The following is a 72,089-nucleotide window of genomic DNA, read 5'->3' on the forward strand; positions in this document are numbered from 1 at the left end:
CACAACAAAATATAGCGAGAGAAATGGGGTGGAAGGGAGGTATGGGATTGAAAAGGTACGTCAATTTCAGAATTTGATAAAAGGGAAGAAATACATGCAGGATTATTATGTCCTTAGCTCTGTAAAGAGATGTGTTTTCTGAGTTCAGTCGCTGCCTTAACTCTGTAAAGAGATGTGTTTTCTGAGTTCAGTCGCATCCTTAACTCTGTAAAGAGATGTGTTTTCTGAGTTCAGTCGCTGCCTTAACTCTGTAAAGAGATGTGTTTTCTGAGTTCAGTCGCTGCCTTAACTCTGTAAAGAGATGTGTTTTCTGAGTTCAGTCGCTGCCTTAACTCTGTAAAGAGATGTGTTTTCTGAGTTCAGTCGCATCCTTAACTCTGTAAAGAGATGTGTTTTCTGAGTTCAGTCGCTGCCTTAACTCTGTAAAGAGATGTGTTTTCTGAGTTCAGTCGCATCCTTAACTCTGTAAAGAGATGTGTTTTCTGAGTTCAGTCGCTGCCTTAACTCTGTAAAGAGATGTGTTTTCTGAGTTCAGTCGCTGCCTTAACTCTGTAAAGAGATGTGTTTTCTGAGTTCAGTCGCATCCTTAACTCTGTAAAGAGATGTGTTTTCTGAGTTCAATCGAGATATGAAAACATCACTGTGTTTAATAAATGGATATGCCCCAGTAGTGGCAGTTGAGAGACATCATCAAATACCATTGAGAAATGTAAGACTGAGGATAATTTGTTTCTTGCTGGGGATTTTAACTGATTTATATAGAAACCACAAAGAACCTCATATAGCCTCAAGGACTTTTTAAAACGCCTTATGTGATATTTGGCGGAGTCAAAATGGAGGCACGAGACAGTACACATGGGCTAATGTGAGAGAGAACACCATCTCTCTGGCCAGGTTAGATAGGTTTTATTGTCTTGAGCATCAATCTCAGGTCTGTAAATCAAGTTTGATACCCCAGTGGGATGTTCTGATCATTGTTTAGTAACAGAGGTGGTGGACATTAACGCTGTAAAACCCAAAAGTGCATACAGGCATTTTAAATATAACTTCATTGAATGATGCTCACTTCAGGAAATGTTTAGTTTTTTCTGGGAGAGGTGAAGGTCTGAAAAGGACAGTTTTGTATCTCTTCAACAGTGGTGGGATATGGGGAAAATCCAGATGAATGTCACCAGAGATATCACCAGATCAATGAATGCCAGAGAGTCTGAAATAGTGGAACTCCGTGCCATATTCAGGCACTCAAGAGGGAAAAGGCCACATTGGCAGACCTGCTGGGTCTCAGAGCATAGGGGGCATTGGTGAGAAGTAAGTTTCAGGAAATCTCTGAAATGCATGCCTGATCCAAATTTTTCTTTGGTTTGGAGAAAAAGAATGGACAAAGAATAATTATTCATTGCCTCAAATCAGCTGACAGGAGCTCACTAGCCCAAGTGAAATTAGAAAGAGGGTGGAAGAGTTCTATGCTGAGCTCTACAAGTATGAGTATAAAGAGGGCGGAAGAGTTCTATGCTGAGCTCTACAAGTGTGAGTATAAAGAGGGCGGAAGAGTTCTATGCTGAGCTCTACAAGTGTGAGTATAAAGAGGGCGGAAGAGTTCTATGCTGAGCTCTACAAGTATGAGTATAATGAGGGCGGAAGAGTTCTATGCTGAGCTCTACAAGTATGAACATAAAGAGGGCGGAAGAGTTCTATGCTGAGCTCTACAAGTATGAGTATAAAGAGGGCGGAAGAGTTCTATGCTGAGCTCTACAAGTATGAGTATAAAGAGGGCGGAAGAGTTCTATGCTGAGCTGTACAAGTATGAGTATAATGAGGGCGGAAGAGTTCTATGCTGAGCTCAACAAGTGTGAGTTTATAGAGGATAAAACAGAGACTCAGCAGTTCCTTGGTGGCCTCCCACAGGTGGCTGCAGAAGCTCAGGTTGAACTAGAGCAACCATTGTCTTTACAAGAGCTATACACTGCAGTAAAAGGCATGGAACATGGAAGGGCACCGGGCATTGATGGGATTCCTGTTGACTTTTGAAAGTCTTTTTGGGCTATGTTGGGAGAGGATTGGCTAGCAGTAATTAACGATAGTTTGACCGCAGGGTTACTACCGTTAAGCTGCAGAACGGCTGTCCTCACCTTACTGCCAAAAAAGGGTGACCATATGGAGGTGAAGAACTGGAAGCCGGTAGCCTTAATGTGCACTGATTATAAGATCCTGTCTAAGGCTTTGTCCAACAGGCTGAGGGAGGTGATGGGGCAAATCATACACACGGACCAGTCCTACTGTGTTCCCGGCAGGCAGATAGGGGATAACATTTCCCTGATTTTGGATTCTTTGGGCGTCTCTAGGGCTATTGGGTTGGAGGCTGGTTTCAATTGATCAGGAAAAGGCATTTTTCCGAGTTGAACATCAATACCTATGGCACACTTTTGAGGCTTTTGGTTTCAGCTTTGATTTTATTGCCATGATCAGGGTGATAGAGTGACATTGAAAGTGTATTGAATGTTAACGGTGGCTTGAGTGCTCCTTTTAAAGTGTATAGAGGAACTAGACAGGGGTGTTTGTTGTCTGGAATGTTGTATGCCATCGCTGTAGAGCCACAACTAAATAGCATTAGGAGTCGCATTGAAGGGGTGAACCTTTCAGATGATATGCCTCCTATTCATCTCTCAGCATATGCTGATGTAGTTATTTTGGTGAAAAATCAAGCTGAGGTGGATAGTTTGAGTCTCATAGTTGATCGGCTTAAGGGAATATCCTCTGCAAAGGTAAATTGGGAAAAAAGTTGTGCTTTACAGATTGGGAAATGGTCTGGAGGGATCATGGCTTTGCCAGGGGGGTTGGAATGGTGGAAGGAAGGTTTCAAGTATCTTGGAGTGTACCTAGGGGATGAAGGGACGATGGAAAACAAATTGGAATGGGGGGGTTGAAAAGGCGGAAGGGAGGATGAGATGGCGGTAGTTATCTCGTATGTCATATAGGGTGAGCACTATTATTGTTAACAATGTGGTTGTCTCTGCACTGTGGCATCGGTTGTCATGTTAGAGCCACTGTCTGGCCTTCTGGCCAAGATACAGGCAATTATAGTAGATTTATGGGGGGATAAATATCATTGGGTTCCACAAAGTGTTTTGTATTTGTCAAAAGAGGAGGGGGGACAAGGTCTTGTACATCTTGCTAGTAGGGCTGCTGCTTTCCGGCTTCAGTTTATTCAAAGATTGTTCTATGGACCGAAAAATGTGGTGTGGAGATGGGTGGCAGGTCTGGTATTACAGCAGGTAGGGGGATTAGATTTAAAGAAGGCAGTGCTTCTTCATCTGCATTGCTTGCTGTTTGGGGTTTTAGGCTGGATTTCTGTACAGCACTTTGAGATATCAGCTGATGTACGAAGGGCTATATAAATACATTTGATTTGATTTTATTTATTTTTGGTTGATAGTAGCGATGGACTACCTCCGTTTTACAGAGGCCTTCTTAGGGTTTGGAGGATAATGAAGGTGTCCAGACACACTAAGGTGGAGTCAGTGCATTGGCTGATGGAGGAACCTCTGGTGTATGGGGCAAGACTGGATTGTACAACTGAAGCTGTTCCACATTTCTCCAAGATGCTGGTGAAGGGCAAAATCAGCACCTTAAGGAAGTTAATGGACATGGCTGGGCCCACATTAATGGATGGAAGACGGGTGGCTGAACATTTGGGAGTGAGGTCAGAAAGGATTGTCGGACAACTGCTGGGAAGTTGCAGGAAGGCTCTGTCAGCAGAGGAGTGGATTATGCTCATAAATTACTACAAAAAGACAAGCCCCATTTCCAACACTAAGGATTACACCCAATATCCCAGAGTCAGACAGAAAGGCTTTATTACTGAATCTGAGAGGGTTGGAAGAGGTGGGTTTGGATGAGGTGAATGGGAAGGAGTTGTATAGGGGGTGTGTCAAGGTTTTAAATAAAGAAAAATTGAAAAATAGAAAAGACACTCCTTGGAGAGGAGGCCCTCTCGCGCTCCTACTCTCTGGCCTTCGCTTTCTATCTCTGGCTCTCTCTTTGGCCTTCGCTCTCTCTCTGTATCTTCCTCTGGCCCTAACTCTCTCTGGCCCTCAAACTATCTCTCTCTGGCACTCTCTCTCTCTCTGGCCTCTTGCTCGCTCCCTATCTCTGGCACTTTTGCGCTCTCTCTCTCTCTCTGGCCCCTTGCTAGCTCTCTCTCTCTGGCCCTTTTGCTCTCTCTCTCTCTCTGACCCTCACTCGCTCTCTCTCTCTCTCTGGCCCTCACTCTCTCTCTCTCTCTCTGGCCCCTTGCTCGCTCTCTCTCTCTCTGGCCCTTTTGCTCTCTCTCTCTCTCTCTCTCTGACCATCGCTCTCTCTCTCTGGCCCTCGCTCTCTCTGGCCCTCACTCTCTCTCTCTGGCCCCTTGCTCGCTCTCTACCTCTCTCCTTGGCCCCCTCTCTCTCTCTCTGGCCCCTTGCTAGCTCTCTCTCTCTGGCCCTTTTGCTCTCTCTCTCTCTCTGACCCTCACTCGCTCTCTCTCTCTCTGGCCCCTTGCTCGCTCTCTCTCTCTCTGGCCCTTTTGCTCTCTCTCTCTCTCTCTCTGACCCTCGCTCTCTCTCTCTGGCCCTCGCTCTCTCTGGCCCTCGCTCTCTCTGGCCCTCGCTCTCTCTCTCTCTCTGGCCTTCGCTCGCTCTCTCTCTATCTAGCCCTCGCTCGCTCGCTCTCTCTCTCTCTTGCCCTCGCTCGCTAGCTCTCTCTGGACCTCGCTCACTCTCTCTCTCTCTTGCCCTCACTCGCAAGCTCTCTCTGGACCTCGCTAGCTCTCTCTCTCTCTCTTGCCCTCGCTCGCTAGCTCTCTCTGGACCTCGCTCGCTAGCTCTTTCTGGACCTCGTTCGCTCTCTCTCTTGCCCTCGCTCGCTAGCTCTCTCTGGACCTCTCTTTTGCACTCCCTCTCTCTCTCTGGCCCTCGCTCGCTGTCTCTCTGGCCCTCGCTCGCTCTCTCTCTCTCTGGCCCTTGCTTGCTCTCTCTCTCTCTGGCCATCGCTCGCTCTCTCTCTTTGGCCATCGCTCTCTCTCTCTCTCTCTCGCCATCGCTCGCTCTCTCTCTCTCGCCATCGCTCGCTCTCTCTCTCTGGCCATCGCTCATCGCTCTCTCTCTGGCCCTCGCTCTTTCTCTGGCCCTCGTTCGCTCTCTCTCTCTCTGGCCTTCGTTCGCTCTCTCTCTCTCTCTGGCCCTTGCTCTCTCTCTGGCCCTCGCTCTCTCTTTCTCTGGTCTTTGCTCTCTCTCTCTGGCCCTTGCTCTCTCCACCTGGCCCTCGCACTCTCTCCCTCTCTGGCCCTCTCGCTCTCTCTCTCTCAAGCCATTTTGCTTGCTCTCTCTTTGGCCCTCGCTTGCTCTCTCTCTCTGGCCCTCGCTCGCTCTCTCTCTGGCCTTCTCTTGCTTTTTTTCTGTCTCTCTCTCTCTCTGGCCCTAGCTCGCTCTCTATCTCACTGGCCCTCGCTCGCTCTCTCTCTCTCTCTCTCTGGCCCTAGCTCGCTCTCTCTCTCTCTCTGGCCCTCGCTCGCTTTCTCTCTCTTAACTTGTTACGGCTAGACGTTCAGCTAGCGGAATCCCTCGACAGCATCAGGTGAAATGGCAGAGAGCCAAATTCAAATTAAATTGCTATAAATATTAAACTTTCGTGAAATCAAACATGCAATACACCAAATTGAAGCTACACTTGTTGTTAATCCAGCCAATGTGTCAGATCAACCAATTTCTAAAGACTGTTGACATCCAGTGGAAGCGATAGGAACTGCAAGAAAGTGCCACAGAAATCTAGATCCCCATAGAAATCCCATTGAAAAGAGAGTGAACTCAATTTTTTTTTCCTGGAAGGATTCTTCTCAGGTTTTCGGCTGCCATATCAGTTCTGTTATACTCACAGACAGTTTAAGAAACTTTAGAGTGTTTTCTATCTCAATCTACCAATTATATGCATATACCAGCTTCTGGGCCTGAGTAGCAGGCAGTTTACTTTGGGCACGCTTTTCATCCGGACGTGAAAATACTGCCACATAGCCCGAAGAGGTATTAAGGACAACAAAGTCGAGGTAATGTAGTGGCCTTCACAAAGCCCTGACCTTAATCCTATAGAACATTTGTGGGCAGAACTGAAAAACCGTGTGCGAGCAAGGAGGCCTACAAACCTGACTCATTTACACCAGCTCTGTCAGGAGGATAGGGCCAAAATTCACCCAACTTATTGTGGGAAGCTTGTGGAAGGCTACCCAAAACATTTGACCCAAGTCAAACAATTTCAAGGCAATGCTACCAAATACTAATTGAGTGTATGTAAACTTCTGACCCACTGGGAATGTGATGAAAGCTGAAATAACTGCACTGTGCAATTTACAGTAGCTATTACCATGCTATTATTTGAGGAGAGTGCACGGTTTTGAACTTGAAAAGTGCCAATTGGGCACATTTGGGAAGTCCTGACACAACATTTTGAACAGAAATGCAATGGTTCATTTGATCAGTCTAAAACTTTGCACATACACTGCTGCCATCTGGTGTCCAAAATATAAATTGCAACTGGGCTGGAATAATACATTATGGCCTTTCTCTTGCATTTCAAAGATGTAACCAACAAAATACAAAAAAAAAGTTGATTTTCTTTTACCAGATCTAATGTGCTATATTCTCCAACATTCCTTTCACATTTCCACAAAATTGTTACCTTTCAAATGGTATCAAGAATATGCAAGTTACAGGCAGTTAGATTTGGGTGTGTCATTTTAGGTGGAAATTGGAAAAAAGGGGCATATGCTTAAGATTAATAGTCTGATGGCCTTGAGATAGCTGTTTTTCAGTCTCTCGGTCCTAGCTTTGATGCACCTGTACTGACCTTGCCTTCTGGATGGTAGCGGGGTGAACAGGCAGTGGCTCAGGTGGTTGTTGTCCTTGATGATCTTTTTGGCCTTCCTGTGACATCGGGTGCTGTAGGTGTCCTGGAGGGCAGGTAGTTTGCCCCCGGTAATGTGTTGTGCAGACCGCACCACCCTCTGGAGAGCCTTGCGGTTAAGGGTGGTGCAGTTGCCATAACATTCCCGACCTGATGCTCTCAATTGTGCATTTGTAAAGGTTTGTGAGGGTTTCAGGTAACAAGCCTCCTGAGGTTGAAGAGGTGCTGTTGCGCCTTGTCTGTTGCGCCACACTGTCTGTGTCGGTGGATCATTTCAGTTTGTCCGTGATGTGTACGCCGGGGAACTTAAAACTTTCCACCTTCTCCACTACTGTCCCATCGATGTATATATGGCGATGCTCCCTCCGCTATTTCCTGAAGTCCACAATCATCGGCTGATAATTTTTGACACACAAATACACTAAAAAGAGTCTCCTGTTGACAATAGACCACGCTTTGCCCTTTAGAATGCTAACTAAGACTCTAACTGTTCAGCAAAGTCCACCATTTGACCCAGTATATTGTGTTCCTTTTTGATTCAAACGGATTAAATCACAAGTAGAACCTACTATGAGCCGAGCCTTTCTCTTTGTATCAGTTCCTTTCTCCCTCACAGAACAGTGTCTGACCGTGCTTCCTGATCCACCGCAGGGTGACCACAGGGTGTGGGAAATGGGCCTGCCCGTCCCTTCCCTGAGCAGATCAATAAGCACTGGACACTATTGTGTCTTCCGGCGCCAACAGAGATGGCCGTCTCGCTTCACGTTCCTAGGAAACTATGCAGTATTTTGTTTTTTTTACGTGTTATTTCTTACATTGGTACCCCAGGTAATCTTAGGTTTCATTACATGCAGTCGGGAGGAACTACTGAATATAAGAGCAACGTCAACTCACCATCATTTCGACCAGGAATATGACTTTCCCGAAGCTGATCCTGTGTTTTGCCCACCACCCAGGACAATAGATCGGATCCCAGCTGGCGAACCAAAACAAGGTCGCCGTAAAAGGGGCAAACGAAGCGGTCGTCTGGTCAGGCTCCAGAGATGGGCACATCGCGCACCACTCCCTAGCATACTACTCGCCAATGTCCAGTCTCTTGACAACAAGGTTGATGAAATCCGAGCAAGGGTAGCATTCCCGAGAGACATCAGAGACTGTAACATTCTTTGCTTCACATAAACAGGGCTCACTCGAGAGACGCTATCAGAGCCGGTGCAGCCAGCTGGTTTCTTCACACCGACAGAAACAAGCATCTTTCTGGTAAGAAGAGGGGCGGGGGGGGGGTATGCCTTATGATTAACAAGACGTGGTGTGATCATAACAACATACAGGAACTCATGTCCTTCTGTTCACCTGACTTAGAATTCCTCACAATCAAATGTCGACTGCATTATCTACCAAGGGAATTCTCTTCAATTATAGTCACAGCCTTATATATTCCCCCCCAAGCAGACACATCGATGGCCCTGAACAAACTTTATTTGACTCTATGTAAACTGGAAACCACATCCTGAGGCTGCATTCATTGTAGCTGGGGACTTTAACAAGGCTAATCTAAAAACAAGACTCCCCAAATTCTATCAGCATATCGATTGCGCAACCAGGGCTGGTAAAACCCTGGATCACTGATATTCTAACTCACGCAACGCATGTAAGGCCCTCCCCCTTTCGGAAAAGCTGACCACGACTCCATTTTGTCGCTTCCAGCCTACAGACAGAAACTAAAACAAGAAGCTCCCGCGCTCAGGTCTGTTCAACGCTGGTCCGACCAATCTGATTCCACGCTTCAAGACTTCTTCGTTCACGTGGATTTGGATATGTTCCACATTGCGTCCAACAACAACATTGATGAATACACTGATTCCGTGAGCGAGTTCATTAGAAAGTGCATCGGCGATGTCATACCCACAGCAACGATTAAAACATTCCCAAACCAGAAACCGTGGATTGATGGCAGCATTCTACAGAAACTGAAAGCGCGAACCACTGCTTTTAACCAGGGCAAGGTGACCGGAAACATGACCGAATACAAACAGTGTAGCTATTCCCTCCGCAAGGCTATCAAACAAGCTAAGCGTCAGTATAGAGACAAAGTAGAATTGCAATTCAACGGCTCAGACACAAGAGGTATGTGGCAGGGTCTACAGTCAATCACGGATTACAAAAAGAAAACCAGCCCCGTCGCAGACCAGGATGTCTTGCTCCCAGACAGACTAAATAACTTCTTTGCTTGCTTTGAGGACAATACAGTGCCACTGACACGGCCCGCTACCAAAACCTGCAGACTCTCCTTCACTGCAGCCGACATGAGTAAAACATTTAAATGTGTTAACCTTCGCAAGGCTGCAGGCCCAGACCGCATCGCCAGACGCGTCCTCAGAGCATGCGCAGACCAGCTGGCTGGTGTGTTTACGGACATATTCAATCAATCCTTATCCCGGTCTGCTGTTCCCACATGCTTCAAGAGGGCCACCCTGTTTCTGTTCCCAAGAAAGCTAAGGTAACTGAGCTAAACGACTACCGCCCCGTAGCACTCACTTACGTCATCATGAAGTGCTTTGAGAGACTAGTCAAGGACCATATCCCCTCCACCCTACCTGACACCCTAGACCCACTCCAATTTGCTTACCGCCCCAATAGGTCCACAGATGATGCAATCGCAACCACACTGCACACTGCCCTAACCCGTCTGGACAAGAGGAATGCCTATGTGAGAATGCTGTTCATCGACTACAGCTCAGCATTTAATACCATAGTACCCTCCAAACTCGTCATCAAGCTCGAGACCCTGGGTCTCGACCCCGCTCCTGTGCAACTGGGTACTGGACATCCTGACCGGCCGCCCCTAGTTGGTGAGGGTAGGTAACAACATCTCCACCCCGCTGATCCTCAACACTGGGGCCCCACAAGGGTGCATTCTGAGCCCTCTCCTGTACTCCCTGTTCACCCACGACTGCATGGCACTCAATCATCAAGTTTGCGGACGACACTACAGTGGTATGCTTGATTACCAACAACTATGAGACGGCCTACAAGGAGGAGGTGAGGGCCCTCGAAGTGATTTGACCCGCTGTCCCCCCAAATGACCAACAGGGAAAGCCTTGGCAGCTCACGGTGTTCTACCACTGAATGACACACAGGACAAGGTAAAAACTCTCAGGCAAATGGTGCAAATGGAACACCATGAGCTGCTTGCCAAGGCTCATTCCTTGTTGGTCATTTGGGGGACAGCGGGTGGATGGTGTCCGGTCATACACATTTCTGTGAGGGAGAAAGGAACTGGTACACAGAGGAGAAAGGTTTGTATCATAGTAAGTTCTACTTGTGGTACCTACTTATTTATTCAATAAAGCATTCATTTTGTACATACAGTATTTACAGAGACTACAACAATGGCAAATACACTGGATGTCACATTCTAAAGACACTGAGAAACGATAACAGTGATACATAGTGTAATCACCTCTATTTTGCTTCCTTAATTGTTCATTGGTAAATCAAATTCAAAGTGGGTTATAGATGAAGCTGACTTGACATCGACCTGTAGTTGTGGGCAGTAGGTTATGAGTAAGTGGACTGCACGTGAGCCAACCTAACCCCCTCAAATGCAGCTGTGGGAGATGGAGTCTGACCCTGTGAGTATGGGACACCAGTGGCTGGGAATGGACAGCTAATTCAGAACACAATCCCATTTGATTCCCAGCAGCTCCTAGGCTGCCTGCCACCCTCTGCGACACATATCCCTCAGCCTACAGCAGCTGACAGTGAGCCAGCCGGCCACATATGGATCCTCCCTTGATTTCATCCAGTCAGCGTGTAATCTTATTATGCAAAGTCCTAATCCTCACCTATGTTTTATGCCCCAAGGGTCGCAATATTGTGATATCAAGGTTCTGGGGGGTCATGTTTTGTGATCCCTGATCTATTCTTCTGAGGAGATGTGGGACTTAAGGACTGTCCCCAGAGGCCAACCGGCAATACACAGAGAAAGAGAAAGGGGGAAACCTGCAGCATGGGTTTGTAAAACGAGATTGACATGAGGTCCCTTGCTAGGATTATAGACTTGATTTGTAGCAGTGGGATTTTTCCAGCAGACACGTTATTGGACGGGGGAATAAGGGGCCACCAGCGAGCTGAAATTAGATCAAGATTGGCATTCGCAGCGAGTCGGCGCGCCAGCTAAAACAGCAGCTGCCTGAAGATTTTGACTCCTTTCAGGTGAAGCCACCTCCAGTCACTTGGAAAGAGAAAGGATGGAAAGTGAACATGAGGATGGGAGGGGGGCAGGAGGGCTGGGAAAGAAGGAGGAGAGAGGGAAAGGGGAAGGGTGTGAGTGGGGCAGGAGGGCAGGGAGAAAAGGAGGAGAGAGGGAGGTTGTGAGGGGGGCAGGAGGGCAGGGAGAGAAGGAGGAGTGATGGAGAGGGGGAGTTTGTGAGGGGGGCAGGAGGGCAGGAAGAGAAGGAGGAGTGATGAGAGACAGAGGTTGTGAGGGGGGCAGGAGGGTAGGGAGAGGAGGGCAGGAGGGTAGGGAGAGGAGGGAAGGGAGAGGGGGAGGAGAGAGGGAGGTTGTGAGGGGGTCAGGGGGCAGGAAGAGAAGAAGGAGTGATGAGAGACGGAGGTTGTGAGGGGGGCAGGAGGGTAGGGAGAGGAGGGCAGGAGGGCAGGGAGAGGAGGAGGAGAGAGGGAGGTTGTGAGGGGGCAGGGAGAGGAGGAGAGAGGGAGGTTGTGAGGGGGGCAGCAGCGCAGGGAGGGGGGGGGGGGTGATCATTTTGATGTCTGTGAGATTTAGCAGCGACGTAATGGGATTAAGTGTAACACCTTTGCTGGAGGAAAAAGCCACCTGGCGCTGTAACGAAGAGAGCAAGGCCTAATCCGTTCCCATCTGTAGGATGTCATTCATAAAGCTCCTGGTGGTTTCCGCTCTGCTTGCTTTAGTTAATGCCATCAACAGGAGCAATGTGGAGAAAAATGCAGAACTCATTACCCTGCAACAATAACAAGCCAATGAGGCGTCATCCTCCTACCCAAACTGGGTGGAGAGGTAAGTGTGTTATAGGAACAGGTTGTAATATAGCCTACACATTGGGATGAAATGTCATTTATAGAAGGCTACCTTTTTATGTCAGATGTACAGTTACAATGTAGGAGGAAGAAAATCCTACTGTGTCTACTGGGCTACAGGATTGTAGTGGGGTAACAGTGAGGTGTAAAGTTAGCTAGGGTGTAATGAACATTTCTAGACCGGTTAGTGATCAGCTGGGGATGCCAGGGTGGGGCCGTCATGTCACTAACAAGCTGCAGCTATGTTCATCTGCAGGTCCTGACATGTAGCAGGCAAAACCCAAGGGTTAAATGGTTTCTCTAACCAAGATGGCTGTCACTCACTCTGCCTCAGCATACATATGGGAGTTCAGCCAGATATTCCTACCCTCACCAGTACTCACACAATGTTAAAATTCCCAAAGGGTTAGTTGGCTTCTCTAACCAATATGGCTTTCACTCACTCTGCCCCAGCGTACATAGTGGAGTTCAACCAGGAAATTGCTTATACAACTCCTGTCCTCCAAATGATGGAAGATCTTGTTATATATTCTAGTTTTCTAATAATTCAATATTAGACTCTGCTCAAAGCGGCTGTAGGTAGACTAAAATCATATGAAAACCTGTATCAGACACCCTATATCAGAACGCAACCAACAGCGCAATGAGTCCTTCATACATGTTATTTTGTAAATCTATTGTTCAACTTGAAACCAGTGATGTTTTAATCTTGTTCTCATTTGTCTATCCCTTTCAAAACACACAGACACACACAGGTCTGCAATTGCATTCAGGGCTGTTAGTGTTATTGCCAGCTGAGTTGACAGGCTGATGGGATGGGCAGTAAACCTCTGGCTCTGAAACAGGCTCAGACATAAACAAAGAGACAGTCTTAAGACTGCTATAGCTGTCTCATTACATACTGACTGGCCTTACCCATCTAACTACAATACAGCTCCGGTAATTCAACTTAACTTTAGCGATTCTGATTAGTCATCAAAATGTCATTCTGAAAGAGATTGTACCGTACTATTTTTCCTCTACCTGAAGTGAAATCAATGGTTTCAACTGTGGGTTTTATATCTGTGTGTTGGATGTGGCCTTCATTTAGCGGTAAAGTCAAACAGAGTAGACTTCTCTCTGTCTATACCCTCCTGGCCGCTAGGCTAAAGCATGGGGCCAATGTCACATTGTGGAAGGCTTCTGTTTACCCCCTGATTTAAGAGGGGCTCTGTGTAAAGAGGGTTGCCCACTGAGCTCTATGGCAAACAAGAGGAGCAGAATGGTGGTTTGAGGTTCTGACAACACGTCACTCTCACACAGTCTATCTCGCTATCTAACAAGTCTCAGTGTCAACACAATGCTTCAGATAAACTCCAAATAACAAGCAGAGCGTTTACTAGGGTCTTTCTCTCTGAGGCAGTGTTGTTTGCATAGGGCTTGGTATCCTTGTCTGCATTAAGCCATGTTTAGGAGGTACTAGATAGCACAACACAAGACTTTCACTTATCTGAAAGGAGGGAATATTGTACATATTGCCAAACAATTTATTTGCCGTGTAGATGATCTGCTGGTCATGAGTACCTCTCTAACAGTGGTCCAACAATAATGGCCACTTAAGAAACGACCAAAGTTATTAATAATTTATTTATGCTAGAAGACAAGCGGTTTCTAATACTGAGCTAACATTAATGAGCGTTCAAAAATCCTACTGTTTTACTGCATGTGATTTTCAAACTAAGTAACACCTGCAGTGTACTGTAAAGCCCACCTTTTGTCCAGCTAACACCAAGTCTCTGGGAGCGGCAATTCCATTGGTGGTAATAATAGCAGAGCACTACTACAGATCTCAGTGTGTTGGGATATAAATTAGATGAGGCGGGGGGGGTCCTTCCTTTGTCCATCTGAGGTTAAGTCGGCGTTCCAGAGGAAAAACTAGGGAAGAAAATCCATTGAGGTTGATTAGGAGAAAGAGTGGCTTTCTCTCACTCCCCCTTTGAGTGTGAGCCTCCCTTTCAGGCTTTCTTTTCAAAGATACCTGTGAACTTGGAAGGAGATCTGTGAAAGTCTCTCCTTCGTTCTGTTCACACTTGACAGGGGTTTCAGGTTACGGCTGCCATTCACACAGAAAGACCCAGAGCCACAGGACTCCTTCTCCTCCAATATCGTGACAACAACTAGCGGAAAGAGTAGGAGGCGGAGGATACTATTGTCTGGAACTTTTCTTAGGAGCCAAGTGATCTTATAATATTGCATGGTCCCACTTTTTTCCCGTACAGTATATACTGTGAGGTTCAAGATTACTGACACCAAAATTACTGTCTCAAAGAAATAATAAAAAATACGGACCAATATATGCTCCAAGAAATGGCGAAATTATATTAGATTTTGTTTAACAAGTAATATACTTAAAAAAATAAATAAATTAAGTTGGGGTTAAAATGATTGACGCCCCCGTTTTCAATTCCTCACCTTGCGAGGATAACGGCACAGCCTTTTTCTCAAATGTTTTGAGTTGGAGAACACATTGGGAGGGATCTTAGTCCACCTCCATGCATAATCTTTCCAGAGACTTGATATTCTTTGTCTGTGCTTATGGACTTCCCTTTTCAATTCAAACCACAGGTTCTCAATGGGTTTCAAATCCAGAGGCCTAGATGGCTATTGCAAAATGTTGATTTGGTGGCCAATTAACCAAATCTTTGTGGAAGATCCCATTTCCATCGCTATTCACACAGCCTTAACACATCTCGACAAGAGGAACACCTACGTGAGAAAGCTGTTCATTGACTACAGTTCAGCATTCAACACTATTATTCCCTCCTAGCTCAAAGCCCTGGGCCTGGACACTATCCTCTGCAACTGGATCCTGGACTTCCTGACGGGTAGACCGCAGGCTGTGAGGATTGGCAACAACACCTCCTCCACACTAACTTAACACAGGGCCCCCCCAGGGGGGTGCAATATGGTCTAATTGCAGGCCACAATTCGGGGCGTTTCGTGATATCAGGAAACGCCCATTGACACCTGCCACTGGTCAGTTCCGTTGTTATGAGACTGATGGTTTCTCGACACAGATGATTTGTTTACATAGCAGGTTAGGATAACTAACTTGGCAGGTTAGGTGAATTACCGTGGCAGGTTGAGAGAATGGGGTTAAGGTTAGGAAAGGAATTAGGGTTAGGCTTATTTACAGTTGTCAACAACTGTTGTCTCCGACGCGAAAGAAACGGCCATGGGCCAATGGCGAGCACCAATGGGTGTAACTTGACTTTAAGAAACGCAGATATTAGAAAACAGACCTAATTGGGGTCTGCAATTACACCCTTCTCGGGGTGTGTCCTCAGTCCTCTGCTGTACTCCCTGTTCACTCACAACTGCCTGGCTTTGCATGACACCAACTCCATTGTAGGCCTGATAACCAACAATGACGAGTCAGCCTATAGGGAGGAAGTAAGTTAACTGGCATTGTGGTGCCAGAACAAAAACCTCTCCCTCAGCGTCAGAAAAACAAAGGAGTTAATTGTTGACTTCAGGAAGCTGAGGAGGGAACACGCCCAAATCCACATCAACGGGACTACAGTAGAGTCAGCAGTTTTAAGTTCCTCTGCGTCCACATCACCAATGACTTGACATGGACCAACAACACCACCACTCTGAAGTGGTAGTATTGGTCCTGTTACAGGTATCCTGTGTGTGTGTATCCTGTGTGTATTTATTTTTTCTCCTTCTCCCCTCACAAGTGGCAATCATCATTCCCCAATCAGTCATCAAGAAGACATCTGCTCCTTTTCCATTACCCTATCACATCCCATTTCCCTTGGTTTAAAAACCCATTCAGTTGTTTTCTCTGGAGCTCGATCTCTCTATATCTCTCTCTCTATATCTCGCTCTCTATATCTTGCTCTCTATATCTCTCTCTCTCTATATCTTGCTCTCTATATCTCTCTCTCTATATCTTGCTCTCTATATCTCGCTCTCTATATCTTGCTCTCTATATCTCGCTCTCTATATCTCTCTCTCTCTATATCTTGCTCTCTATATCTCTCTCTCTATATCTTGCTCTCTATATCTCGCTCTCTATATCTTGCTCTCTATATCTTGCTCTCTATATATCTCTCTCTATATCTTGCTCTCTATATCTTGCTCTCTATATCTCGCTCTCTATATCTCGCTCTCTATATCACTCAATTCAATTCAATTCAATTCAAGGGCTTTATTGGCATGGGAAACATGTGTTAACATTGCCAAAGAAAGTGAGGTAGATAATATATAAAGTGAATATATAAAGTGAAATCAACAATAAAATTAACAGTAAACATTACACATACAGAAGTTTCAAAACAATAAAGACATTACAAATGTCATATTATATATATACAGTCTCTATATCTCTCTCTCTCTATATCTTGCTCTCTATATCTTGCTCTCTATATCTCTCTCTCTATATATCTTGCTCTCTATATCTCTATATCTCTCTCTCTATATCTTGCGCTCTATATCTCTCTATATCTCTCTCTATATCTTGCGCTCTATCTCTCTCTTTTTATATCTTGCTCTCTATATCACGCTCTCTATCTCGCTCTCTATATCTCGCGCTCTATATCTTGCGCTCTATATCTTGCTCTCTATATCTCTCTCTCTATATCTTGCTCTCTATATATCTCTATACATCTTGCTCTCTATATCTCTCTCTATACATCTTGCTCTCTATATCTCTCTATATCTCACTCTCTCTCTCTATATATATCTCTCTCTATGTCTTGCTCTCTATATCTCTCTATACATCTTGCTCTCTATATCTCTCTCTATACATCTTGCTCTCTATATCTCTCTATATCTCACTCTCTCTCTATATATATCTCTCTCTCTATATCTCTCTATATCTTGCGCTCTATATCTTGCTCTCTATCTCTCTCTTTTTATATCTTGCTCTCTATATATCTCTCTCTCTATCTCTCTATATCTTGCGCTCTATATCGCGCTCTCTATATCTCGTGCTCTATATCGTGCTCTCTATCTTGCTCTCTATATCTCTCTCTCTCTATATCTTGCTCTCTATATCTCGCTCTCTATATCTCGCGCTCTATATCTTAGGCTCTATATCTTGCTCTCTATATCTCTCTCTCTATATCTTGCTCTCTATATCTCTCTATACATCTTGCACTCTATATCTCTCTCTATACATCTTGCTCTCTATATCTCTCTATATCTCGCTCTCTCTCTATATATATATCTCTCTCTATATCTTGCTCTCTATATCTCGCTCTCTATATCTTGCTCTCTATATTTTGCAATCTATATATCTCTCTCTATATCTTGCTCTCTATATCTTGCTCTCTATATCTCGCTCTCTATATCTCGCTCTCTATATCTCGCACTCTATATTACTCAATTCAATTAAATTCAATTCAAGGGCTTTATTGGCATGGGAAACATGTGTTAACATTGCCAAAGCAAGTGAGGTAGATAATATATAAAGTGAATATATAAAGTGAAATCAACAATAAAATTAACAGTAAACATTACACATACAGAAGTTTCAAAACAATAAAGACATTACAAATGTCATATTATATATATATAGTCTCTCTATATATCTTGCTCTCTATATCTCTCTCTCTATATCTTGCTCTCTATATCTCTCTATATCTCTCTCTATATATCTTGCGCTCTATATCTCTCTATATCTCTCTCTATATCTTGCGCTCTATCTCTCTCTTTTTATATCTTGCTCTCTATATCACGCTCTCTATATCTCTCTATACATCTTGCTCTCTTTATCTCTCTCTATACATCTTGCTCTCTATATCTCTCTATATCTCACTCTCTCTCTCTATATATCTCTCTCTATATCTTGTTCTCTATATCTCTCTCTATACATCTTGCTCTCGATATCTCTCTCTAATATCTTGCTCTCTCTCTCTCTCTATATATATATCTTGCGCTCTATATCGCGCTCTCTATATCTTGCTCTCTATATCTTGCTCTATATCTTGCTCTCTATATCTCTCTCTCTATATCTTGCTCTCTATATCTCTCTCTCTCTCTATATCTCTCTCTATATCTCTCTCTCTATATCTCTCTATATCTCTCTCTATATCAGTAAACAGTAAACATTACACATACAGAAGTTTCAAAACAATAAAGACATTACAAATGTCATATTATATATATATAGTCTCTCTATATCTCTCTCTTTTTATATCTTGCTCTCTATATCACGCTCTCTATATCTTGCTCTCTATATCTCTCTATACATCTTGCTCTCTTTATCTCTCTCTATACATCTTGCTCTCTATATCTCTCTATATCTCACTCTCTCTCTCTATATATATCTCTCTCTATATCTTGTTCTCTATATCTCTCTCTATACATCTTGCTCTCTATATCTCTCTCTAATATCTTGCTCTCTCTATATCTTGCGCTCTATATCGCGCTCTCTATATCTTGCTCTCTATATCTTGCTCTATATCTTGCTCTCTATATCTCTCTCTCTATATCTCTCTCTCTATATATCTCTCTCTATATCTCTCTCTCTATATCTCTCTATATCTCTCTCTATATCTTGCGCTCTATATCTTGCTCTCTATCTCTCTCTTTTTATATCTTGCTCTCTATATATCTCTCTCTCTATCTCTCTATATCTTGTGCTCTATATCGCGCTCTCTATATCTCGTGCTCTATATCGTGCTCTCTATCTTGCTCTCTATATCTCTCTCTCTATATCTCGCTCTCTATATCTCGCGCTCTATATCTTGCGCTCTATATCTTGCTCTCTATATCTCTCTCTCTATATCTCTCTCTCTATATCTTGCTCTCTATATCTCTCTCTCTACATCTTGCTCTCTATATCTTGCTCTCTATATCTCGCTCTCTATATCTCGCTCTCTATATCTCGCGCTCTATATATTGCGCTCTATATCTTGCTCTCTATATCTCTCTCTCTATATCTTGCTCTCTATATCTCTCTCTCTATATCTTGCTCTCTATATGTCTCTATACATCTTGCACTCTATATCTCTCTCTATACATCTTGCTCTCTATATCTCTCTATATCTCGCTCTCTCTCTCTCTCTATATCTCTCTCTATATCTTGCTCTCTATATCTCTCTCTATACATCTTGCTCTCTATATCTCTCTATATCTCGCTCTCTCTCTCTCTCTATATCTCTCTCTATATCTTGCTCTCTCTCTCTCTCTCTCTACATCTTGCGCTCTATATTGCGCTCTCTATATCTTGCTCTCTATATCTCTCTCTCTATATCTTGCTCTCTATATGTCTCTATACATCTTGCACTCTATATCTCTCTCTATACATCTTGCTCTCTATATCTCTCTATATCTCGCTCTCTCTCTCTATATATATCTCTCTCTATATCTTGCTCTCTATATCTCTCTCTATACATCTTGCTCTCTATATCTTTCTAATATCTTGCTCTCTCTCTCTCTCTCTCTCTCTCTACATCTTGCGCTCTATATCTTGCTCTCTATATCTTGCTCTCTATATCTCTCTCTCTATATCTTGCTCTCTATATCTCTCTCTCTATATCTCTCTCTATATCTCTCTCTCTATATCTCTCTATATCTTGCGCTCTATATCTTGCTCTCTATCTCTCTCTTTTTATATCTTGCTCTCTATCTCTCTCTCTATATATATCTCGCTCTCTCTCTCTATATATCTCTCTCTCTATATCTTGCTCTCTATATCTCTCTCTATACATCTTGCTCTCTATATCTCTCTAATATCTTGCTCTCTCTCTCTCTCTCTCTACATCTTGCGCTCTATATCGCGCTCTCTATATCTTGCTCTCTATATCTCTCTCTCTATATCTTGCTCTCTATATCTCTCTCTCTATATCTCTCTCTCTATATCTCTCTATCTATATATCTCTCTCTATATCTCTCTCTATATCTTGCGCTCTATATCTTGCTCTCTACCTCTCTCTTTTTATATCTTGCTCTCTATATCTCTCTCTCTCTATATCTCTCTCTATATCTCTCTCTATATATCTCTCTCTCTATATCTTGCTCTCTATATCTCTCTCTATATATCTTGCTCTCTATATCTCTCTCTCTATATCTTGTTCTCTATATCTTACGCTCTATATCTTGCTCTCTATATCTCTCGCTCTATATCTTGCTCTCTATATCTCTCGCTCTATATCTATCGCTCTATATCTTGCTCTCTATATCTCTCTCTCTATATCTTGCTCTCTATATCTCTCTCTCTATATCTTGCTCTCTATATCTCTCTCTATATCTTGCTCTCTATATATCTTGCTCTCTATATCTCTCTCTATATCTTACTCTCTATATATTGCTCTCTATATCACTCTCTCTATATCTCTCTCTATATCTCTCTCTCTATATCTCTCTCTCTCTTTGGATTTATCTCTCTTTTGTTTTTGCAACTACATGTCACTTTGTCCCCACCTGTGAGTCTTGGTTTTGTTATGGTGTTTGTTTGATGGTGGGAAAAGGGGGTACCAAGACAAGTTTCCCATGGGCATACACTACCCGTAGGACTACTTTGTCTAAGAACACTAGGTAGAACTGGGCGGACCACCCACTGTATTTATGGTTAGTTAGTTAGCTGTATTGAAGTAGGCTAGTCTAGCTTAGGGGTGTTTTTGGATATTTGTTTCTTTCCTTGGGTCCAGCTCAGCCCCTTTTCCTGCCCCCCTTTACCGTGTGTTTAAAAATAAACCATGAGTGTTTGACAGTAATTTAGTTGTCTGTGGTTTTTCGTTCTCACTGTTACTTTTTCACTATTATACTTGGCATGAGTTATGTTACGGGTCTCGTTACCATCCCCCCTAGACTGCCGGGCCAAAGGGATTCGTAACAGGTCCTCTCCAATACTACCACTGCACCATCGAGAGCGTTCTGACCGTTTGCATCATGGCCTGGTACAGGAATTGCTCTGTCCACACCCGCAACGCCCTTCAGTGGGTGGTGAAGACGGCCCAGTACATCCCCTAGGGCTGTGTTCCCACCCATCCAGAACATCTACTTTAAACAGTGCCTGAGGTAGTCCCACAGCATCATAAAGAGCCCTACACACCGCAGCCACAAGCTATTTTCTCCCTTAGGCAGGCAGTATCGAAGCATGAAGTCTGATACCAACAGGCTCAGAGACACTTCCTATCTAGAAGCCATCAGACTGGTGAACACTTGAACTGAACACCTGCACTGACTCTCCACAACTTCACACATGCATTCACACACGCACATCTGCTACCAGACATTAATTTACTTTTGCTAATTCTGCACAATTTAAACACTTGCCCCCCCATTCCTCCCTTCTCTCATGTGTAAATACAGGACTATAAATTGTGTCTTCCTGTATTATACTTATGCTAAAATCTTTATAGTCTGAGACATTTACTTGATGTTCATATTCTTATTTTATTTCTTATTGTTCTTGCATTGTCAAGAAGAAACCTGCAAGTAAGCATTTCGTTGGACAGTGTATACCATGTGTATCCCGTATAGAAGATTCATAACACTTGGATTTTGTTTTGGAGTTAGTGTCTTGCTGGAAGATCCACTTCAGGCTACATTTTAGCCTCCTGCTAGGGGCAACCAGGTTTTTGACTAAAATGTCCTGTTACTTGGTAGAGTTCATGACGCCGTTGACTTTAACAAGGGACCCTGGACCAGTGGAAGAAAAATAGCTCATAACATCAGAGCTACCACCATATTTGACAGTAGAGATGGGGTTATTTTCTGCTTGTGTCTTCTCATTTCAAGACCAAACCCACCACAAAAAATGTATTATTTGCTAAACGAAATCTCTCCGAGCAATAGTACTAGTATAAAATAAGATTTCCCAATTTTTTGGAGCATACAATATAGCTCAGTATTTGAATTATTTATTTTATACAGTCATTTTTGCATATTTATCAAGTGTCAATGATTTCAGACCCCACTGTAGTACCTTTACAGAGAATCATCGGAATCTACAACATTTCTAAGTCACAACAAAACAAAGCTCAAAATGCCATCATATTGATCGTTCATTCCGACTACTATTGGAAGTCATTTAAATCAATAAGGAGCTGAACATATACATTTTCCAACTGTAAACTAATACAGTGCCTTGCGAAAGTATTCGGCCCCCTTGAACTTTGCGACCTTTTGCCACATTTCAGGCTTCAAACATAAAGATATAAAACTGTATTTTTTTGTGAAGAATCAACAACAAGTGGGACACAATCATGAAGTGGAACGACATTTATTGGATATTTCAAACTTTTTTAACAAATCAAAAACTGAAAAATTGGGCGTGCAAAATTATTCAGCCCCTTTACTTTCAGTGCAACAAACTCTCTCCAGAAGTTCAGTGAGGATCTCTGAATGATCCAATGTTGACCTAAATGACTAATGATGATAAATACAATCCACAAAGTTTGCCACAAGCCACCTGGGAGACACACCAAACATGTGGAAGAAGGTGCTCTGGTCAGATGAAACCAAAATGGAACTTTTTGGCAACAATGCAAAACGTTATGTTTGGCGTAAAAGCAACACAGCTGAACACACCATCCCCACTGTCAAACATGGTGGTGGCAGCATCATGGTTTGGGCCTGCTTTTCTTCAGCAGGGACAGGGAAGATGGTTAAAATTGATGGGAAGATGGATAGAGCCAAATACAGGACCATTCTGGAAGAAAACCTGATGGAGTCTGCAAAAGACCTGAGACTGGGACGGAGATTTGTCTTCCAACAAGACAATGATCCAAAACATAAAGCAAAATCTACAATGGAATGGTTCAATGATAAACATATCCAGGTGTTAGAATGGCCAAGTCAAAGTCCAGACCTGAATCCAATCGAGAATCTGTGGAAAGAACTGAAAACTGCTGTTCACAAATGCTCTCCATCCAACCTCACTGAGCTCGAGCTGTTTTGCAAGGAGGAATGGGAAAAAATTTCACTCTCTCGATGTGCAAAACTGATAGAGACATACCCCAAGCGACTTACAGCTGTAATCGCAGCAAAAGGTGGCGCCAAAAAGTATTAACTTAAGGGGGCTGAATAATTTTGCACGCCCAATTTTTCAGTTTTTGATTTGTTAAAAAAGTTTGAAATATCCAATAAATGTCGTTCCACTTCATGATTGTGTCCCACTTGTTGTTGATTCTTCACAAAAAAATACAGTTTTATATCTTTATGTTTGAAGCCTGAAATGTGCCAAAAGGTCGCAAAGTTCAAGGGGGCCAAATACTTTCGCAAGGCACTGTATAGAAGATTTCTCCAGAGACCCAAGTTCACACCAGGTTAAAAGTGACATCCACACAAATCGCCTCCACATCCACAAAGTCCATCACTGTACCATAATGTGTTGTTGATCTTGTCTGCACTATATAGGAGAGACACCGAGAGAACTTAATTAAAGCTTTGACAAGCCCAATCTCTAAAAGTGATGAGATTATTCCTAATTGATGTCACAGTGGATTAAGGTTTGGACTGTTGCTGGCCCACTGGCAGGTCTAGCCCTGGTTCAGACTGTGGGATATTGGTGAAAAGCGTGGTTTGCCCCGCTCAAGCTGTTTCTGTTACAAAAGGATAGATTTTAGCGAACAGCCTAATGAACCCATGACCCCGTCCCATTGCTGTAACCTCTCCTATCTGCCAACATTGGGGCTGAGGGACAATAAGACAAAAATGTTGGCATTCACTAGAGGGGTCTGTGGTGAAGTGTGGAGGCCGTTTGTAACCGCATTGAGTCTAGGAAAAAAATATTTATTTACATGCAAACAGAGTTAAGAGCTAACAAGTTACCGAGCCATTTGCTTTTCACAATGGAAGGGGGGTGCAAACAAAGTGCAGATTATTTTACTCAATAGGACTTCAGGGTCTACTCAATAGGACTTCAGGGTCTACTCAATAGGACTCCAGGGTCTACTCAATAGGACTCCAGGGTCTACTCAATAGGACTTCAGGGTCTCCTCAATAGGACTCCAGGGTCTACTCAATAGGACTTCAGGGTCTCCTCAATAGGACTCCAGGGTCTACTCAATAGGACTTCAGGGTCTCCTCAATAGGACTCCAGGGTCTACTCAATAGGACTCCAGGGTCTACTCAATAGGACTTCAGGGTCTACTCAACAGGACTTCAGGGTCTCCTCAATAGGACTTCAGGGTCTCCTCAATAGGACTCCAGGGTCTCCTCGACAGGACTCCAGGGTCTACTCGACAGGACTTCAGGGTCTACTCAACAGGACTTCAGGTTCTACTCAACAGGACTTCAGGTTCTACTCAACAGGACTTCAGGGTCTCCTCTATAGGACTTCAGGGTCTCCTCAATAGGACTTCAGGGTCTCCTCAATAGGACTCCAGGGTCTACTCAATAGGACTCCAGGGTCTACTCAATAGGACTTCAGGGTCTACTCAATAGGACTTCAGGGTCTACTCAATAGGACTCCAGGGTCTACTCAATAGGACTCCAGGGTCTACTCAATAGGACTCCAGGGTCTACTCAATAGGACTCCAGGGTCTACTCAATAGGACTTCAGGGTCTCCTCAATAGGACTTCAGGGTCTCCTCAATAGGACTCCAGGGTATACTCAATAGGACTTCAGGGTCTCCTCAATAGGACTCCGGGGTCTACTCAATAGGACTCCAGGGTCTACTCAATAGGACTTCAGGGTCTACTCAACAGGACTTCAGGGTCTCCTCAATAGGACTTCAGGGTCTCCTCAATAGGACTCCAGGGTCTCCTCAATAGGACTCCAGGGTCTCCTCAATAGGACTCCAGGGTCTCCTCGACAGGACTCCAGGGTCTCCTCGACAGGACTCCAGGGTCTCCTCGACAGGACTCCAGGGTCTACTCGACAGGACTTCAGGGTCTACTCAACAGGACTTCAGGTTCTACTCAACAGGACTTCAGGGTCTCCTCTATAGGACTTCAGGGTCTCCTCAATAGGACTTCAGGGTCTCCTCAATAGGACTCCAGGGTCTACTCAATAGGACTCCAGGGTCTACTCAATAGGACTCCAGGGTCTAATCAATAGGACTTCAGGGTCTACTCAATAGGACTTCAGGGTCTACTAAATAGGACTTCAGGGTCTACTCAATAGGACTCCAGGGTCTACTCAATAGGACTCCAGGGTCTACTCAATAGGACTCCAGGGTCTACTCAATAGGACTCCAGGGTCTACTCAATAGGACTTCAGGGTCTACTCAATAGGACTTCAGGGTCTACTCAATAGGACTTCAGGGTCTACTCAATAGGACTTCAGGGTCAACTCAATAGGACTCCAGGGTCTACCAGAGACTAAGGGCTCTATTTTCAGCTGGTGTTAAGGCATCAAAAGTTTCAAACGCATTATAGTTTGTAATTTCTTCATGTAAAAACTGTCGCACTAGCATTTTCCAGGCCCAACGGCAGGTTATGCAATTTACCCGTGTTATATCAGCTCGCTTGCGCTCAGATGGGAGGGGTGGAAATATTTTAGGTGTGTCCTTAAAAACATGATCCAAAGTGCTAATTTCAGGCAGCTTTGACAGTGATAGTTAAGACCAATCAAAAGCAGGTTTTAGCAGTAACATAGTTGGTTATGGCATGAATTTTTACAGCGGAAACACAGCCCATATGAACATGGAACAAGAGTAGCCTGATGTGCTTTTGGTGCCTGTATACATCGTATTGAGAAACAAAAATACAAAATGTTTTTTCCCCATTTCGTTTTATTTGGTTAATAACCAAGCATAGCCTTCCCTCCTCTCAATTAAGTACTTTTTTTGTCCTGCCCAATGCAATCGCGAAGTAGTCAAGACTGTCGATAAAGGGTTTGGCTCCTGAGAATGCTTGGAAATTAATCTTAAAATCACCAAAGCGTTATTAAAGTTTGAGAGGAGTTAAACAGTGAGCTGACAATCCCGTTTGATCTATGCACTGGAGGCAGGCCCACATTATTTTAACCATGCAGGTCCCTTTTTTTGGACGTGCATAAAACCCCTGATCTGAATGAGATCTGATCTGTAAGGTTTCAATTATGTTCAGAAAACAGACCTATTTGGGAGCACTATAACAGTGAGTGGACATTCTCGCTCTCTCTTTACAGTGGATTTTGTCCAGCTACTTTTAAAAGTTTAGATGTGTGTAAAACCCTCCACGTTGTTTTAATATTATATGCCCACAGGGAGAAATGATGGTGCCTGTAAGTGTGACATTTGAAATCAATTTGTTTTGTTCTGAACTTGTTTCAAATTATTCACTCTTTCTTGGCCTTATCAACAATTAATTGAATTTTGCTCATTGCCAATTTTTAACATGTCCATGCTCAGCCATAACACAATTTACAGGAGGCCTAGCCCCTAAACAAATCAAGTTTGTCACAAACACATGGTTAGCAATGTTAATGCGAGTGTAGCAAAATGCTTGTGCTTCTAGTTCCGACCATGCAGTAATATCTAACAAGTAATATAACCTAACAATTTCACCACAACTACCTTATACACACACAAGTCTAAAGGAATTAATAAGAATATGTAAATAAAAATATATGAATGAGTGATGCCCGAACGGCATAGGCAAGATGCAGTAGATGGTATGGAGTACAGTATATACATGAGAGGAGTAATGTAGGGTATGTAAGCATTATATAAAATGGCTAGTGATATACCAGTGTGAATGCTATTGAAGCCACAGCAAATGGGTTCAAGTTAATGTATTTAGCAAAGACAGGTATACATTTTTATTATTTAACAAACTATAAAATGGACTAACATTGTAACTGGAGTTGATTCCAAGGCAATACATAAAAGACCCTAAATACAGAACTTGAAGCAACCAAATATTTCACCATGGAGCATGTTCTGATTGGCCAGTGAGGGACCAAGCCTCTACACACTGATTATTCAAAAACCCAGCCCTTTCGCACCAACGGCAAGTGCGCCGATAATTTTGATTATGCAAATAGCAAAAATATTTCTGACACACCCCTGAAACTATAGCGCTACCACCTGCGCTTAGATTTACCATTGTGTAAGGTCTGTTAAACTAGAGCCCATTATATGAAGTGCGTGCATGTGAGACCCACACCCCCATTATCATGACAGTTCACTTGATTGGTTGTTAGTTGAATTTTGCACAATGATTTTATTGCATGACATTTAAAAGAGCAAAATCAAATTTCCTTTCATTGTCCAATAGACAAGTGCACAAGGTCCCATGGGGGTGCCCATTTAAAAAGGTTCAAATGTGGACACATGTTCGGTGGATGTAGATTAAAAGAAAACTATGAACCTCCTTGATCTAGCTCTTCAGGATTTAGAGGCGTCTGGCGAACAATGAGACAGTCAGGTTGTCGTCTTGACTTCTATACTGAGTGAACAGGTATCACAACACACAATGGCCTCTTCTCCCTCCGCCTCCTCTCTTCCAATGGAGAATTCCCCTCCACAGCGACAGCCATACGTGTACACCTCGTTATCTGAAAAGAGAACACAGACAGACAATGTCAAACAGCTGAGAGAAAAGGGGCACATGGGATGAGACAGGTGGAGAAGTACTTTATGGATCTATCTATGATGACTTCAATGGCAGCAGAGAAGAGATCATGATTAAATAAGTAAGATAAAGATGACCATGACTTGACTCACCATCATCCCAAGTCATGTCGTCCAGACAGACATGGGCGTCGACTGGCCAACTCTGATTCAGTTCGCTGGCTGTATTGAGACACAGAAGAAACATGAAAATGTCATAAATCTATTTAAAAAAAACAATTAAAGTGTCACTCCACAATGGTACAATAATTGACAATAGAAAAATACAGATTTTAAAAATCACATTGATGCTCATAGATACATATTTGTAGGCTACTGTTGTGCCAGTGACATTCAGTGTTCAAGAGAGTGATACAGGAGATTCAAGAGTACCACAGGCAAAGCACACAAACGAAAGGCAGATGGAGGGGAGATGGAAGGATGTGAGATGTTGGACTGATCTCATTCATTGGACTAGCAGCCGAAAGGTTGCATGTTCAAATCCCCGAGCTGACAAGGTACAAATCTGTCGTTCTGCCCCTGTTCCTAGGCTGTCATTGAAAATAAGAATTTGTTCTTAACTGACTTGCCTAGTTAAATAAAGGAAAAAAAAAAAGTACTTTCTTGGGGAAGACAATTGAGATCTTGCATGAATCTATGTCTAAATAGTAAGGAATATGAAGGCATTAGGCAGCCTCTCCGGGATTGTTTATATGTTTTTATACAGAACCAGTCAAAAGTTTGGACACCAACTCATTCAAGGGTTTTTCTTTATTTTTACTATTTTCTACATTGTAGAATAGTAGTGAAGACATGAAATAAGACATATGGAATCATGTAGTAACCAAAAAAAAAGTGTTAAACAAATCAAAATACACAGCTCAAAAAAATAAAGGGAACACTTAAACAACACAATGTAACTCCAAGTCAATCACACTTCTGTGAAATCAAACTGTCCACTTAGGAAGCAACACTGATTGACAATAAATGTCACATGCTGTTGTGCAAATGGAATAGACAACAGGTGGAAATTATAGGCAATTAGCAAGACACCCCCAATAAAGGAGTGGTTCTGCAGGTGGTGACCACAGACCACTTCTCAGTTCCTATGCTTCCCGTCTGATGTTTTGGTCACTTTTGAATGCTGCCGGTGCTTTCACTCTAGTGGTAGCATGAGACTGAGTCTACAACCCACACAAGTGGCTCAAGTAGTGCAGATCATCCAGGATGGCACATCAATGTGAGCTGTGGCAAGAAGGTTTGCTGTGTCTGTCAGCGTAGTGTCCAGAGCATGGAGGCGCTACCAGGAGACAGGCCAGTACATCAGGAGACGTGGAGGAGGCCGTAGGAGGGTAACCACCCAGCAGCAGGACCACTACCTCCGCCTTTGTGCAAGGAGGAACAGGAGGAGCACTGCCAGAGCGCTGCGAAATGACCTCCAGCAAGGCCACAAATGTGCATGTGTCTGCTCAAACGGTCAGAAACAGACTCCACGAGGGTGGTATGAGGGCCCAACCTTACAGCCCAACACCGTGTAGGACGTTTGGCATTTGCCAGAGAACACCAAGATTGGCAAATTCGCCACTGGCGCCCTGTGCTCTTCACAGATGAAAGCAGGTTCACACTGAGCACATGTGACAGACGTGACAGAGTCTGGAGACGCCGTTCTGCTGCCTGCAACATCCTCCAGCATGACCGGTTTGGCGGTGGGTCAGTCATGGTGTGGCATTTCTTTGGGGGGCCGCACAGCCCTCCATGTGCTTGCCAGAGGTAGCCTGACTGCCATTAGGTACCGAGATGAGATCCTCAGACCCCTTGTGAGACCATATGCTGGTGCGGTTGGCCCTGGGTTCCTCCTAATGCAAGACAATGCTAGACCTCATGTGGCTGGAGCGGGTCAGCAGTTCCTGCAAGAGGAAGGCATTGATGCTATGGACTGGCCCGCCCGTTCCCCAGACCTGAATCCAATTGAGCACATCTGGGACATCATGTCTCGCTCGATTCACCAACGCCACGTTGCACCACAGACTGTCCAGGAGTTGGCGGATGCTTTAGTCCAGGTCTGGGAGGAGATCCCTCAGGAGACCATCCGCCGCCTCATCAGGAGCATGCCCAGGCGTTGTAGGGAGGTCATACAGGCACGTGGAGGCCACACACACTACTGAGCCTCATTTGTTTTAAGGACATTACATCAAAGTTGGTTCAGCCTGTAGTGTGGTTTTCCACTTTAATTTTGAGTGTGACTCCAAATCCAGACCTCCATGGGTTGATAAATTTGATTTCCATTGATAATTTGTGTGTGATTTTGTTGTCAGCACATTCAACTATGTAAAGAAAAAAGTATTTAATAAGAATATTTCATTCATTCAGATCTAGGATGTGTTATTTTAGTGTTCCCTTTATTTTTTTGAGCAGTGTATTAAGAATTCATGGCACACTTAAGCAGCATGGCTACCACAGCATTCTGCAGCACTACATCATCCCATCTGGTTTGCACTATCATTTGTTTTTCAACAGGACAATGACCCAACAGACCTCCAGTCTGTGTAAGGGCTATTTGACCAAGAAGGAGAGTGATGGAGTGCTACATCAGATGACCTGGCCTCCACAATCACCTGACCTCAACCCAATTGAGATGGTTTGGGATGAGTTGGACCGCAGAGTGAAAGAAAAGCAGCCAACAAGCGCTCAGAATATGTGGGAACTCCTTCAAGACTGTTAGAAAAGCATTCCAGGTGAAGCTGGGTGAGAGAATGCCAACAGTGTGCTAAGCTGTCATCAAGGCAAAAGGTGGCTACTTTGGAGAATCTCAAATATATTTTGAATTGTTTAAACACTTTATTGGTTACTACATGATTCCATGTGTGTTATTTCATAGTTTTGATGTCTTTATTATTCTACAATGTAGAAAATAGTAAAAATAAAGAGAAACCCTTGAAGGAGTAGATACATCCACATTTTTGACTGGTACTGGATATTTTCGGGAAAAAATGCTTGATTTTCCTGTGGAAATTCTGACATGTTGCATGGACATATGCGATGTCATCCAATTTATCGTGAAAATGCGCTGACGAGGGGAAAAGTTTGACGAGTGGCTTGATTGAACGATATGTGTTAAATGTGCGGTGATTAGTTGAAAATGCGAGCCATCTTTCTGTACTGCAGTGATGGGTCAGTTTTATGCGATAATATTGCACTGATTTGACTTTTGGGCGTAATATGCAGGGAATTGTTGATTTAGCAAAACATTTTGCTTTCGAATAATCCTGGAGAGACTGATTAAGCTACACTGGTTTTATCTAGGGTCATTGATTCATAGGTTTGGACAGTTTCCCCTCACCGCCACTATGACACAGTGGGGACACTGGTAATGGTGCATATATGAAATCTCTTAAAGCAACACTCAATATTGAGGTGATAATTCAGGGAAGGGACAGATGCCGCAGAACCACTAAGTGAAATTAGAAGTAGAAGTACGCAGAGTAGTGTGTGACAATTCCGACACGCTCTTAGGTAACGTTAGGCCACATACTGCTGAATATGCAAGACACAGATATACCTCCCTGCAAAGGATGGATGAACTATGTCTCAGGATTGATTGAAATTAGGGGAACATACAGTCAAGATGCTTTCAGATATTCATTTAAAAATGGTATCCACTTCAGTAATAAGGGCCGAGTGGGTGTGGTTTATTGGTGTCTTAATGCTATTTAAAACTGGTTACCAACATAAATAGAGCAGTTACCAAGTATTTTTGCGTCATATCCGTGGTCCAATATATTATTGTCTGATATGCACATGGCTGAAATGCTGCTTCAGCCAATCAGCATCATGGACCCTAAAGTCTTGGTTTATAATAGTGCATATAGCCTAATCTGTATTGTACTTCTAACTGTGTCAGACATTTGACGTTATAGGCCAGCCTACGGTTAATATAAGAACAAAGACAGACAACTACAGTAATAGATATTAACACTTCACTCCATTTCCAGCAGTACAGTACCTCTTCGCCAGTCTTTGTGAGGAAACGGTAATTAGCACTTTTTGATGCAACTCTTTAATGCTGGTCTTTAATTAGTCAGGAGACTAGCCTAAGTGGCCTACCTCACAGCTATGTATGGATATCATTGGATAGGTTTGGTGAATACATTTTCACCTGCTGTGCTCATGAGTTTTTTAAGTAGTGGTACAGTGAGATTGAGGAAATGTGTCAGTAAATTCTCAGTAAAAGGTGTCTTAATTCATCCTGGTGATATACTGTAACATTTTACGGATGAGGCTCAAATGACAGATAACCAAATCTACATTTTGATTGGTGTAACTGTCGTTGTTACTGCAATCTTGTGAGACCATAATTTGACAGGAGTCAGGTGGAAATTATAGTCCTACATCTAGATGATTTAATACATCATACAAAATGAGACTATACATTCACTTGGACCCTTTGTCACAGTGCTTCAACAGTTAAGCTAATACTACAGGGCAAATAGATGTCCACGCCTGATCGAAGCCTGAAAATGACTTGTAAAGGAACAAAAGCAGATCAACTACACTGCACACTGTAGTCTTGACGGGACACTGTAGTCTTGCTAGTGTTGAGGGAGTCAGAGTGACCATGACTCAGCCAGTTGATGCACCCTGCCCAGAAGGCCCAGATGACAGCCAGTCACTACTGAGAGATCCCAAGGAGGCTCTGCCAGGTCCCATGAACAACTATTTTTGTAAGGTGCCGGAGCACCATTTTTTATGATGTCAGCATTTCTCAAAGTTTGTATCGACAAGATGTAGCCTATTAAATATCATTTTAGAAAGTGCATAAAATGCCTCCTAAAAATGCTACAGTCTATGAATATTTTCGCAATACCTACCCTCAAACACCAAATTAGGCCATCACTGTCAACCATGAATGATAATTCTTCACGTTTTACAGGTGAAATGTTCAAACTGCATCTACAAGTCAATAATTTGATCTCAAATCAGTTTCATGGGAATATCCATTTAAATCTTCTTGAATTATGTAGGTCAGGGGTAGGCATAAATGAAACTAATTTTTTGCTGAATTCCTGGTGATGTGAGTTTTTTTATTTTACTAAAAACTGAAATCCCCCACAAAATAAACACATCATTTGTATTTATTTTTTATATTGAGGGAGAAAAAAGGTATCCCTCCACCTACTGCTGACCCCTGATGTAGGCCTACATATTGTTTTGTGAGTGAATTAGAGCAGATAGTGTTAACTAAAGCATGCATTTTGCCTCGTGGCGAGCGGTTGGAGATCTATGGAGGTCACTGGTCTCAGTGTTGGGGAGGATGAGAAACACGCATCACATGCCTCTCCAGTGGGCTGCTGCAAGGTGCCCTGAATCAATCCGGGAAGACGACCACTATGTGTTTGGCAATGGGGCGGTGGAGGTGAGGCACATTAAGAATGAGATGATTTAGTATTAGTCTGGCTGCACATCGCTCCTAGACAACCCAACAGTGTGTCAGAGACCTGGAGCAGAACGCATCCACCCTGCACACCCACACTTCTCCCTCCGCCACAAAACACAATTACCGTCCCTAGTAATTACCATACATGTCTGCCTAAACACAGGAAAATGCAACCCCGGTCTCAGTACCAAAATGATTTGCAACGCCGGTTGTTTATGATATAGTTTGACAACCAACATGGGATTTGTTCCTAATGCTTTGAGACTATCAGCTTTTAACTGTTTCTTTGTTATAATGGTATTGAATATCACTTGGAAGAAGGCTATACATTCTCAGTTGTAATAGACATGGGAATAGTAGTGAATGAATATCCATCCCCCTTCATTTCTAATGAGCAAGAAGATAAAACATTCCACTCATGATGAAGTTCAAAAGGGCCTAGCAACAGAGTTTCATCCATCTCCCTCTGATAAACAACAGAAGGACTGACTGAGTTCCTCTGAAATCTGGATGAAACAGGCCTTTGAGCTGGCTTCAGTCGTGTTTGTTTTAATTATCAGCCCCACTTGATCACAGTGCAGAATGAGCCAGTCCTTCTGAATGGCTGGGCAACATTAAACACTATGGTGCTGTTTACTGGTAGGTACTGGAGATCTGCCTCTGATTGAACACTACAGAGATCTACAGCGGCCAGACAGATGGGAGCTGTGCGCTGCTAGTCTACTACCCAACCCTCCCTTTGGCTAGTGGTGGAAAAAGCACCCAATTGTCATACTTGAGTAAGACATAAGAGAAAATACAGTGCCTTGCGAAAGTATTCGGCCCCCTTGAACTTAGCGACCTTTTGCCACATTTCAGGCTTCAAACATAAAGATATAAAACAGTATTTTTTTGTGAAGAATCAACAACAAGTGGGACACAATCATGAAGTGGAACGACATTTATTGGATATTTCAAACTGTTTTAACAAATCAAAAACGGAAAAATTGGGCGTGCAAAATTATTCAGCCCCCTTAAGTTAATACTTTTTGGCGCCACCTTTTGCTGCTATTACAGCTGTAAGTCGCTTGGGGTATGTCTCTATCAGTTTTGCACATCGAGAGACTGAAATTTTTTCCCATTCCTCCTTGCTAAACAGCTAGAGCTCAGTGAGGTTGGATGGAGAGCATTTGTGAACAGCAGTTTTCAGTTCTTTCCACAGATTCTCGATTGGATTCAGGTCTGGACTTTGACTTGGCCATTGTTATATAAATATTCATACACATAGCTCATATAAACAAAGACATTCCGTCGTAAGAACACATACACCCAGCCAGAAGACTGACCCCCTCTTCCTTATATAAACACACATCTCATCTCCCTCTAACTGGCCGGTCCCAAGAGCAAAGAACTTTTGCTGTGCACCAATGGGGCCCGCTCTGGCTAGAGCAAGGCCCGCCTCCAACCCTCCGACCAGTCAAGAAGACCGAAACGACAAGACTCCACCTACTTTATTCTATGTATAAAAATGTGTGTAACCATTGTATAGGCCTCTTTTTCACCTGGCTCCTTGCCGAGTTATGTGAACTAGGTCCGTGCACGTAAAACTGCGGGACAAGATATCTCTGACTCATTAAAACTGTCTTTTGTTACAACTGAAATCCACTCTGTCCAGCGTCCGTGATTTGGTCTCAACTCTCCAGTATTTGAACACTAACAGAATTGGTAGCAGAGTTTGGTTGTTCTTGAATTCGATCTATTATAAGTTAGTGTGAGAGGACGAGACTGATCACGGCTAAAAAATCAGACGGAAGAGTGACTTCCCCAGCCATTCATCTTGCCTCAGGAAATCTGATCGGAGCGCTCTATATAAAGGTGAGCAGAGCCCGTTATATCGAAATCTGCATATTGTATTATAGTCTAAACCAAATTTTGATCAGAAAGTACTGGGCGTGAGTATGAATCGGTGCCCAAATTTTTTACATAAGAACCTAAGACATTGATTAAAGATATCTTGTTTTGTAAAAAAAAATATATATATATATTCTTATTAATGGGCCTATACTCAGTTATTTTAATAGGAATGTGTGAATTGTGATTGACCAATGTGTTAAATTCCTCCAGGGACCCTATTTGTTCTGAAATCTGCATAGAAAACTGTCCTAATTATATATGTATTGGGTTGTGTATAGAGGTGACGTTAAATAGTGGCTGTGTTTTAACACGTAATGGACACAATTATGGATGTTGGAAATTCAATGAGAATTTCATACGAATGAATGAATTATAGATGAACCGAATCTGCAAGTAAGGTCTTGTGGAGGTGTGGTTATAGATGAACCGAATCTGCAAGTAAGGTCTTGTGGAGGTGTGGTTATAGATGAACCGAATCTGCAAGTAAGGTCTTGTGGAGGTGTGGTTATAGATGAACCGAATCTGCAAGTAAGGTCTTGTGGAGGTGTGGTTATAGTTTAATGATAGATGAACCGAATCTGCAAGTAAAAATTTCCTATTTTGATACGTTCTGTACTATCGAATAAGGTCTTGTGGAGGTGTGGTTATAGTTGAATGATAGATGAACCGGATCTGCAAGTAAAATCTCCTGTTGATACATATAACATCGAATAGGTCTTGTGGAGGTGTGGTTGGATTGAATGAATCTGCATGAAAAATGCCCTATTAAAAAAGCTGTGTATTATTTAATAGGTTTTGTAAGAGGTGTAGTCGAGTAGATACAGGATATGTAAGTTTGGCCTTCCACTAGACAGAGATCGGGAATGATGTGGCTATTGCACATCAAACAATAAACATAAGATGAACCAGAGTTGACATTCCATGATTTGGAGATGGGGGAAATTAAATTGAAAGAAACGTTTGTCGCGGAGTAGGTTGGGATACGTAACTGGGCTATTAGGCACACGTGCTGAAAGACAAAGCCACCTTAGTATCGAATGGCCGTGCAACTTTGACAGCAGCCGGGCTGGAATACTGATTTTCGTTTTTTTTTCATTCCTGTTGATATTGCCTAAAGTTTAAAATTATTCTGACAATTGCTATAGAATCGCTCGAATTTACTGATATAAGTTCATAAAGGAATTTACTGAATTGTTTACAGAAAGTATTTAAATAATTCACTGAACAACTCTTAGTTGTCTAGAAATTCTATCTATATTTCCTAAAGAGCTAGAATTACTCTGAAAATTGTTATAGAACCGCATATATTCACTGATATATTGTTCCAAAAGGAAATCGCAGAATCATTTATAGAAAATACCTAAACGAATCGCTGAACAAATTCAAATAAAATACCGGTGAAATACACACGTGGCGGGCGTCACATACTGATAACCCCCTTTGTCTCGACCAGGGACAGGCTAAGCATACAACGATAGAAATAAACACCACATAGTAAGAATTGAATATACCTAAATAACGCATTATACACATTATCAGACGAACTAGATAAAATGTCTGCAGCTACCACGCCCAAACTAAAATTCAATGATTATTTAGATCAGAGTATGATTGATAGAGCGGGAGGTAAAAAACAGTATGGGAAAGTGGAGAAAGTGTGGAAAGGATTACGGATAAGATGGACACAAGCAGGTTATTTTAGCGGAGGACCACCTACAGGGGGGAAACTCCAAGATATGCAGACAGAATTAGAGGACGCAGTAGAGCATGCAAAAGCGAGTGAGGCGGAGAGAAACAACATACACAGGTTCAAAAAAGTAGGTACAAGAGAGAGAGAGAGAGCAGAGGGGGAGCTCAAGATAGGTACATGGGCCATACAGGAGAGTAGGAGGGTGCTGCCCAAAAACACACCAGACATGATGGGCGTGGCTATTGTGGCGTCGGGGGATGTTAAAGCTCCGCCTGAGAACTTGCCCACGGCTCCCCCTGTGGCCGTTTCTCCCTCACTATATCCACAATTGACAATGGAGGCAGTTCAGCCCCAGCCATACTCAAAGGGACAAAATCACCGGAGCCCGTCACACAACCCATTCCTACCCAGGGCACCTCCCACAATACAGGCTCCAGTTCTGAGAATAGACCAAGGGGAGTTAAAAGGGGAAATTACCCTGGGGATAACGGCTGGCCATATGGTATGTGAACAGTTCGAAACTGGGATTCCAGGAGCAGGAGACCTCCCCCAGGAACGGAGGCCGCAATGCTCCTCTGTGAACTCTCTCACCTCTGAAACCAGAGGACACTTACAAACAAGATTAGATTCAAACCACTTCTATCAGACGGATAGGGAGGACTGTCATCAGAACATGGATATCGAAAACGAAGAAGAAATTTACATGGTGCTCACCCCAGCTCCGATGGGAGCTCCAAACATGACTAAGATGCAGGAGCTGCTGAAATCATCAATAGCTCGAGCTAAGGAACTCAGGGAGCTAATAGCTAACCAAGATAACAACAGAGAGGGAGCCTACCGTGTGGAAGGCATAATGAGAGGAACAGTAACCAAAGTTACCGAATCAATGGGGTCCGAAACACTCCGTCGGTCCTCCAGAATTGCTGATAGAAGAGAGCGAGAGCAGGAGATGGCAGGACAGTACCCCCTGCGACCGACACCAGGTGATGCACACACTGTGGAGTACCAGCCCTGGAAAATGACTGATTTAACAACACTGATGGGACAGATGCCTAGCCTACATGGAGGAGCTTCAGCGTGGCTACTTCAACTGCAGACACTTACGTCAGGCCTGCAACTCTGCCTAGGAGACATGAAAGCACTTCTAGCAAGAGCCACCGACCACGGAACCATGGAGGCCCTCATGACAGCAGCTGACCTTGGATGGCGGGCCCCAACACTGCCCATAGACCACTTCCGTACCAGATTATGGGAAGTTCTACGGAGAGCATACCCTACAGAAAGAAACCATGCCACCTTATCCTCCTTTACAATCAACCCAGGTGAGCAACCTGCAGCATACCTGGACAGGGCTAAGACCACATGGAGATCGGTCCACGAAGAACCATTCGATCACACTGATACCACACTCAGCATGTGGAAGGAAATGGTGGTCAACGGGTGTCCCGGAGATGTTAAAACCAAACTCAGAGGAACGGTAGGGTTGTTTGCACTTCCTCTGACCCAATTCAACACTCATGTGCACCACCATGTGACCCAGCACAACAAGGAAAGAGGGGGTGCTGAGAGCCAGGTGCAGTCCCTCCAGGTACAACTCCTGAAACTCCAATTGAAGGAAGCACAACAAGGAGAAAAACCTAAGAAACAGATGGTGGCGGAAGAAACGAAGGAGCCGGGAACCAAAACAGACATCTCCCAAATCGTGGCACAGACTGTCTCTCAGATGATCCAACAGCAGGCAGCCCCACCACCCCAATACCCTCCCCCACAGCAGTATATCCTGCAACAACAACACCCAGTATGGGCTCGACGGGGTCCCTACACTGGACAACACAGAGGGGGAAACTACCAGTGTTTTAACTGCGGAATTACCGGTCATTTTGCCAGAGATTGCATGAAACCACTCTCCCCGCAGCAACAGCAATGGAGAGCAAGAGGAAGTGGGGGAAACCCACCTCTGCAACATCAGCAACCAGGACCCACACCCATGCATCAGCAACAGCCAGCATACAACCACCCAGAATCTAGCCACATGCAGCAGGAGCAGCAAGATTACAACCAACCCTCCCACTTCAACACCTGATCACCCAGTAAGAATGATGAGGATGCCACTCCTGCCGATGACCACACTGTCTGAAGCCCAAGAAGTGTACTGGCTAAAATGCCTACCCACAGGGCCTGCCACCCCTCACATCCAGTTTAAGTTCAACCAACTGAAAGCTCAAATCTACACTCTGCACCCATATAAGACTCCCCAAGCTGAGATCCATTGCACACTCAATGCAACAGAAACTGATGACTGCCTCTACACTGCAGACTGGGACGAAGACATGATGCACCTGACCCCACCTATCAGGTGTTGTACCATTGGGTGTGGCCCAGAGGGGGTGGCAGCACCGGTCATCCTACGATCAAGGAACCTCCATGCACCCCTGGCCTGGACGGCTGAAGCATCAACAGCCATAGCACTCCTGAAAACGGATCTATCAGCGGCAGCAGCTCTGACTGCACCTGACTACAAGAACAAGTTCCATTTGGATGTTTCTGGAAGGGAAGGATTCACCTCATCCGTCCTATTCCAGAAACAAGAGGGGGAGAGAAGGGTCTTGATGTACTACTCTTCAAACTTGACCACATTGAGGTAGGACAGTCAACATGCTCCAGATACGTTGCTGCAGTAGCAAAAGCTATTGAAAAAAAACAGCTCACCTCGTGATGTCACCCTTCAATCAGCCATCATCCCTCAACCAGCATCGGCCAAATTAGCTGAAATCATCGGATTGACGCAGGTCCTCATCAGAGGAAAAGGAAAGACTGAATATCTATACAGACTCAGCCCATGCCCATGAAGCAGGCCACACTGATGGACCCAGAACTTTTATGAGAAACACATGGCCCCACACACGAAGGCAAACTAAAGACCCTCCAAAAAGGCCTCGCACATCTGGTGGCACCCTCACATAAAAAATATGACTGACTTATTTTATGACGATGATTTATTTTGTGACGAATGCAATGGTTGTGACAGACACAACCCAAAGAAACCATATCAAACACCAATGGGCTCATACGTAATACCTAATGCATGTTTTCAGGATATTAGTATAGACTACACCGACATGGGCCCCGAAAATTTATCTAAAGGCAAACTCTATCTCCTAGTCATAGTAGATAGGTTCTCCAAATGGGTAGAGGCAATAATAACAAAAGGGGAGGATGCTAGGTCAGTCTTTAAGTGGCTACAAACCAAACTAATACCCAGGTATGGCATCCCAAGACAAATCAAATTTGACAAATGGCTCACATTTAACAAACACCTGAGACAGGTGGAAGAAAGATTTGGCATAACCCACAGATTTGGATCTGTGTACAGGCCCCAATCCCAAAATCTGGTGGAACGTCAAACCAAAAGCTAAGATAGCTTTGGGATAATGACTGGTAGAGTCATGCATGGTCCACCAAGGGAGGGAGGTCATATGCCCGCCCTTGATGTACAACAAATTGTAATGTCTAATTATGTGAAAAAACTGACGGTTCTCTCTGCAGCACTCTCTACCCAGGTTCACAAGGTCCAGGAGGGGGAGCTGCCGGGGGACACGACACTACTGAAGGTAAAGGTTGGTGACGGGGTGAGGGTTACAGTCCACAAGAGAAAGTGGCTGGAACCCAGGTGGACTGGACCGTACGAAGTGAAGGAGGTTACTTCACACTCAGTCCAGGTCAAAGGTAAATCAGGCACACCTTGACACCGCCTTACACATTGCACCCCAGCCCCAATTCCTTCTAGAACACTGACTGAAGTCAGAGCTGATTTGAGCGGCCTAAATTCGATTCCAAATGAAGACACTCCTTCCTCAGGTGATGCGGCATCAAACTCCGCCTCCCCTGAGAAGGGAACCTCGCCCAGTTAGAGGGAAATTTCTCCCTCTCTGGGTGAGGCTGGGGATATCTGGTCCCTTATTTGTGATATTCATACTGATATTTGGAGTAACCCTAGGACTTTCACATGGTTAATTGAACAACTATTTCACCCTGCCACATCACATACACCAACCCCTACACATGTCCCTAACTCCTTTCCTGATATCACTCCCTCCAATCACTCCCGTCCCAAACGTAGCACTACACCTACAGACCCACCATGCAAATCAGACAAGGTTAGGAGCACCACCTTATGTATACCCACGATTGCAACCGCCACCTTTCTGCTATAGTTTTCACGTCTAATAGATGTGAAGAGGGGGATTTGTTATATAAATATTCATACACATAGCTCATATAAACAAAGACATTCCGTCGTAAGAACACATACACCCAGCCAGAAGACTGACCCCCTCTTCCTTATATAAACACACATCTCATCTCCCTCTAACTGGCCGGTCCCAAGAGCAAAGAACTTTTGCTGTGCACCAATGGGGCCCGCTCTGGCTAGAGCAAGGCCCGCCTCCAACCCTCCGACCAGTCAAGAAGACCGAAACGACAAGACTCCACCTACTTTATTCTATGTATAAAAATGTGTGTAACCATTGTATAGGCCTCTTTTTCACCTGGCTCCTTGCCGAGTTATGTGAACTAGGTCCGTGCACGTAAAACTGCGGGACAAGATATCTCTGACTCATTAAAACTGTCTTTTGTTACAACTGAAATCCACTCTGTCCAGCGTCCGTGATTTGGTCTCAACTCTCCAGTATTTGAACACTAACACCATTCTAACACCTGGATGTTTATTTTTGAACCATTCCATTGTAGATTTTGCTTTATGTTTTGGATCATTGTCTTGTTGGAAGACAAATCTCCGTCCCAGTCTCAGGTCTTTTGCAGACTCCATCAGGTTTTCTTCCAGAATGGTCCTGTATTTGGCTCCATCCATCTTCCCATAAATTTTAACCATCTTCCCTGTCCCTGCTGAAGAAAAGCAGGCCCAAACCATGATGCTGCCACCACCATGTTTGACAGTGGGGATGTTGTGTTCAGGGTGATGAGCTGTGTTGCTTTTACGCCAAACATAACATTTTGCATTGTTGCCAAAAAGTTCAATTTTGGTTTCATCTGACCAGAGCACCTTCTTCCACATGTTTGGTGTGTCTCCCAGGTGGCTTGTGGCAAACTTTAAACGACACTTTTTATGGATATCTTTAAGAAATGGCTTTCTTCTTGCCACTCTTCCATAAAGGCCGGATTTGTGCAATATACGACTGATTGTTGTCCTATGGACAGAGTCTCCCACCCCAGCTGTAGATCTCTACAGTTCATCCAGAGTGATCATGGGCCTCTTGGCTGCATCTCTGATCAGTCTTCTCCTTGTATGAGCTGAAAGTTTAGAGGGACGGCCAGGTCTTGGTAGATTTGCAGTGGTCTGATACTCCTTCCATTTCAATATTATCGCTTGCACAGTGCTCCTTGGGATGTTTAAAGCTTGGGAAATATTTTTGTATCCAAATCCGGCTTTAAACTTCTTCACAACAGTATCTCGGACCTGCCTGGTGTGTTCCTTGTTCTTCATGATGCTCTCTGCGCTTTTGACGGACCTCTGAGACTATCACAGTGCAGGTGCATTTATACGGAGACTTGATTACACACAGGTGGATTGTATTTATCATCATTAGTCATTTAGGTCAACATTGGATCATTCAGAGATCCTCACTGAACCTCTGGAGAGAGTTTGCTGCACTGAAAGTAAAGGGGCTGAATAATTTTGCACGCCCAATTTTTCAGTTTTTGATTTGTAAAAAAAGTTTGAAATATCCAATAAATGTCGTTCCACTTCATGATTGTGTCCCACTTGTTGTTGATTCTCCACAAAAAAAACAGTTTTATATCTTTATGTTTGAAGCCTGAAATGTGGCAAAAGGTCGCAAAGTTCAAGGGGGCCGAATACTTTCGCAAGGCACTGTACTTGCGTATTTTCTAAAAATACTTAAGTATTAAAGGTAAATGTAATTGCTAAAATATACTTAAGTCTCAAAGTATAAATCATTTCAAAATTCCTTATATTAAGCAAACCAGACAGCGACAATCTCTTTTATTTTAATTTAAAGATAGTCAGGGTCACACTTCAATTCTCAAGACATAATTTACAAACAAAGCATTTGTGTTTAGTGAGTCCACCAGATCAGAGGCAGTAGGGATGACCAGGGATGTTCTCCTGATAAGTGTGAATTGGACCATTTTCCTGTCTCACTAAGCATTCAAAATGTAACAAGTACTTTTGGGTGCTGGGAAAACATATGGAGTAAAAAGTACATTATTTTCTTTAGGAATGTAGTGAAGTAAAAGTTGTCAAAAATATAAATAGTAAAGTACAGATAACCCCAAAAACTACTTAAGTAGTACTTAAAATAATTTTTACTTAAGTACTTTACACCTCTGCTATGCTTACAACAATCACCCTGCAACCAGCAATGAGGTACATCCAATATTCCTACAGACCAGCCAACAAAGAATGCCCAGATTTCACATTCAACAGAGAAACTCTGATTTGTCTGTGTTATAAAAAAGGTGTGTTGGATACAAAGTATTCATGCTAGAAATAAAAATGATTGTTAAATGAAAACACAACCTTCACTTATTTTTTACTCATTGTTAGGTCATAATGGATAACTGTCCATGGAGATCTAAATGTCAGATATTCAGAGGATGAGTGAAAAAATAATGATTTAAAAAGCGGTTAAAAAGGGTGTTTACGGCAGGAATCTTTAAAGTTTGGTTATTGTAAGGCAGCATACAATGATAGACAAAGTCAATACCATCTATGAGGGCCAGAGAGGGGTTTCTTTCTATTACAGACACTCTATATGTCAATGCTATGGCTAGAATGTGTTGCCTTATAGAGTGGCACTGTGCTGTGGCTGGCTGGCTGGCTGAGTGTTTGCCCCCAAAGGTGATGAGAGCTCTCCCCTGCTAATGGTGCACACACACACACACACACACACACACATACTGAATGTAGAGTTGTTGAAGGTCCTAATGGAGAGCTAGCTAGGGGAACCTCTTTCCTGGGATCACGGGGGAGCATATCACTTCATGTAAAGCTAGGCCATGTGTAAAAGGCCTGACCTACGTTTCCCCCCTCCTCTCCTCCCCTCCAAGGAGCATTTTATGAGGGACAGAGATGGCAGAAAACAACCATTGTCAGGAGCCCGACACAATCTCTTGCTTGTTTTATTCATGTATTGGCTGTGTGGGTGGGTGAATAGGAGGGTCTTTGCAAAACAAGCTCTCTGCCCTTTCTTGTGCACCCAGATAAGTGAGAAACATTCAGATGAACAAACTTCGTAAAACAGGCCAGTTGTTTTTAATGGGTTGGTAGTAGAGACTATTATTGCTTCTGACTTTTAAAGTTTCAAGGAAATCTTGGAAATAGAATTTAAGTTATGCAAACTGTATTGGTTCATGCCTCATTTAGTGTGACCTTTTCAGACAAAATAGGCCCACTAGTTATATGTGGCCTTAGTGACTTCACACAGCGTCACTGTTTATCACTCAATATTAAGCAAGGGATGGTCCCAAGGGGAATTGCTATGGAATTTAATTGAGCATGAACCAACCAGTAAGAATAAATAAAACCATAAAATTCCAAACGTGTAATGAAATGAAAAATCATGTTTCATGTTCAAATGAATCACAGGAGAGCTATTAAAAAAAAGAGTGAGAGGGATGAGATGGTGGCTGAAAGAGCATCAGAGAGTGGGAGTACAATGTTCTAGTGTAGATGTAATGTACATTATGGGAGAGTGAATGTTTCTTAACGGAGCCGGATTGTAGTGTTCCTCTGAGAGACTCCTCTTAACTATGGAAGGAGGACGACTTACCACGCAACTGCAGATCGTAGGCTCTCTTGGTCTCCTGGTTGCTCAGAACCTTCCAAGCCTGATCGACCTCAATGAACCTGTGTAAGTGCTCCTCTGCCTCAGTCACAGTCACATCTGGGCCCTGCTTGTCAGGGTGATACTGTCAGCCAGTACAGGGGACAGGAGAAACACAGGTTAGAGACAGCCACAATGACAAGACTGACAACAGCCATCACAACAGAAACAATGACCAAAATAACAGCAGCCATCACTCCCTTGAACCAGTACTTTGTTTAAGATGGTAGAGAGAGGAGAGATGTGGGAGGGGAGAGATGTGGGAGGGGAGAGATGTGGGAGGGGAGAGATGTGGGGATGGCTCAGACACACTAGACAGAAGCTAGGTTAATTAAACCATAGTAGTCGGTGACAATTTGCCAGTGAAAAAAAATCCTGTCAGAACCTGAACTGTCAGCTTTTTCTGGGTAATTTGCTGATGGACCAATGCTCTTCTTCTGGACAATTTACCAGAGGAGGCGGAGTACAGTAATGCAAACACAACTAGATTGAGACATCAGAGGACAGAACCGTTAGCCCAGACAGCTTTGGGCAAAGAGCTGGAGAAGAGCATTGGCCATCCCACGACACCTCTGGCCAAATACAGTAGCGATACCACCCATGCTCTCTTTTGCGTTTTGTTGTTGTTTTGTTAGGGGGGAGGAGGGGCTATAGCAATATCCGCATGATGTCATCCGTTGATTAATATCAATATTGAAGGATCTCCTCATGTAATGCTCACACTGGCCCTGAGGTATGTCCCTGTTCTCTAGTGGATACTGACGGCCCTGTCTGTGTTTCCTGGCACATGGAACAGCTCTAATTTCCTCCTGCAGGTCTATGCAGTCCAGGCTTCAGCCACCGATTAGTGAGGGTCGCAGGAGGATGGATCATGGGCTCCTGATCCGCCTATGGGAGAGGAGGGAGGTGGTGGTGGAGGGGCTTTTAGAAAACTTAGATCTATCCTAGCAGCATTCACATGAATGATGATGATAATCTGGCACTGGCAAGCAGACCATTGCGTGTGTGTGTGTTCTTGTATGGTCACTGTAGTTCAGAAACGGAACCTCTTCAAGAACGGGTAATGATACATGGGGTGATACTGAACTACAATGACCAAAGGTCTCAGCTAGGCAAATTAATGTCCACCGCAAATATACTTTACATTTTAAGTAACTGGAAGGCTGGCAAACAATTTAAAAATACATACATAATGTACGCCTCCACATATAATTTAAGAAAGATCATCAAGGATAACACAATAAAGCTTAACGGCTTATTTTCATTGTGGTCCTTTTGGAGGTGGAAGAGGGGAATGCAGCAAGGTTAGGAACTGCAATGGCAACACACAATGACACACAAAATTGCTGTTTGTTTCATAAAATTAGCTAATTAGTACAGTTGAATTTACTAATAAACAACAATTGATAGGGGTATGTGAGACAAGGGAGATGTACCTAACATATAAAACAAGTCAATATGATAGACAATAGGCAGACTACATGCTATCCCGGGTATTTTCTTCTCAGCCACGTACTGAACTATAATCTTATGACTCACTTGAAACATGCAAATATATAGCAATTTTTTCATTGAGAATGTGAAACTACCCATTGAATGTATACATTTCAAATTCCTTGGAAGACTATTCTAAAGAATGGCAGCTGAGTACGGAAAAAGTTATCTTCCCATACCACTATTACATCTAAAAGGAACAACATCAGTTTCACGCTTTCTAGTGGAATAGTTCTGGTTATCCCGGACCGAGTTAAAGTAGTTATATAAGTACCTGGGGACCAGACTGTGGACAATCTGATGTACCAGACACAATTTCATCTGAGAGACTCTCTCCTCCACTTTGAGCCATCTAAGGCTTTCAAAGCAGGAATGGTCAAGATGAGTATGTCCTGGAAGTTTAAGAAAAATCCTGGCAAATTTGTTCTGAGATGTCTGCAATTTATTTTTAATTATCTTGGAAGCACTATTGTACCAGGAAGAGCACCCATAGTCCAAATGGCACAGAACAAGAGCCCCTACCAATGCCACCATGTTGCATTCTTATCCAGATATTTGGAGGTTCTTGCCAGAAACGACATTTTATGGTTCACTTTGGATATAATCATCTGACAGGGGAGAGCATGGCACAAAAAGTTATCTAGCACGCATGATAATTCACAGACTCTTTTGCTGTGACTACTAATTCAAATACTACCACCTTAAAATCCAGTGATTCACTCAGTTTGACTTTGGACCCAAGCAAGATGGACTGTTTTTCCAAGGTGAAGTGACAGCTTGTTGTCATATACCGTTTACTGACATTCAGAAGTTCAGCACCGAGGGCCTCCTCAACCACAGTTTTGTCTTTGTAAGAAACCAACAGTGCAGAATCATCTGCATAAAGGAAAAGGTCACATGTATATAAATGATCTGAAATCTGCCTGTACAACAGAAAGAAAAGTGGACCCAGCACACTCCCTTGGGGTACCAAACAGTTCAAGATTTTGGGTTTAGACAGGGTCCCATCCACACCCACCATGTGTTTTCTTCCTTGCAGATAAGCGCTAACCCATTTTACGGCTAAGTTGTTAAAGCCCATGGCTCTTAGTTTGATTAACAGAATCTCATGATCCACTGTACCAAACATCTTTTGGAGATCTAACATAACATTTTCATCCATCTACTTCCTTCCCGGTGTGGTCAGTTAGATATAGTAGGCAAGTGTTGGTGGAATGAGATTTACTAAAGCCAGATTGAGGCTTGTATAGTATGTTATGTAAGGAAATATAACTGTCAATCTGCTCGCACAATATTTTCCATGACCTTCGCTAAAATACACAGGACTTAAACAAGCCAATAGTTTCCATGATCTAACTTATTCCCATTTATTTAATATATATATTATATATATTATATATATCACCCTTGTGCGTTTTAGTTCTTTCAGCTTCTTTAATAGAGTTGACTCAGTCTGCCAAACATGTATTCTTTCCTCCAATGTCCAAGCTAAGATTTTGAACTTGGTCTTTAATCTGTAACTGTAATGTAACAACCTTGTGCTGGGGACAATAAAAGGACACTCTAAAATGTGCAGTTTTGTCATACAACACAATGCCACAGATGTCTCAAGTTGAGGGAGCATGCAATCGGCATGCTGACTGCAGGAATGTCCACCAGAGTGGTTACCAGAGAATATAATGAAGTAGGGCTGGGCGAAATATGGAATTAATTACAAATGCCTGTTGTGACGTTGTGTTATTTTCCGTTTTTTTATGAGCGTTTATGTCCGCTTGTTCTCGGGTTGTATTTTTGTCTTGTCTCCTTCGCTCCTCTGTGCGACTTCCCATTTACACCAGAGATCTGTAAATAATGACGAAATGCACGCCTCCGCCCTAACAATGGGAGTTGGGAAGGCAGGCGACAAGCTGAGGTCCAAAATAAGCACATAGAAATGCATTGGCCTTATTTTGGACAGATCTTAGCGAGAGTGAAACTTTGTTTCGCCTCTTCCTCTATTGTTTACACAGACCAGGCCCCTCCCCACCTCTCACTCCAACAAAGTTGATAAAACTGCTTGTCAAGAGAGGATTTAACTCTCCATTTGCAGTTTGGTCGAACAGAAAATCGGTCATATGGACACAAACACATTGAGACATTATCTTACTGTTATAAAGAAGATGTTACATTGCCACTGGCACGCTGGAGAAGTGGGCTTTTCACGGATGAATCCCAGTTTTATCTGTATCGGGCAGGTGGCAGACAGTGTGTATGGCGTCGTGTTGGTGAGCGGTTTGCTGTCAACGTTGTGAACAGAGTGCCCCATGGTGGCGGTGGGATTATTGTATGGGCAGGCATAAGCTACAGACAATGAACACAATTGCATTTTAAATTGATGGCAATTTGAATGCACAGAGATATCATGACAAGATCCTGAGGCCCATTGTCATGCCATTCATCTGGAACAATCACCTCATGTTCCAGCATGATAATGCACAGCCCCATGTCGCAAAGATCTGTACACAATTCCTGGAAGCTAAAAATGTCCCAGTCCATCCATGGCCTACCAACTCAGACATGTCAACCATTGAGCATGTTTGGGATGCTTTGGAGGACATCTTGTTCCAGTTCACGCCAATATCCAACAACTTCGCACAGCCATTGAGGCAACATTGCACAATCAAGATGTTTCACGCTGCATGAGGCAAATAAATGGTGGCCACACCAGATACTGACTGGTTTTCTGATCCACACCCTTAACTTTATTTTAAGGAATCTGTGACCACCAGATGCATATCTGTATTCCCAGTCATGGGAATCCATAGATTAGGGCCTAATTTATATTTTTGTTCAGTGTACAATCACAACTCACTACCTAAAACACACACACCCGTGGAGTCAAACCACGACATTTCCTTACAACGCATTGAGGCATTATCAAATATTACACTACACAGTGTTGTTTTCACTTTGTAAAAGGACAATCTGAATAGGATGAGAAAAATAGCAGCTTTACAACAAGCCAAACATTTACTTCCTGATTGAATCATTAACAGCAATTTGCACTGAACTCCGAAGCAGAATTTTGTTTTATGACTGAGGGGACAGCATTCACACATCTCTCAAGACACCTGGAGCACAGGGCCAGCCAATCTTAAACACCTTCCGACTAACGAGATGGACAAGCCAGCACAGGTGTAACACATATTGACTAACATGCTTCTACACCTGCATTGCTTGCGGTTTGGGGTTTTAGGCTGGGTTTCTGTACAGCACTTTGAGATATCAGCTGATGTAAGAAGTGCTATATAAATAAATTTGATTTGATACCAATCCGTGCGCCCTACGTACTACCATGCTATACGTGCTAAAAGTCCAACCTCAAAACATAAAATGGGAAAAGCTAAACCTGCGACACATTCCCCCTTAAGACAACAAATATATCCTATATTTTTGTTGGATAAGTTCTCACCAACAGAAAACAACTTCCATTTCACAACTAAAATGTGTCACCTCCTCCAATATAAACATTTTATATGTAGATATACACCCACTTTTTTTGGACAATATTTTCTTAATTAGATTTTATACTTTTTTTTGGGGGGGGGGGAGACATACTTGCCTAAAACTCATGTATGTTTCTTTAACTCGTCCCCTTGGAATGAGCCCAAACAAAAAGATCTCCAAAATGAAAAACACAGTGCCTTGCGAAAGTATTCGGCCCCCTTGAACTTTGCGACCTTTTGCCACATTTCAGGCTTCAAACATAAAGATATAAAACTGTATTTTTTTGTGAAAAATCAACAACAAGTGGGACACAATCATGAAGTGGAACGACATTTATTGGATATTTCAAACTTTTTTAACAAATCAAAAACGGAAAAATTGGGAGTGCAAAATTATTCAGCCCCCTTAAGTTAATACTTTTTGGCGCCACCTTTTGCTGCGATTACAGCTGTAAGTCGCTTGGGGTATGTCTCTATCAGTTTTGCACATCGAGAGACTGAAATTTTTTCCCATTCCTCCTTGCAAAACAGCTCGAGCTCAGTGAGGTTGGATGGAGAGCATTTGTGAACAGCAGTTTTCAGTTCTTTCCACAGATTCTCGATTGGATTCAGGTCTGGACTTTGACTTGGCCATTCTAACACCTGGATATGTTTATTTTTGAACCATTCCATTGTAGATTTTGCTTTATGTTTTGGATCATTGTCTTGTTGGAAGACAAATCTCCGTCCCAGTCTCAGGTCTTTTGCAGACTCCATCAGGTTTTCTTCCAGAATGGTCCTGTATTTGGCTCCATCCATCTTCCCATCAATTTTAACCATCTTCCCTGTCCCTGCTGAAGAAAAGCAGGCCCAAACCATGATGCTGCCACCACCATGTTTGACAGTGGGGATGGTGTGTTCAGCTGTGTTGCTTTTACGCCAAACATAACGTTTTGCATTGTTGCCAAAAAGTTCAATTTTGGTTTCATCTGACCAGAGCACCTTCTTCCACATGTTTGGTGTGTCTCCCAGGTGGCTTGTGGCAAACTTTAAACGACACTTTTTATGGATATCTTTAAGAAATGGCTTTCTTCTTGCCACTCTTCCATAAAGGCCAGATTTGTGCAATATACGACTGATTGTTGTCCTTTGGACAGAGTCTTCCACCTCAGCTGTAGATCTATGCAGTTCATCCAGAGTGATCATGGGCCTCTTGGCTGCATCTCTGATCAGTCTTCTCCTTGTATGAGCTGAAAGTTTAGAGGGACGGCCAGGTCTTGGTAGATTTGCAGTGGTCTGATACTCCTTCCATTTCAATATTATCGCTTGCACAGTGCTCCTTGGGATGTTTAAAGCTTGGGAAATATTTTTGTATCCAAATCCGGCTTTAAACTTCTTCACAACAGTATCTCGGACCTGCCTGGTGTGTTCCTTGTTCTTCATGATGCTCTCTGCGCTTTTAACGGACCTCTGAGACTATCACAGTGCAGGTGCATTTATACGGAGACTTGATTACACACAGGTGGATTGTATTTATCATCATTAGTCATTTAGGTCAACATTGGATCATTCAGAGATCCTCACTGAACTTCTGGAGAGAGTTTGCTGCACTGAAAGTAAAGGGGCTGAATAATTTTGCACGACCAATTTTTCAGTTTTTGTTAAAAAGTTTGAAATATCCAATAAATGTCGTTCCACTTCATGATTGTGTCCCACTTGTTGTTGATTCTTCACAAAAAAATACAGTTTTATATCTTTATGTTTGAAGCCTGAAATGTGGCAAAAGGTCAAGGGGGCCAAATACTTTCGCAAGGCACTGTACATCAAAATAAAATGTGTGCCAGGGCTACACACAGGCTAAACACAAAACATTAAGTGCCCACACTTGAAAATACAAATCAGCAACCAAGATGTCCTTACCACGGACGGACATGTTTGATTTCAACGGGATTGTAATATCCGTCGTAACTTAGTGGATTGGCCTCGGGGAAACGAGTGGCAGCGCACATGATGGTCAAAAGATACTGATGACCACTCTTTGCTTTGGGCAAAGGACCAACACAGTCCACCAGAACCCTGCTGAAAGGTTTGTCAAAGCAGGAAGAGGCTGCAAAGGTGCAACCGGTACAGCTTGGTTTGCTTTACCTGTCCGCTGGCAAATGAGACAGGATTTACAGTAAGCCACAACGTCCTGTTTCAGATCAGGTCAGAAGAAGTTACGCAAGATACGGTCACATCTAGTTTACTCCAAGATAGCCTGCCATACAACCATCGTGAGCCAGCATCAGTATCTCTTGTCAAAGTGCAACTGGAATGACAATTTGAGATACACTGGGCCAATTGTCCTGCCCAGAAGTGGAACGAGAACGCCATTTCCTCATTAGAACACCACCTGTCAAAGTAACCCACACAAACGTAATCAAACTCCTCCTCTGGACATATCTCAGCAATAAGAGGGGAGAGGGAAACATATTTACTGTTGCACAATCCTAGACATGGAAGTGTCAACTGTAGGGACCCTCCCTTCCTTCAGCGGTCCTACAAACTCGCTTTTCAAAGGAGAGGTCAGGGGAAATCAGGATCACCCATAAACGTCTCAGACAGATCGACCATGGTGGGATTGCTGACATCCTCAACACTAGACTTGCTCCCTTTTTTTACGCATAGCACGTGTAACGGAACGACCTTCCCTCCAGCCAAATTGTTTCCGGAAAAAAATAAATGAGACCACCTTCACCGGTAGGCTAAGCTTCACTGCAACGAAACCAGAAATAAGATCAGACTCGAGTTCCACATTATACAAAGGAACTTTCATGCAACACATCTCCACGCCTTGTACTAAAACACTGTAACCAGTTGCTGAAGTGTCAGAAAAAGACAAAATACCCTCCAAAATGAAGGGCTGCCCCAGTCTTGCTGTATCGTCACCGGCTGCTTAACAGCACTGGCACTAGGCAGACAGACAAACCCGTCTGAAACAAAGGGTTCATACACATCTGATCCAAAACCTTGTTTAGGAGATGCATCAGTCCCAATCAGAGACTTTATGGGCTGAAGTTCTCCCACAAGAATAAAGGGCTATTTCTCTCTCAACTTAAGACACAGAGACAATGTGTACTTTCTCACGGCAGAAACGTCAAAATGGCGGATACAAAATTATTATTTTTCCCTCCAATCTTTATCTTTGGGCACTGTAGAAAAATACTGAAATCTGCAGTAGGTGAATTCTCTGGATTGCTTTTTGTGTAGGCTTGGTTTGTGATGGTAGTTGTGTGTGTAAACACAAACTCATCTGCAAGAAATGCAGCTTTCTCAAGAGAGATCATTGTGCTCAAATCTAGTTAGCAACCCTTTTGTGAAGGAAATGTTTTAACTACTGGAGAAGGATGAGTGTCTAAGTCCTCAAGGTCCTTGTCCTGAGAACCACACTGATCAAAAAGACATGCTTGTTCTCTTGCAAACTCCATATGATTTTGTAATTCTGTCTTTTGTAATTTACAGAACTGTTGTCTGTATGCCTCCGAGACCAACTCGTAAGCCAGAAGGATAGCAACTTTAACAGTGTCATAATCTGAACTCTGATCAAGAGATAAAGCAGCATACCCTTTCTGAACTTGTCCCACAAGAACACTTGAGGAGCAGTGACCAACTACCGATTGACTCTGCTTTCGGATCGCCAGATGCCACTTTGATGTCATAATGCTTTGCAATGATGAGCAGATTCACCTTCACCTACATGTGTCCAGCATCTCCCAGGTAGGGTTTTCCACAAATTCTTCCAACTTAAAGTCCATGGCTTTTTAATTTTTTTTTATACAAGGCTGTGTGTTTATGCAACTTTCAAAATGATTCCACCAATCTTATACCCGCTCAGGGTGGATGTCAGTGACAGAAAGTCCACCACAAATGTGTCTTTTGAACAGTCCAATATGTGGGCAGAGCAAAGCTTCAGAGTAGGTGATTAGAGCAACTAACATACTCATGGGAAAATAGATCCTGGATGAGCCCCCATTTTGTTACATTCCCCTGAAAGACAACCAAACGAAATGTTGCAGAAACATATGGAGGAATTAACAAAGAGTCACTGACAAAACAAAATGTTGGGTTTTAGGAGGGGTTCTGAGAGACACTCATGGGGCTGTCCACTGACAGTTGACTAGCAACAACAACTGGGACCTAAAAGACACCCACCATGAGTGCCACTAAATTTGCCCACTAAGAGGCAAACAAAAGAAAAACCCACATCAAACTTAAGACAGGAAGCAAACAAAAACGTTGAGCAAAACAAAAAAACAGGGAAGATCAGACAAAGGAATGTTTTTCTAGAAATCAAATAGGGAGAGCCAACTAAAAGGTGTTGACCCTCTAGATCTCTCAAGACAACTGGAGCACTGGTCCAGCCACTCGTAAATGTCACCTGGGCCAGCACAGGTGTAACACATACTGACTAACGAGGTGACAACAAATCGGTGTGCCCTACTGCTATTCATGCTGATAGTCCAACCTCAAAACATAAATGGAAAAAACAAAACCTGTAACACCAGTGCCAACCTCTATTGTCTAGCCTATTTAAAAGTATTGTTCAGAAATGAAAGTGTTACGGTTTAAAAGAACAAAGACTCAACAGAAGGTTCAGAGGGGAAGCTAATTTTCTAAAACATTCAGTGCGGTCACGCAATGCAAATGACAAGTCTATATACGTGACCAGGTGCCTGTACTCAAGAAATGGGTCTGGCTATCTGATGGATGGGGTGAGGAACTGATTCAATCAACATTCTGACAGAAAAATATATTGTTCTCTTTCTAAAAAACATTACAAAATCCTTCTCACACCATTGAACCAGCTTTGTGGCTCTCTCAAATCCTGAAGGAAATCAAAGCAAACCTAGAGAAGCTGCTTGTTTCCACAGTGGTGATATAGTCCCAGAGGGTGTGCATGTCCAACTCCCCTTTGTGATCTGATTGTGACAGTGCTCTGCGCTGGAAGCTTACAGGTGTGAAGTATCTGGCTGCGGAACTAACATGCTGACCACACCGGTCACATCGCGTACACGAGTGTTGCAAAATAAATGTACACATACATGTTATTCAAATCATTGCGAGCGTCTGCGTTGCAAGGCGCAAAAATAGAAGTTGATTCTATTTGTGTTGCAGAACGCGCTGCAAGTCCTGCCTCTCCCATCTCCTCATTGACTTTTAGAAACATATACCCACGTGCCATCTCATTGGTAATACCCACGTGGGTGATTGAAAGATGAACTGAGGTCAGTTATGGTAATACACCTTATTATTAAAAAGTTAGTTGCCAATCGCCATTTTAAGTCCAAAAGAAGAAAAAGCCTGGAAGGCACCTTGTGCCTTTCAGGTAAAATAACAATTCAACGTGTATATCCCAGGTTAAATTAGCTAGCAACAACAAGCTAGCTATCTATCTAAATAGGACAAATTAGCTAGCAACTGCAAGCTAGCTAAATTACCATATGTTTAATGCTTTTCGACCTGTCCCCAAATTCATTTAATTGGTTCAGAGTTTGTTTTGTTATTTCAACCTGTGTGTCATGATCGCGTTTGGTATGTGGGGGACAAAATCCGGTTTGGGCGTGGTGTAAGGCTTGAAAAAAGCCTACACCTCCATCTCCAGACCCACTAGTCCATGCTGCTACAGTAGTTCTCACAACTTTATGTTTAAAACTAAACTTATACATTGAAGAGACTATAGCCTGGTGAGTGACTATTTGCTAATGACATTTGAGAAAATTTGAAGATCAGAATTAAACATTTTTATCTACTGTAAAAATTCCAGCCAGACAGAATTTTTACATTTTACAGCAGATAAACCCATTTGCTGTAATTCCTCCCCCCACTTCTGAGTCCCCATGCAGCTCAGGGTTTTTTCATAAATACATAACACAATGAAAAGCCCCGGCTCTTATAAAATAGCCCACCCTCCGTTCCTGTGGAGTTACGTACTTTAATTGATGTCTCTTTGCACGCATTGTAAAATATTCATTTACTGGGGCTAATGGAGCTTAGAGGCAGGAACACAATATAAAGCACTGGCAATTTGGAGCACTAGGCGCTTCTTACCATGAATCATCTCTCTCTCCCTCTCTGTGCTGTATCAGACTTGTCTGTTTCTACCACGAGGCTGAGGCGTGTGCTGTGCAGGCATTCAGAAGATGGGAGAGCAGATGAGCTGGTGGCAGAGCAAAAGGCCACCATCATCACACTACTGCCCCCTAATGTCTGAGGGAGGCCAGACACGAGCGGGCATTACTGAGGGGGGAAGGGGAATGCCAACAGCAAAGTCTAGGATGTTTTGTTCAATTGGATTTATCAAATATTATTTTAAGAAATGTTGACATTGATGGTAGCTTGAGGTTTGTGTGTTTTTACAATTGGTAATCATAGAGCCCATGGTTTATGTGAAATCCTACAGCACCTTGAATCCAGAAAGTCTGACAAAATAATACACAGTAATCAGTTCATGGTGATATCTGTGGCCTAGGCCTGTATCCTACTTACCGTGTGCTAATAAACATTGCTAATTACCAAAACTACCAAACTCTTGCTCAAAGCCCTGTGTTTATAGAACAGTGTAGCTATTTTCAGACAAAAATATTTTTAGATAAAAAACACCAAAATAGTTTTTGGGTTATAGCTTATTGATTAGAGTATGATTGATTTGACAGTTTCTAGGTGATTTCTGTAATTAAAATGGGTTTTGGATTATACAAATCCATTTTTATGTTGTACTCTGTCAAGGATTAAAAGAAAATGTACAGATTAATATCAAAGGGCAAGATGCAGTTAATACTTCATCATACAGTCATCAATCACATCGACAATCTAAGCTTGCATGATAAGTAGACTAACCTTGCCAGACACCTACAAGACTTATCTTGAAGACACTCCCAGAACTCATGCCAAAGCTGGAGCGCAGTGGATTAATGTAGTCTTGATTTGCACACATGGCCAGAAATAAACACCCAGTCGGTAATATGTGTGTGATAGAGGGTGTGTTTATATTCATAAAATATATTACTTTCTAGAAATACATGCTAGGTGCTAACGGACCAACAGTAACGTTATGTCAAGATACTTTCTCACCCCGCCTCTCACTCAATTATTGGGACCTCTTTTGACATGGTTCATCAAGATGCAAATAAACCTAACAGCAGTTAATTCATCAGTACAATTGAAAAGACATGACACAGGAGACCGTCAGAGTTTACACATACCATTAAGGCCAGTCTTTGGTACTTCTGTTTGAGGTCTTGTAGCATATCCGATGGACTGGATTCAAGTATAGAATACCAGTCTTTCTGGGATCTACGTTCACTTGTCATGTTGAGAAAACAATCATCTTTTGATTCAATTTGTGAGCCAAGCAAGGTAACTTAGTTTCATTACCAGAATAGGTGCGATCTAACCGTTTCGTCGCCTATGAATGACAGCTAGCTACAAGGCTAACAACAACAATGTCCACGTGTTCGTTGCAGGCTAACCAGTCAGCAAACATTATCGTTATAAACATGTCATCAAAATATTAGTTTGTTAAACTGCATTATATATCGTAATTCCAAAAAGGTTCAACAGCAAGCTGAAACCAGCACATTACACAAATGTCTGGCACTTTGCTTTTCCAGCCGCGTGCCTGTATCACGTGATGCCCCTGTGTAAGCATGTGCATCAGTTTTTACAGCCCCCGCGGAAACATGTGCTTTAGTGATAAAATATGATGTGCTATATTATAAATATAGATCCTATTGTCATAAACGAATTATGCATAAAAGTTCAATATCTGTACAAGTACTAATTACCATCCGTTTCAGCCATTGAACCAGTAATTGAACGGGATATTATATTTTTCTACACGAAGTAAATATTGCAATACAGACATAAGAACGCGGATGAGAGGATCTCAATGGAAACCAACGTTAGCTAAATGCAGGGCATGCACTAAGCACATCTGGGATAAGAAACGTCCAGCACGTTACCATCTTACATCTTACATCTTACATATGTGTCACTTAGCAAGTTAATGCTTGTCTCTGCTACGTGAATTTGTTGTTTTAGTTCGAGGAATATCATGCGAAGAAGTGCGCATGCTCATGTTTCATTCAACAGTGAAATGCGATTTCTCTCTCTTTCCAATTCAAATGCCTTTATTGGCATGGGAAACACAACGAGTGTACAAAACATTAGGAACACCTTCTCTTTCCATGACAGACTGACCAGGTGAATCCAGGTGAAAGCTATGATCCCTTATTGATGTCACTTGAAAAATCCACTTCGATCAATGTAGATGAAGGGGAGGAGAAATGAAGCCTTCAGACAATTGAGACATTGATTGTGTACGAGTACTATTCAGAAGGTGAATGGGCAAGACAAAACGATTTAGGTACCTTTGAACGAGGTATGGTTCAACCGGTTCCACCGGTTTGAGTGTGTCAAGAACTGCAATGCTGCTGGGTTTATGACACTCAACAGTTTCCTGTGTGTATCAAGAATTGTCCAACAACCAAAGGACATCCAGCCAACTTGACATCTGTGGGAGGCATTTGAGTCAAAATGGGCCAGCATCACTGTGGAATGCTTTCGACACCTTGTAAAGCATGCCCTGACAAATTGAGTCTGTTCTGAGGGGAAAAGTGGGTTCAACTCAATAGTAGGAATGTGTTCCTAATGTTTTGTACACTCAGTGTATGTTTACATTGCCAAAGCAAGTTAAATCAATAATAAACAAAGTGAAATAAACAATCAGAAATTAATAGTAAACATTACACTCACAATATTTTCAAAAGAATAGAGACATTTCAAATGTTATATTATGGTACAAAAGGGAAAATAAATTAACATAAATACATGTTGTATTTACAATGGTGTTTGTTCTTCACTGGTTGCCCTTTTCTTGTGGCAACAGGTCACACATATTGCTGATGTGATGGCACACTGTGCTATTTCATCTAATAGATATGGGAGTTGATCAAAATTGGATTTTATTTCAAATTCCTTGTACGTCTGTGGAATCTGAGGGAAATATGTGTCTCTAATATGGTCATACATAGGCAGTAGTTTAGGAAGTGCAGCTCAGTTTCCACCTCATTTTGTGGGCAGTGTGCACATAGCCGGTCTTCTCTCGAGAGCCAGGTCTGCCTACGGAAATAGCAAGGCTATGATCACTGAGTCTGTACATAATCAAAGCATTTCTTAAGTTTGGGTCAATCACAGTGGTCAGGTATTCTGCCACTGTACTCTCTGCTTAGGGCCAAATAGCATTCCAGTTTGCTCAGTTTTTTCTCTCTCTCTTTTTCTCTTTTTCTCTCTCTCTCTCTCCCTCTCTCTCTCTCTCTCTCTCTCTCTCTCTCTCTCTCTCACACTCTTTCTGTGTGTTTCTCATTTCAATTCAAAGGGGAGTTATTGTCAGGGGAAACATATGTTTGCATTGCCAAAGCAAGTAAAATAAAATATAGCATTCCAATTTGCTCTGTTTCTTGGTTGATTCTTTCCAGTGTGCCAAATAGTTGTTACGCCCGTCGTCGGAATGAGACCAAAGCGCAGCGTGGAAAGTGTACATCTTACTTTATTTTAGATGAATGAGTTTTTAGAATGTCACCAGAGGAGATGGCTGCCGTTTTACGGGCTCCTGACCAATTGTGCTATTTTGTGTGTTTTTTCGCGTTGTTTGTAACTTATTTTTTATGTAATGTTTCTGCCACCATCTCTTATGACCGAAAAAAGCTTCTGGATATCAGAACAGCGATTATTTACCTCGTCTAACGAGTCGGATGCAAAGGATTTACTTCCCGTCATTCGCTTGAAGAAAAGACACCGATACAGGGGACGCAGGTCCGGGTGCCTTGTTATAATTTGTTGGTGAATGGGTAACCTGCCTTTACCATCCGTCCTATTGGCCATTGTGCAATTATTGGAGAATAAACTGGATGAGCTCTGTTCAAAACTCTCCGACAAATGGGACATTAAAAACTGTAATATCTTATATTTCACCAAGTCGTGGCTGAACGACGATATGGATAATATACAATTGCCTGGTTGTTCCGTGCATTGGCAAGACAGAACAGCTGCATCTGGTAAGACAGGGGTTGGCGGTCTGTGTCTATTTGTCAATAACAGCTGGTGGGTGAATTCAATTACTAAGGAAGTCTACGGGTCGGTAGTCATGTAGGCATATGTGTCACGCCCTGGCTCTGGTGCGGGTCTACGTCCCGCACCAGAGCCGCCGCCGTAAAGGAAGCCCACACAGACCCTCCCGTTTAGAGTCAGATTTTGAGGCCGGAGTCCGCACCTTTGGGGGGGGGGGGAGGTACTGTCACGCCCTGGCCATAGAGAGGCTTTTATTCTCTATTTTGGTTAGGCCAGGGTGTGACTAGGCTTGGCATTCTAGTTTCTTTATTTCTATGTTTTCTATTTCTTTGTCTTTGGCCGGGTGTGGTTCTCAATCAGAGGCAGCTGTCTATCGTTGTCTCTGATTGAGAACCATACTTAGGTAGCCCTTTTTTTTCCACCTGTCTTTGTGGGAAGTTGACTTTGTTTAGGGCACATAGCCTTTAGCTTCACAGTTTGTTTTGTAGTGTTTATTGTTTTGTTCGGTGTCTTTTTTCTAAATAAAGGAATATGTACGCTCACCACGCTGCACCTTGGTCCTCATCCTTCAACAGCCGTGACAATATGCCCTTTATGCCCTCAGACGAACCATCAAACAGGCAAAACATAAATACAGGACTAACATTGAATCCCTGTGGCAGGGCTTGTAAACGATTACGGATTACAAAGGGAAGCCCAGCAATGGGCTGCCCAGTGACACAAGCCTACCAGACGAGCTAAACTACTTCTATGCACACTTTGAGGCAAGCAACACTGAAGCATGCATGAGAGCACCAGCTGTTCAGGACGACTGTGTGATCACACTCACCATAGTCAATGTGAGAAAGACCTTTAAACAGGTCAATATTGACAAGGCAACAGGCCCAGAAGGATTACCAGGAGGTGTACACTGAGCATGTGCTGACCAACTGGCAAGTGTCTTCACTGACATTTTCAACCTGTCCCTGGTCGAGTCTGTAATACCTACATATTTCAACCAGACCAACATAGTCCCTGTGCCCAAGAACACAAAGGTAATGTGCCTAAATGACTACCGACTTGTAGCATTCACATCTGTAGCCATGAAGTGCTTTGAAAGGCTGGTCATGGCTCACATCAACACCATCATCCCAGAAACCCTAGACCCACTTCAATTTGCATACCGCCCCAACAGATCCACAGATGACGCTATCTCTATTGCACTCAACACTGCCCTTTCCCACCTGGATAAAAGGAACACCTATGTGAGAATGCTGTTCATTGACTACAGCTCAGGGTTCAACAACTTTGTGCCCTCAAAGCTCATCACTTAGCTAAGGACCCTAGGACTAAACACCTCCCTCTGCAACTGGATCCTGGACTTCTTGACGGGCCACCCACAGGTAGCAAGGGTAGGCAACAACACATCTGCCACGCTGATCCTCAGGGGTGCATGCTTAGTCCCCTCCTGTACTCCCTGTTCACCCATGACTGCGTGGCCAAGCACGACTCCAACATTAAGTTTGCTGCCGACACAACGGTGGTAGGCCTGATCATCCACAACGATGAGACAGCCTATAGGGAGGAGGTCAGAGACCTGGCAGTGTGGTACATCTCTTCCTGCCATCCAGGACCTATATTATAGGCGGTGTCAGAGGAAAGGCCCACAAATTGTCAGAGACTCCAGTCACCTAAGTCATAGACTGTTTTCTCTGCTACCGCACGGCAAGCGGTCCCGGAGGGCCAAGACTGGAACCAAAAGGCTCCTTCTACCCTCAAGCCATAAGTCTTCTGAACAATTAATCAAATGGCCACCCCCCCATTTGTTTTGTACACTGTTGCTACTCGCTGTTTTATCTATGCATAGTCACTTCACCCCTACCTACATGTACAAATTACCTCGACTAACCTGTAACCCCCCAGATTGACTCGGTATCAGTACCCCCTGTTTATAGCCTCGTTATTGTTATTTTATTGTTTTAGTTTTTTTTTACTTTAGTTTATTTGGTAAATATTTTCTTAACTCTTCCTGAACTGCACTGTTGGTTAAGGGCTTGTAAGTAAGCATTTCACGGTAAGGTCCACACTTGTTGTATTCGGCGCATATGACAAATAAAGTTTGATAAATAAAGTGATTTGATTTGGTGCCAGGACAACAGGCTCTCCCTGAATGTGATCAAGGCAAAGGAGATGACTGTGGACTACAGCAAAAGAAGGGCCGGGCTCGCTCCCATTCTAATCGACAGGCTGCAATGGAGCAGGTTGAGCTCTTCAAGTTCCTTGGTGTCCGTCCACATCACCAACAAACTATTATGATGCAAACGCACCAAGACCGTCATGAAGAGGGCACGACAATGCCTATTCCCCCTCTGTCACACCCTGACCATAGTTTGCTTTGTATGTTCTATGTTTTGTTTGGTCAGGGTGTGATCTGAGTGGGCATTCTATGTTGGATGTCTTGTTTGTCTGTTTCTGTGTTTGGGCCTGATATGGTTCTCAATCAGAGGCAGGTGTTAGTCATTGTCTCTGATTGGGAGCCATATTTAGGTAGCCTGTTTTGTGTTGGGTTTTGTGGGTGATTGTTCCTGTCTTTGTGTTTGTTACACCAGATAGGGCTGTTTTCGGTTTATAACGTTGCTTGTTTTTGTATATTGTTCTATTTTCATCTTTATTAAAGATGTATCAAAATAACCATGCTGTGTTTTGGTCCGCCTCTCCTTCCCAGGAAGAATCCCGTTACACCCTCAGGAGACTGAGAAGATTTGGAATGGGTCTTCAGATCCTCAAAAAGTTCTACAGCTGCACCATCGAGAGCAACCTGACTTGTTGCATCACCGCCTGGTATGGCAACTGCTCGGCCTCCGACCGCAAGGCGCTATAGAGGGTAGTGCGTATTGTCTAGTACATCACTGGGGCCAAGCTTCCTGCCATCCATGACCTCTTTACCAGGCAGTGTCAAAGGAAGGCCCTACAAATTGTCAAAGACTCCAGTCACACTAGTCATAGACTGTTCTCTCTGCTAACAAACGGCAAGCGGTACCGGAGCGCCAAGTCTAGGTCCAAAAGGCTTCTATCCCCAAGCTTCTATCCCCAAGCCATTAGTCTGCTGAACAGCTAATTAAATGGCTACCTGGACTTTTTGCATTGCCACCCCCCTTTTTTTATGCTGCTACTACTCTCTATTTATTATCTATACATAGTCACTTTACCCCTGATTTGATTTGATAAGTGATTTTAAGTATTTTTAGCCAGATCCTAATTGGGATGTCAAGTTTTATGTTCCTTTTGATGGTATAGATGGTCCTTCTTTCCTTGTCTCTTAGATATTTCACAGCCTTGAGGTACTTATTTTCTCTCTCTCTCTCTCTCCCTCCCCATCAACTCTCTCTCTCTGGCTTTCTGTCTCTCTCTCTTGCTCTCAAGCCTTTTCTTTTATTAGGCCATATTTAATAACATATTTGTCTCTTTTCAGGCTTTCAAAAGCATATGCATGCCTGCCTTTTTTTTTCTCTCAAAATGTTTATTGTCAACACATACGGAGTGTGTATATCCTCAAATCAAGGATTGGATTGGTATTTAGAGCTAATAACATATGGTGTATATGACAGCTGAATTGATTGCAATGTAAATTAAATAAATCTCAATTACCAAATAGGTTGTATCAAATAAGACTTGACTTGCAGGAGGATTGGCTTGCATCTCAGCCCACATTTATAATCTATATAAGATGAGGAAAATACACATTGTGAATGTGATTAAATATTAATTATTTGTTATAAAATATCAATTACTTAGTTGGCCTATTCTGAAAGGTGGACTAAGGCAAACCATGCCAATTCTATTGCATTGCATCGTACAGAAATGCAGTGAACAATAAAATACTAACCTGTGCACGACTATTAAGGAAGCTGTAATTCGTTAATTGTGTTGCTAATTGTGTTGCGAATGGAGTTACTGTAAAGATTTTAAGGTGACAAATATTGCGCACACCTTCAGTTCACGTCGTGTAGCTCATTTGCAAACTGCTTAAATTATCACTATGATAGATAGCAAGCTCATGCAGCATACGAGTGACAGATTGTTCGTTAAGTTGTATCGAGAAACTCAGACACAACGTAACTTTTCTTCAGTTGTACTTCACTGCTAATTTGAGACATGTTTATTTCTGACTAGCGATTGAAGTGATTCTGAACTGGAGTTGTGAATACTCATTAGGGTATGAATAAAGGTATAATAATACCTCACTGTCCTTGGTGTTCTTGTCAGTCTCGTTAATTTATGTAATTACTGACCCATGAGTTATCGAGTCATTCAGTTGGCAACGGGAATAGATATTAGATTAGTATTTTTCTTATGTTTGCTTGATCACACTAAGACACTCACGTTTTAATTGAATTGATGTTTCACTTTCTGTGACTGTACTAGTTACTAATATAATGTTTTAATTGCTCAAATGTTGATTATAATGATGGCAAAATATTTCCTTGCATCGGAAACCAAGAAAGTACACAAAGTACTTTCATCAAAATACCTTTAATTATTTTCTTTGGGATTTGATCAGATCAGGTTAACTTTTAACTAACCTTTGAACTGAATATCACTGGTGAAGAATAGATGTTTGAATCATGGAACATAATAGCACGCTGATAAATTGGCGAAAATTGATGATATTCATCACCTGTGGTGTCCATCACTGAAGTATGCATCCATAAAGCATCCATAATGCTCCATAATGTTTCCCTCGTCACGGTACCGGAGTGCCAAGTCTTCGTCCAAGAGGAATCTAAACAGCTTCTACCCCCAAGCCATAAGACTCCTGAACATCTAATCAAATGGCTACCCAGACTATTTGCATTGCCCCTCCCCCTCTCTCTCTTTTACGCCGCTGCTACTCTGTTATTATCTATGCAAAGTCACTTTAATAACTCTACCTACATGTACATATTACCTCAATTACCTCGACTAACCGGTGCCCCCACACATTGACTCTGTACCGGTCCCCCTGTATATAGTCTCGCTATTGTTATTTTACTGCTGCTCTTTAACTACTTGTTTAGTTCATATATGAAATCCCTTTTGGTTCAAGCTTTTCATAAGGTCCCTACAGGAATTCATTTGTTTCTTTCAAGAAAACATTTCAAATGTATAAAATATACGTCTGGTATAGAGTAATGAAAATCTACAAAACACAAATGTTGTTAAATATAACTATCATCCATACTGGTGATGGCTTAATAAGCTATAAAAAACAAAGACAGTGAGACCTGGAAGGTTTAGCTTACAGATGTTTTGTCTCTGAGAATTGAAGTAGTGTAGAAAGGTGTCAGTTTTACAGTACATCACACATCTTACCCGTCTCAATTTGCAGAAATTGTTGAAGCGGTGAGTGCGGCTCAACCGTGGGCTAGGTGTCTTCGAAGGTGTGTGGGGCGAACTGTCAGGTGGTGCTCAATGTGACCCTCTCCCCAGAGTGAGGGGGGGAAGAGCATTCATCTCCCCAGAGAGAGAGCAGATGAGTGGTTAGCTGCAGCCTGTTTGATGCCAAGACACTCATTAAATAAGGAACGAGCCAGGCTTTGTCTGAAAAAAGTACCATGAGGGGAGTTTCGCTTCAATAGTGTTTAAACATTTGAATGTAAGGCTACTGATCAAATTGGAAATACCTGTGTGCTTTGACATTGATGTGCATATGCCATTGCCATCGCATCATATGATGAAATTGGCCTTGTGAAAGAGGTAGCGTGTCTTCGGCACGACATAGCATGAGGCAAAGTTTTTCTTTTTTTAAAGGGTTATTAAATAATAAGTTGACACAAAATGAAAGTCTGGAAAATATTTATAAAAAGACAGACAAAAGCAAATGAAACACACTGAGTGTATATCAAAGAAAAAGAACAGGTCTAAGCATGTATTCCTGCCAAAGAACTCATTTGGCACACATTGGGTCTACCAGACTCTCACCAGCCTCCCCTAGAGCAATTCTAATACGGTCTGAAAGTGATGCAGCATTATCCAGGAAGTAGCCTTGTTGTTTTTGAACTTTTGTAGGCTTTTTGAATGGTTTTCAATTGACAGAAACACAGAAACTTAATTAAAGGCATCTGTCAGAGGCAAATTCATCCACGAACACAAATATAATTGTATATTGTTGTCACGTTGTATAATGACCGGAAACAGGCTCAGGAATACGGAAGTATTTTTTGTTTCTCTACCCAAAATAGCGTAGTCATGAACATGACAGGGACGAAGCCCAAAACAAACACGTATATATACAGTTGAAGTCGCAAGTTTACATACACCTCAGCCAAATACATTTAAACTCAGTTTTTCACAATTCCTGACATTTAATCTGAGTAAAAATTCCCTGTCTTAGGTCAGTTAGGATCACCACTGTATTTTAAGATTGTGAAATGTCAGAATAATAGTAGAAAACTATTTACTTCAGCTTTTATTTCTTTCATCACATTCCCAGTGGGTCAGAAATTTACATACACTCAATTAGTATTTGGTAGCATTGCCTTTAAATTGTTTAACTTGGGTCAAACGTTTCGGGTAGCCTTCCACAAGCTTCCCACAATAAGTTGGGTGAATTTTGGCCCATTCCTCCTGACAGAGTTGGTGTAACTGAGTCGGGTTTGTCGGCCTCTTTGCTCGCACACGCTTTTTCAGTTCTGCCCACAAATTTTCTATGGGATTGAGGTCAGGGCTTTGTGATGGCCATTCCAATACCTTGACTTTGTTGTCCTTAAGCCATTTTGCCACAACTTTGGAAGTATGCTCGGGGTCATTGTCCATTTGGAAGACCCATTTGCGACCAACCTTTAACTTCCTGACTGATGTCTTAAGATGTTGCTTCCATATATCCACATAATTTTCCTTTCCTCATGATGCCATCTATTTTGTGAAGTGTACAAGGCATTTGGAAATTGCTCCCAAGAATGAATCAGATTTGTGGAGGTCTACAATCTTTTTTCTGAGGTCTTGGCTGATTTCTTTAGATTTTCCCATGATGTCAAGCAAAGAGGAACGAAGTTGGAAGGTAGGCCTTGAAATACATCCATAGGTACACCTCCAATTGACTCAAATTATGTAAATTACCCTATCAGAAGCTTCTAAAACCATGACATAATTTTCTGGAATTTTCCAAGCTGTTTAAAGGTACAGTCAACTTAGTGAATGTAAACTTCTGACCCACTGGATTTGTGATACAGTGAATTATAAGTGAAATAATTTCTCTGTAAACAATTGTTGGAAAGATTACTTGTGTCATGCACCAAGTAGATGTCCTAACCGACTTGGCAAAACTATAGTTTGTTAACTTGGAACTACCCATCCCGGATCCGGGAGAATTGTCATCAACTACACTAATTAGCATAGCGCAACGGTCAAAAAAAACGACTAGAAAATATTCATATTCATGAAATCCCAAGTGAAATACAGTGAAACACAGCTTAGCCTTTTGTTAATCACCCTGTCATCTCAGATTTTGAAATTATGCTTTACAGCTAAAGCAAAACAAGAGTTTGTGTAAGTTTATCGATAGCCTAGCATAGCATTATGTCCAGCTAGGAGCAGGAAGCTTGGTCATGAAAATCAGAAAAGCAATCAAATTAACCGTTTACCTTTGATGATCTTCGGATGTTTTCACTGCTGAGACTCCCAGTTAGACAGCAAATGTTCCTTTTGTTCCATAAAGATTATTTTTATACCCAAAATACCTCCTTTTGTTGGTCACGTTATGTTGAGAAATCCACCGGAAATAGCGGTCACGACAACTGCAATTTTTTTTTCTCCAAATTATGTCCATAATATCGACAGAAACATGGCAAACGTTTTTTATAATCAATCCTCAAGATGTTTTTCAAATATCTATTCGATAATATATAAACTCTCCGGTCCACAACGACAATTGGCTTGTCAGTAGGAGCGAGAGAAAAAATGACTACCTCTGTCTTTTACGCAAGAATCACTCTGAGAGTCCTCAGCTGGCCACTTACGCAATGTAGTCGTTTACGCTCATTCTTCAAAATAAAGGCCTGAAACTATGTCTAAAGACTGTAGACACTAGGGAAGCCACAGAAAAAGGAATCTGGTTGATATCCCTTTCAATGGACAATAGGGATGCATAGAAAGACAGGGGTTTCAAAATAAGAGTCACTTCCTGATTGGATTGTTCTCAGGATTTCGCCTGCAATATCAGTTCTGTTATACTCACAGACAATATTTTTACAGTTTTGGAAACTGTAGAGTGGTATCTATCCTAAACTGTTAATTATATGCATATTCTAGCATCTGGTCCTGAGAAATAGGCGGTTTACTTTGGGAACGTTATTTTTCCCAAAATAAAAATTGTGCTTGCTAGTTTCAAGTGGTTAACAAGAAATTTGTGGAGTGGTTGAAAAACAAGTTTTAATGACGCCAACCTAAGTGTATGTAAACTTCCGACTTCAACTGTATAGTATATATATAACACAGGGCAGGTGTAAACCTCTAACAACTTCATGGGACAAGACCCGTAATAACAATACACGGGATGAGACCCGTAATAACAATACACGGGATGAGACCCGTAATAACAATACACGGGATGAGACCCGTAATAACAATACACGGGATGAGACCCGTAATAACAATACACGGGATGAGACCCGTAATAACAATACACGGGATGAGACCCGTAATAACAATACACGGGATGAGACCCATAATAACAAGTGCACACTAACACGGTAACACACAAGCCGATACAACAGAGCACAGGTACTCACAAGACCAAAGGACATGTAACAATAATCATCAAGGACAATGGGGAACAGAGGGCACATATAGACACATACTAATCAGGGGGAATGGGAACCAGGTGTGCGTAATGAGACAAGACAGTCTGGGGTTGGTGGTGATGATCCAGTTCAGTGATGCCTAGAAAGCCGGTGACGTAGACCTCCGGGGCTGGTGAGCGGAATGAGCAGCAGTACCGATGGGATCAGTGATACCCCCCCACCCCCCTCCCACGTGCCTCAGCGGGACGACACCGGCCTCGGGGACGACCACAGGGATGTGCTACAGTGGGACAACACCGGCCTCTGGGATGACCATAGGAACACGATGCAGGTCGGTCAGGGCGCCGATGGTGAAAATCCCTGGTCAGCGAAGTGTCCAGGAAGTCTACTGCAGGAACTCAGCACCTCTCCTCTGGGCGTACCCCTCCCAGTTGATGAGGTACTGGAGACGCCCTGCTCGACGCCTCAAATCCAGGACTTCATTGACCAAGTACGCCGGACCTCCCTCGATGTCCAGAAGAGGAGGTGGGGCGTCACTGGGTCCAGCCTCAGTGAGGGGACCAGGCACCACTGGTCCGAGGAAAGACACATGAAAAGTTGGGTTAATGCGCTAATCAGCAGGGAGTTGCAAATGATATGTTACTTCATTAACCCTCCTCAGGACTTTAAACAGCCCCACAGACCGCGGGCTCAGCTTCGGCAGGGCTGGCGGAGGGGCAGGCGGAGGGTGGAGAGTCAGACCCGGTCACCTGGAGAGAAAACCGGACGCCTCACTGCGGTGGGGGTTGGCCTGTTCCTTGTGTCACCGCACGGCCTGCTGGAGACGAGTGTGGCAGCGTTTCAGATCTCCTCAGCATGCCGAAACCACTTGTCCACCCCAGGGGCCTCGATCTGGCTTGGATGCCAAGGCGCCAGGGCCGGCCGATACCCCAACACACACTGGAAAGGAGTGAGGTTAGTGGAGGAGTGGCGAAAGGAAGTCTGTGCGTACTCAGCCCAAGGTAGAAAATCCACCCACTCCCCTGGCCGGTCCTGACAGTAACATCTCAGGAACCTGCCCACTTCCTGATTGACCCTCTCCACCTGCCCATTTGCTTGAGAAAGGTACCCGGAGGTGAGACGGACCATGACCCCAGGCGTTTCATGAACGCCTTCCATACGCGTGAGGTGAACTGAGGGCCGCGGTCTGACACAATGTCCTCTGGGATCCCATAGTACCAGAAGACGTGGGTAAAAGGAGCCTCCGCGGTTTGCATGGTCGACGGGAGCCCAGGCAGAGGAAGGAGGCGACAAGTGTTGGAAAGCCGTTCCACAACGATGAGAACGGTGGTGTTCCCCTGGGAGGGGAGAAGGTCAGTTAAAAAGTCCACCGAGAGGTGAAACCAGGGTCGTTGTGGAACCGGCAGGGAAAGGAGCTTTCCATAAGAGAGGTATCCATAAGGTCCCTACAGGAATTAATTTGTTTCTTTCAAGAAAACATTTCAAATGTATAATAAAATAAATGTATAAGTCTAGTATCTATAAGTCTTGTGGCCCACCTAGCTAAGGTGGGCCACCAGTACTTCTCAGTTAGGCAGGTAATGGCATGACCCGGTGCGCCCGGTAAGGAGGCGGTCACGCACACCCGTGAGCACGTGGACGCCGACATCACAGGCGCGATGATACGGAATGGATGGATGATGGGGGTCTCCTCTCCCTACCTCTCCTCTGCGTCATAGAGGCGAGACAGGGCGTCTGCCTTCACGTTCTTTGAGCCTGGCCTATAGGACCGTTAATTGGGACATTGTGAAGAATAGAGCCCACTTGGCCTGTTTTTGGTTTAGCCTCTTTGCTGCCCTGATGTGCCAGTACGGGAGCAGCAGTGAAGCTTCAGCGTCTCGAACACCCTCTCTGCCTCTGCCGTCCAACGAAGCTGCTGGGGACCTCCTCTCAGCAGGGAGGTAAGAGGCACAACCACCATGCTGAAGCCCCGGATGAACCTCCAGAAAAGTTGGTGAACCCCAGGAATCGCTGGACTGCTTTCACGGAGTTGGGGCTATATAAACCACAACGCTCCACCCCAGCATGTCCTGAAACACTTTGTTAATTAAGGCCTGGAAGACTGATGGAGCATTAGACAGGCCAAAGGGCATTACGAGATACTCGTAATGCCCCATGGTCGTGGAAAAGGCCGTTTTCAATTCGTCGCCTGCACAAATGGGCACCAGATTGTAGGCGCTCCTCAGTTCCAGTTTTGTGAAGAACTGCACCCCGTGCATTTGTTCGATGATGGTTGGGATGAGGGGTAAAGGATAGCTGAACTTAACGGTGGCTTTATTCAGTGTTCAATAATCAACGCAGGGGCACAGTCCCCCATCTTTCTTTTTAACAAAATATAAGCTTGAGGAGGCTGGTGACGTAGAGGGGTGGATAAAACCCTGCTGAGGCTCTTCTGTTCGTAGGTCTCCATGACCTCGGTCTCCACATAGGAGAGAGGTTAGACGTGTCCTCTTGGGAGGGCTGGGTCACACATCAGGTCAATAGCACAGTCCCAGGGGCGATGAGGAGGCAGGTGTGTAGCCTGGGTCTTAGAGAAAACCCAGTGCAGATCCTGGTATTCCTCTGGTAAATCCATTTGAGGGGTGTGGTTCGGACTTTCCACCGTAGTGGTGTTGACAGACACCCCGAGACACCTCCCCTGACACTCCTATGACCAACCCAGCAGTCTCCTCTCAGACCAGGAAATAACAGGATTATGCCAACTCAACCAGGGGAAACCTAAAACAATGGGGTGCGTGGGATGTCTGTAATCAAAAGGGTGATCTGTTCTAAATGAGTGTCATGGGCCAGCAGAGAAACAGGAGCAGTGATGTGATGTACGAGCCCTGTCCCTATTGGATGATTATCCAGGGCTCGAACCGGAATGGGTGACTGTAGGGGAACCAAAGGAATGTGTAATGCAGAGACCAATGCGCTATCTAAGCACCAGCACCTCCGGAATCAATCAGAGCTAACGGGAGTGAGTGGCTAGGATATTCAGGGAATTTAATGGAAAATACACTGGTTAAGTTCACAGAAAAGGAAAGGTAATCGTGCATCCTCCCTGGGTTGGAGCAGGGGAATTCCCTGGCTTGTCACCTCCTCGTCTATTAGTGGATAGAGGGCAGGTCGGGGAGAAATGACCCTTTTCTCCACAATAGGAGCAGAGACCCAGATTCCTCCTTTTCCTACGCGCTGCCTCAGGCAAACATGCAGAGCCCACCACCATCGCCTCTGGCCATGGGCTCCGGATTCCGCGCAGGTCTTCGTCGAGACTGCAGGAGGTTGTCCAACCGGATCGCCATGCTGATGAGCTGGTCGAGTGACAGTTTGTCATCACGGCAGGCTAACTCCATCTGTACCTCGTCCTGCAGTCCGCTGCGGAAAATGGTGACAAAAGACGAATCGTTCCATCTGGTGGAGGCCACAATGGTTCGGAACTCCAGGGCGTATTCCGAGGCGGTCCTAGATCCCTGGCGTAGTCAGAGTAGGTGCTCACCTCCCTCTCGGCCCTCCACAGGATGATCAAACACAGAGCGGAAGAGGAGGGTGAAGCGCTCATAGGACTCAACCTCGGATCCGCCTGTTTCCCAGACCACAGCACCCCAATCCAGGGCCCGTCCTGTCAGTGCCAGGATGACGGTGGCAACCATGTCTCACCCGGAGATAGCCTCAGCGTAGCGAGCGAGGTATAGGTTGCATTGCAGAAGAAATCCCTCGCATCTCACTGGCGTGCTGTCAAAGCGCTCCGGGAGGGACAGGGGTATTCCACAGTCCGGCTCAGATGTGGGGGTGTGGGAGCTGGTGCCAGAACCGGTGCTGGAGCCTTGAGGGACTGCACATTGCCCTCCAAACGCAGGATGGTTGCCAGTACCCTGTCCGTGGCGCTGCCGAG

The 72,089-nt window shown here is 43.4% G+C and overlaps 1 protein-coding gene across 1 annotated transcript; it reads right to left on the reverse strand.

Moving 5' to 3' along the window:
• Positions 1–25,649: 25,649 nt before the first annotated feature.
• Positions 25,650–56,995, reverse strand: LOC139374785 (DnaJ (Hsp40) homolog, subfamily C, member 24). Its single transcript, XM_071115927.1, has 4 exons — positions 56,552–56,995; positions 44,299–44,437; positions 27,585–27,653; positions 25,650–27,415 (listed from the first exon to the last, which is right to left on the reverse strand). Exons 1-4 carry the CDS (start codon positions 56,657–56,659, stop codon positions 27,282–27,284), a joined length of 450 nt encoding a protein of 149 aa, XP_070972028.1. The 5' UTR covers positions 56,660–56,995; the 3' UTR covers positions 25,650–27,281.
• Between the last annotated feature and the right edge of the window lie 15,094 nt (positions 56,996–72,089).

This window comes from Oncorhynchus clarkii, chromosome 2 (assembly GCF_045791955.1).
Source record: "Oncorhynchus clarkii lewisi isolate Uvic-CL-2024 chromosome 2, UVic_Ocla_1.0, whole genome shotgun sequence".
NCBI lineage: Eukaryota > Metazoa > Chordata > Actinopteri > Salmoniformes > Salmonidae > Oncorhynchus > Oncorhynchus clarkii.

Coding starts and splice junctions, on each gene's coding strand:
- LOC139374785 (XM_071115927.1), bottom strand. CDS start 56,659: ATGACAAGTGAACGTAGATCCCAGAAAGACTGGTATTCTATACTTGAA. Junction 44,438..56,551: donor ACCAAAGACTGGCCTTAATG/GTATGTGTAAAC, acceptor ACTGGCTGACAG/TATCACCCTGACAAGCAGGG. Junction 27,416..27,584: donor CGACATGACTTGGGATGATG/GTGAGTCAAGTC, acceptor TTCTCTTTTCAG/ATAACGAGGTGTACACGTAT.